This window comes from Equus przewalskii, chromosome 6 (assembly GCF_037783145.1).
Source record: "Equus przewalskii isolate Varuska chromosome 6, EquPr2, whole genome shotgun sequence".
Lineage (NCBI taxonomy): Eukaryota > Metazoa > Chordata > Mammalia > Perissodactyla > Equidae > Equus > Equus przewalskii.
This window is the reverse complement of record NC_091836.1, coordinates 52,152,297-52,224,385: the sequence shown is the minus strand read 5'-3', so window position 1 is coordinate 52,224,385 and position 72,089 is coordinate 52,152,297. Positions and strand designations below refer to the sequence as shown.

The 72,089-nt window shown below is 36.4% G+C and overlaps 4 protein-coding genes across 4 annotated transcripts; all 4 read left to right on the top strand.

The window, feature by feature from the left end:
* Nucleotides 1-11,720: 11,720 nt before the first annotated feature.
* LOC103567781 (olfactory receptor 7G1-like) lies at nucleotides 11,721-12,674 on the top strand. The gene has a single exon (XM_008544514.2). The coding sequence runs from the start codon at nucleotides 11,721-11,723 to the stop codon at nucleotides 12,672-12,674; it is 954 nt and encodes a 317-aa protein (XP_008542736.1).
* A 9,884-nt stretch (nucleotides 12,675-22,558) lies between these two features.
* LOC103567780 (olfactory receptor 7G2-like) lies at nucleotides 22,559-23,497 on the top strand. Its single transcript, XM_008544513.2, has one exon. It carries the CDS (start codon nucleotides 22,559-22,561, stop codon nucleotides 23,495-23,497), a length of 939 nt encoding a protein of 312 aa, XP_008542735.1.
* Nucleotides 23,498-34,740: 11,243 nt separating this feature from the next.
* Nucleotides 34,741-50,317, top strand: LOC103567779 (olfactory receptor 7G3-like). Its single transcript, XM_008544512.1, has 3 exons — nucleotides 34,741-34,748; nucleotides 39,884-40,831; nucleotides 50,257-50,317. Exons 1-3 carry the CDS (start codon nucleotides 34,741-34,743, stop codon nucleotides 50,315-50,317), a joined length of 1,017 nt encoding a protein of 338 aa, XP_008542734.1.
* A 17,551-nt stretch (nucleotides 50,318-67,868) lies between these two features.
* LOC103567778 (olfactory receptor 7G1-like) lies at nucleotides 67,869-68,810 on the top strand. The gene has a single exon (XM_008544511.2). The coding sequence runs from the start codon at nucleotides 67,869-67,871 to the stop codon at nucleotides 68,808-68,810; it is 942 nt and encodes a 313-aa protein (XP_008542733.1).
* The last annotated feature ends 3,279 nt before the right edge of the window (nucleotides 68,811-72,089 follow it).

Here is a 72,089-nt window from a genome sequence, read left to right as displayed (position 1 = left end):
TCATGGGGTTTTCTGTTTTGGGATGTTTTTGATTATTGAGCAAACTCTTGGCTCATTGTGCGTTGGTTCAGATTTTTTATTTCTTCATGATTCAGTCTTGGCATGTTGTATGTTTCTAGGAATTTGTCCATCTCTTATAGGTTATCCAATTAGTTGACATATAGTTCATAGTAGTCTCCTTTGACCCTTTGTGTTTCTGTGGTAATAGCTGTAATGTCTCCTCTTTCATTACTGATTATATTTGTTTTCTCTCTTTTTTTCTTAGTCTAGCTAAAGTTAGTCAATTTTGTTTATCTTTTCAAAAATCCAGCTCTTAGTTTTGTTTATATTTTCTATTGTTTTCTGGTCTCTATTTCATCTCTATTCTCTGTTCTTATCTTTATATTTATATGTTCTTAATTTCTGAAGGACAGCTTTGCTGGGGAATGTATTCTTGGTTGGCAGTTTTATTTTTTTTGATATTTTGTGTGTATCATCCCACTCTCTTCTGGCCTAAAGGAGTTTGGCTGATTACCTTATGGAATTTCCCTTGTGTTTGAATAACCTTTTTTCCTTGCAGCACCTCCAGAGATGAAGGACTAGGACAGGCGGTTTTGATGGCCAGAGCTGGCCGTGTGCATGCACTCTGCTGTGGGTGCTGGCAGCAGTTTTCTGTTAGGTAGCATAAGCTATCTGTGGACACTTACATGGTTATGAGCATTGGGCCCATTGCCATGGGTCAGCTATTAGTGCATGCGTGACAACAGAGACCATCAACGGGGTGGAGGCAGTCTACCTGCATATGCACAGCTGTGGCTTCTGTGGGACCAGTGCTATACATTTGTGCCACTGCAGGGAAATCCTTGGGTGTGGATGGGAGTCAGGGCTGGTGACAGGAAATGAGGCTGGCTCTGTGTTCATGTGCAACTGTGGGGGCTGGGGCTAGCTGTTGGCATGTGCTTAGTGGCCATGCTGGGTTCTAGGACCAAGTCACCATGGTGGTGGAGACGAGGTGGGACTCAAGCTGTTTGAGTCTTTGAAGTAAAAAGTCTGCAGGGCACTTAGTGATGAAAGTTGTGAGGAATCTGTAGCAGCTGAGCTGGCTGTTGGTTTCCTCAGTGATGAAATCTTTTAGGCTTCTCTGTGGAGCATGGCACTGGGGTCGGCAATGGTGAAGACTGGATAAACAAAATATGGTCTAAACATTCAATGGAATATTATTTAGTCTTAAAAATGAAGCACGGAGATCTCAAGATGGAGGCATAAGCAGACTCTGAACTCATCTCCTCCCACAAACACAATCAGGGTACAACTATTTTTGGAAAAATTACCCTGCAGAGAAAACTGAAAACTGGATAAAAAGAACCCCCACAAGGGACAGTCCTGACTAAGGAAGAAGAGGAAGAAATTCCTGCTGGAGAGGAAAAAAGCCACCTTTGGGAGCAGCAGAGCTTCTCTGCTGGTCAGGTGGGAGACACCCTAAGGTACGCAGCCCTCCTGGAGGAGTTAGGTCCCAAGCAGGGGCTATAAGCATCCTTCAGACTCAGCCCAGCTGAGACAAGGGTCTTATTGTCTGGTTTCACTGGCTGTTAACTGCAGCGAGGATACCCCCAGAAAAGCTATCGGCTGAAAGCCAAAATGACACACATCATAAAGGTCCCATGCACAAACTCACTCATTGCAGCAACCTAAAATCACCAGAGAGAAGGCTGGCAGTCCTTTGGTGAAATAAAACTCACCTGGTGGGCTCTGGGGGCATCTTGGTGAGTGGAGGTACCTCTCTGGAGAGTGAGACATTGGTGGGGGTCATTGTTCTGAACTGGTCCAGGCATGCTGACACAGACTGCAGTGGGCGCCATTGAGGTTCTTCCTCTGGCCTATTAGCCCAGGGATCTGCCACAACCACTAGAGCACAGATTTAATCCAGTTCAACCAGGGCTGTCTGGACCAGACCCACCCAACAGCAAGCCATCAGGCTACTTTTAGGCCTGCATTGGCTGGATGCCTTGATCCTCTACAAGCAGGTGAGTGTGTCCTTCTCTGTGTGGCAGGGCCAGTGTGAGGACCAGGTGAACTGTAGGGGGCATTGGTGGAGAGCTGGAGGCCTCTGCAGTGCAGCATTGGGGTACACTCCATGGGGTTGGGGAGTGTGCAGGACTCTGTTGATGGTGTGTGTGGTCCTGTGGGGGGTGAGGCTTATCAGTGGCAGAAGGCCTGTGCTTCACAAATAGCCATAAAAAGGATCAGCCCCACCTTCCAAAGCCTGAAATAATTCAGTGCTACCCTGCCTAGGGCCAGCCCCACTCTGCTGCATTCCTAAGAGAACTGACAACAGCCTTGTAAGCCTGAGGCCTATCTCAACAGTAAGCCCCTGAGCCTAGCAATGAGCTACACTGGGTACTTACCCAATTAAGAGGAGAACTGCAACAGGAGTGTGCTGATAGACTTTGTAGCCAAGAATGCTGAGGCTCCCCTAACCGAATTTACAAACAGCTGGCCCAGGAAGGAAAGACTAGACTCCCTGTGCTCCTGCAGTAAAAGCAACCCTGCCACTGCAGAAGGACACAAGTAGCCCACAAAGGGGTCACTCCTGGATCATTTGGACAGGTGACGAGAGGAAAGCACACTGCTGGACCTTATAAGTCATCTCATACATCAGGCCACTTCTCCAAGATCAGGAGACATAGCCAACCCACCTAATACATAGAAATAAGCACAGAGAATGAGGCATAATGAGGAGACAAAGGAATACTTTCCAAGCAAGGGAACAGGACAAAACCTCCCAAAAAGGATTAAATGAAACAGAAATAAGTGACCTATTCGACAAAGTGTTCAAACAAAATATCATAAGGATGCTCACAGATATAGGGAGAAGACTGGATGAACACAGTGAGCTCATCAGCAAAGAACTGGAAAATATGAAGAACCAATCAGAAATGAAGAATACAATACTAGAAATGAAAAACTCACTAGAGGGACCAATAGCAGAGTAGAGGATGCAGAATGGATCAGCAAACTAGACGAAAGTCTAGAGAAAATCTCCTAAGTTGAACAGAAAAAACAGAAAAGAATTAGACAGAATGAGAACAGTCTAATGGAACTCTGAGACAATATCAAGCATACTAACATTCAGATTATAGGTTTCCCAGAAGAAGAAGAGAGAGACAAAGGGGCAGAAAATATATTTGAAGGGATAATAGATGAAAATGTTCCTAACCTAAGGAAGGAAACAGACATTCAAGTACAAGAAGCACAGAGAGCTCCAAACAAGATAAGCCCAAAGAGGCCCACACCAAGACATGTTATAATTAAAATGTCAAGAATTAAAGAAAAGAGAGAATCCTAAAACAGCAAGAAAAAGGCCACAAGTGAAATACAAAGGAAAGCCCATAAGGCTATCAGTGGAATTCTCAGCTGAGACCCTACAGGTGACAAGAGAATAGCACGACATATTTAAAGTGGTAAAAGGAAAAAACCTACAACCAAGAATACTCTATCCATCAAGGTTGTCGTTCAGAATGGAAGGAGAGATAAAGAGCTTCCCAGACAAGCAAAGATTAAAGTAGTTTATCACCAAGAAACCAGTTCTACAGGAAATGCTGAAGGGACTTATTTAAATGGGAAAACAATGACCACAAGTAGAGATAAAAAAAATTGTCAGCCCCCCAAAAAGAAAAGGCAATAAAATCACTTGTAAAGGTAAAAATATACTAAAGGTAGCAGATCAACTGCCTGTGAAGATAATATGAAGGTTAAAAGACAAATGTATTAAAATCACCTGTTTCAATGATAAGAGGGTAATGGATAGACACACACTAAACAGGACAGTATATATGATTTCAAAAACATAAAATGTGGGAGGAGGGGAGTGAAAAAGTAGACCTTTTAGAAAGAGGTCAAGCTAAACAGTCTATCAACTCGATATAGATTGTTATATACATAGAATATTAAATAGGATCCTCATGGTAATCACAAATCAGAAACCCATAATAAGCAAGCGAGAAAGTAAGACAAAAGAAATCAAACAAACTACTAAAGACAGCCATCAAACCACAAGGGAAGAGAGCAAGAGAAAAAGGCAGGAACAGAGGAGACCTAAAATACCCAGAAAAAAGTAACAAAATGACAATAAATACATATTTATCACTAGCTACTTCAAAAGTCAATGGACTAAATTTCCAATCAAAAGACACAGGGTAGCCTATTTGATAAAAAAACAAGACCCATGTATATGCTGCATACAAGAGACACACTTCAGACCTACAGACACTCACAAACTGAAAGTGAAAGGAGGGAAAAAGATATTCCATGCAAATGGCAAAGAAAAGAAAGTGGGGGTAGCAATACTTATAGCAGACAAAATAAACTATAAAACAAAAACTATAACAAGAGACAAAGATGGGCACTATATAATGATAAAGGGAACAATCCAACAAGAAAATACAACACTTGTAAATATCTATGCACCCAACATAGGATCACCTAAATATATAAAGCAATTATTAACAGACGTAAAAGGAGAAATAGTAACACAACAATAGTAGGGGACTTTAACACTCCACTTACACCAATGGATAGATCATCCAAACAGAAGATCAATAAGAAAACACTCGCCTTAACGGACACATTAGACCAGATGGATTTAGTAGATATATATAGAACATTCCATCCAAAAACCACAGAAGACACATTTTTTCCAAATGTACATGGGACATTCGCCAGGACTGATCACAAAACAAGCCTCAATAAATTTAAGAAGATCAAAATAATAGCATGCATCTTTTCTGACCACAATGGTATGAAACTAGAATTCAACTACAGGAAGAGAACCAGAAAAGCCACAAAAATGTCGAGATTAAACAAAATGCTACTGAACAAGGATTGGGTCGATGAAGAAATCAAAGGAGAAATCAAAAAATTCCTGGAGACAAATGAAAATGACAAGCCAAAATCTATGGGAAACATAAAAAGCAGTTCTAAGAGGGAAGTTAATAGCAATTCAGGCCTACCTCAACAAACAAGAAAAATCCCAAAGAATCTAAAAGCACATCTAAAGGTAGTGGAAAAAGAAGAACAAACAAACCCCAAAATCAGCAGAAGGAAGGAAATAATAAAAATCAGAGCAGAAATAAACGATATAGAGACTTACAAAAAAAAGAAAAAATTAACGACACCAAGAGCTGGTTCTTTGGAAAGATAAACAAAATTGACAAACAGTTAGACTCACCAAGAACAAAAGAGAGAAGGCTCAAATAAATAAAGTTATAAATGAAAGATGAGAGATTACAACGGACACTTCAGAAATACAAAAGATAATAAGAGAATACTATGAAAAGCTATACACTAACAAATTGGATAATCTAGAAGAAATGGATAAATTCTTAGAAACATACAACCCTCCAAAACTGGACCAAGAAGAAGTAGAGAATTTGAATAGACCAATCACCAGTGAGGAGATTGAAACAGCAATTAAAAACCTCCCAAAAAATAAAAGCCCAGGACCAGATGGCCTCCCTGGTGAATTCTACCAAACATTCAAAGAAGACTTAATATCTATCCTTCTCAAACTCTTCCAAAAATTTGAAGAGGAGAGGAGGCTTCCTAACTCCTTCTACAAAGCCAACATTATCCTGATACCAAAACCAGACAAGGACAACACAGAAAAAGAAAATTACAGGCCAATATCACTGATCCACATCGATGCAAAAATCCTCAACAAAATACTACATATCGAATACAACAATCCATTAAAAAGATCATACATTATGGTCAAGTGGGTTTCATTCCAGGGATGCAGGGATGGTTCGACAACCACAAATCTATCAACATGATACACCACATTAACAAAACGAAGTATAAAAATCACATGATCACCTCAATAGATGCAGAGAAAACATTTGACAAGATACTGCATCCATTTATGATAAAAACTCTAAATAAAATGGGTATAGAAGGGAAATACCTCAATATAATAAAGGCCATATACGACAAACCCACAGCAAATATGATTCTCAATGGAGAAAAACTGAAAGCTATCCCTTTAAGAACAGGAACCAGACAAGGGTGCTGCTGTCACCACTCTTATTTAACATAGTATTGGAAGTCCTAGCAAGAGCAATCAGGCAAGAAAAAGAAATAAAAGGGATCCAAATTGGAAAAGAAGTGAAACTGTCACTCTTTGCAGACGACATGATTTTATATGTAGAAAACCCTAAAGAATCCACTAAAAAACCTTTAGAAACAATATATGAATACAGTCAAGTTGCAATATACAATGTCAGCATACAAAAATTGGTTGCATTTCTATACACTAATGAAGGAGCAGAAAGAGAAATTAAGAATACAAGCCCATTTACAATTGCAACTAAAAGAATAAAATACCTAGGAATAAACTTAACCAAAGAGGTGAAAGATCTGTACATGAAAACTATAAAACATTGTTGAAAGAAATTGAAGAAGACACAAAGGAATGGAAAGTTATTCTGTGCTCTTGGATTGGAAGAATTAGCATTGTTAAAATGTCCTTACTTCCTAAAGCAATCTACAGATTCAATGCAATCCCTATCAAAGTTCAAACAACATTTTTCACAGAAATAGAAGAAAGAATCCTAAAATTTATATGGAACAACAAAAGACAGCAAACCGCCAAAGGATTCCTGAGAAAAAAGAACAAAGCTGGATGTATCACACTCCCTGATTTCAAAATATACTACAAAGCCATGGTAACCAAAACAGCATGGTACTGGCACAAAAACAGACACACAGATCAATGGAACAGAATTGAAAGCCCAGCAATAAACCCACACATTTATGGACAGCTAATATTTGACAAGGGAGCCAAGAGCATACAATGCAGAAAGGAGAGTCTCTTCAATAAATGGTGTTGGGAAAACTGGACAGTCACACACAAAAGAATGAAAGTAGACCATTCGCTTACACCATGCACAAAAATCAGCTAAAAATGGATTAAAGACTTGAATTTAAGACCCGAAACCATGAAACCTCTGGAAGAAAACATAGGCAGTATGCTCTTTGACATCAGTCTTAGCAGCATATTCCCAAGTCCCATGTATAACTGGGCAAGGGAAACAAAAGAAAAAATGAACAAATGGGACTACATCAAGCGAAAAACCTTCTGCACAGCAAAGGAAACCATCAACAAAATGAAAAGACAACCTAACAATTGGGAGAAGGTATTTGCAAGCCGTATATCAGATAAGGGGTTAATATCCAAAATATACAAAGAACTCATTTAGCTCAATAACAAAATAAAAAACAGCAACTCAATTAAAAAATGGGCAAAAAGATCTGAACAGAGATTTCTGCAAAGAAGACATATGGATGGCCAACAGGCATATGAAAAGATGCTCAACATCATTAGCTATCAGGGAAATGCAAAACAAAACTACAATGAGGTGTCACCTCACTCTGGTCAGATTGGCTATAATCAACAAGACATGAAATAACCAGCATTGGAGAGGATGTGGAGAGAAGAGAACTCCCGTAAACTACTGGTGGGTGTTTAAACTGGTGCAGCCACTATGGAAAGCAGTATGGAGTATCCTCAGACAATTAAGTATAGCTCTACCATATGATCCAGCTATCCTACTTCTGGATATTTACCCATAGAACTTGAAAACGCAAAGGCGTAAAGATACATGCACCCTATGTTCATTGCAGCACTGTACACAATAGCCAAGACTTGGAAGCAACATAGATGCCCATCAAGGGACGAATGGATAAAGAAGATGTGGCACTTACACACAATGGAATACTACTCAGCCATAAGCAATGATGAAATCCGGCCATTGGTGACAACATGGATGGACCTTGAGGGTATTATGCTGAGTGAAATAAGTCAGAGGGAGAAAGTCAAATAACGTATGGTCTCACTCATAAGTAGAAGATAAAAACAACAACAAACAAACACATAGCCATGGAGAATGGATAGGGGAAGGAGGGGGAGGACAAAAGGGGTGATTAGGCTCACATGTGAGGGGATGGACTATAAGTAGTTTTTGGGTGGGGAACATGATGTAATCTACACAGAATTTGAAATATATTATGATGTACATCTGAAAGCTATATTATGTTATAATCCAATGTTACTGCAATTAACAAAAACATTTAAAAAATAAATGTTATTGTCATTAAAAAATATGAAGCTTAGAATTCATTAGCAAAAGGTGTGTGTACATGTGTGCAAGATATGTGAAATGGAGGTAAACAGGAACAGGTGGAGAGAGGTGAATGGTGTATTTTTGGCATAACAAGGTCAGGGATTAGACATTATGAATTTCTTTCTTATTTAGTCTTGGTCTTCAAGGATTTCCAGGGCCCAGATGTCAGAATGACACTAAAAATATTTGTCTAATGAGGCATTTTGGTTATTGATCCTCCAGGGATATAAAGACTGTAAAGAGTCAGCCTGTGACAACCTTATTGAACAACCCTTGCCTGTTCAGGAAGGAGTACACCTGAGACTCCATCCAGGGATGATCTTTCTTGGCCAGGATCCCATTGCCTCACTTGGTTTTTCTGCCCTTCCTGAAGACACATCTTCTGTCTTCAATATCCAGGTGATATATTGAGCATCATTTCATAGTGATGCTAGCCACTTAAGGACTTAAGTAAAGTTCTTAGTTAATGCTTTGGTCATGAGGACAAGTGTTTTACTATGAATTCATCTGTGTAAAGAAATGAGCAGGGTACATGCATGGAAAGATCAGAACCAACTGTCCTGTGGGACTGCAGCCAAATTGTCTTCTTGTTGATAAATTCTCATGTACATATGTGCCAGTACTCAGACAGTTCTCAGTCTGCTGTTCTAATTTATCTAAAAAATGGCAGCATCTGTTTTCCTCTGAGGAAGTCTGCCCCTTCTCAAACATAATGATTTTTATAAGTCATTCAGACATTTACTCGAATTCAGTGAGGTCATGGGAGGGAGTTTGGTCATATTCACCTGTCATTTCTATTCTTGGTTCTTGATACACCGTCATATAGAAGAGTGTTTGTATCATCTCTGCAGCTGGGTTGCGAGGACACTGGGGAGAAAGTGGAGACAAAGAGAGACTAGCCGGCTGCCTTCCTAGTGCACTTGTTTCTCCTTATGAAGTTACCAGGTATTCTATATAAGAAAAGCAGAGTTAGTATAATGAAAAACACATATGACCATCCTTCAACTCCTTCTGGAATTAACAAATGTTGACGTTCTGCTATAACAGCTTCAGGTCTTTATATAAAGTAGCAAAACAATATGCATATAGAAGACATCCGTTTTGTGTCCCCCTCAGTTCTTGTTCTGCACATCCCAGAGACAGCGTCATCTAGAATGTTATAGTATCCCCCATGCATGGCTTTATATTGTATGTGTATTAATAAACATCTGTAGGATGAAAGGCATGAACCATAATATCTATCAGTTTGAGAATGGAGAAATACAACATGATGTAATAGTAATGTGGAATACTCTGTGCTGATAAAAATTAAGCAGGATGAAATACATGAACATTAATAAAAAATAAATTACATAAGGAGGAAAATTGTAAATGATATGTACTGTATGTTTTGATTTATATAAAGCCTTAAAATGCAAAACAATGCAATTATTTGTGGAACAATAAAATTAATTATAGTGAAATTTTCAGGAGAATAATGTATATGAATTTCACGTAGTGCTTCCCTCAGGGAAGGGAAAGAATAAAGACTGTTCAAACACATGATGTAGGCACTTAACACATAGTTGTATTACATATTGCAATAAAAACACCTACAGAGAGCATAGTTAAATCTATTAGTTAGATAAATTTGACTGATGGATACCAAGCTCTTTGTTCTTACTCTGTACTTTTGTTTCAGTTGAATAATCCATAATTAAAATAACTGTATCTATGTAAGACCAAAATATATTTAAAATTTTCTCATGCTGTAGACTTGTTATACAAAATTTCTTCTCTTGTAGGGTTTCATCATTTGTGTGGATTCATATATCTGATTATTTTTATTATTTCATTCACCTTAATTGCTATACGTTTCAGCGTATATTCATGGCAAATGAATATTGATATCATTCATATTGCCTTCATTCCTTTTCCACATGATAAAGGATCCCAGCTGGAGTTTCAACTCAGAAACTCATACCTGAAATTTGCAGTTATCGTCCAAGAATGCTCTCTTTGTATTTTCTTTCCTCAACTTGCCACATCCCATTGCTTTATTCTGAAGAGGGAAATGAGTGAGGAGCTGTTGCTCATGGCAGAAAAAACACAATAGGAAATGTCAATATGAGGGTCTCTAATGCTGACTACTGTGCTGGATGCTTTTCCTCCATTTATTTCTCATCATTGCAACATCCCCATAAATTTGTATGACGATTCTCATTGTACACATTAGGACATCAGGCTTTTTAAAGTTATGAACAAAAATTGTTCAAAAACTATTGAACAATTTTTCTCATTCGCAAAGCAAGTGCTTGTCTGGATTAAATTCAGAGTGTTTGAATATAAGTAATACATCAAATGATAAAGACTGTCATGGCCACTTCTTTTTTCCCCTTTAGAGGGAGGACCCCTGCTTTACAGAGGCAATCCTATTAGGATGCTTGATTATCTTATAAGTATCATAGAAGTCTCCCTTATCTGTAAGTCTCTGTCTTCCAAGGACCGAACATTGAAGCTATTTTCATCTGTTTTCTTAGGAGCTTATTAATTTCATTCTTTCTCTCATCTAGTCATTTTTTAAAATTATATGCCACCTATAACCTTAGGTGAAGAAATCCCCTTCAGATGAAACAGAGAATCTCATTGACATCGTTTTCCAGCTTATCTTGGAATCCATTGGTTATGCAGTTGAGTAGCTTTTCCACGGCAGAGTCTTATGAGCTTCAAGTTTATAGGACACATTTTCTAGTCTTTTCTCAGGTGTGGAGCAAAGACTTTGGTGGAAGCCATACACCTGCCACATAATACATCAGGGGTAGAAGTAAACATACTTTGTAGGGAAGTGAAGAGATTTGGGGCATTTCAGGATGAAATATAACTATTTTGCAGGGGAGGTATGAAATCTGAGCGGGGGTTTCAAATGCTAATTCTGTACTGCACAGAGGCATCAATAGAGTTTAGTCAAGTTAGTCAATTCAGCAGTCAGATGATCTGATCTCAGACATAGTCGTTGCCATGAACTACCCATAGACATCCTGTCCATTATGTAACCTCACCTTACCTAAGTTATGGGCATAGAGTGATTGCATGATCTAACTTGTCTGTAATTTAACAAGCCCTTCAGATGATTCTGAGGCATGCTTAGATGTTTTGGGGAACATATTCTACAAGAGACATTAGGTAACTTCATTCTCATCCTTCCATTTCTTTGAGGCAAGAACATTTCTGAAGGAAACACCATGTCTTATTCTTTGTTTCAGTCTCAGAGTGAGAGATGATGATGATGGAGGGATAAATTAGCAGTGTGGGAGATTTGAATATTCTCTTGGGTTCACATTATACAGAATTTTTTTATTTTAAGCACTGGTTCTCAAACTTTAGCATATGTCAAATTCACATCAAGAGCTTGATAAAACTGAGATTTTTGGTCCTCATCCGACTTCTTCAGCAGTAACTCTGGAGTAGTACCATCATTATTGATTTCTAACAAGTTCCCAGTTGATGCTTCTGCAGATTATCTAAGGATTTTTAATTTTATTTTCTTGTCACCCCATCTTTTCCACCTGATTCATCAGCAACATGCAACCTAGAAATCACACAGATGTTTCAGAATTCCTTCTCCTGGTATTGACAGATGATCCGGAACTGCAGCCTCTCTTCGTCTTTCTATTCCTATGCATGTACCTGGTCACCATCGTGGGAAACCTACTCATCATCCTGACTGTCATCTCTGACTCTCACCTGCACACCCCTATGTACTTCTTTCTCTTCAATATGTCCTTTACTGACATCTATTTAAGTACAACCACGATACCCAAAATGCTGATCAACATACAAGCAGAGAGTCAGAGCATCACTTATACAGGGTGCATTACACAAATTTACTTTGTCCTGTTTTTTGCTAGTTTGGAAAATTTTCTTCTTGCAATTATGGCCTACGACCGCTATGTGGCCATTTGCCACCCACTGAGGTACACAGTCATCATGAACACCAACTTCTGTGGACTGCTGATTCTAGTCTCCCTTTTCATTAGTATTGTGGATACACTCCTCCACAGTCTGATGGTGTTACAGCTGACATTCTGCGCAGACCTGGAAATCCCCCTCTTCTTCTGTGAAGTTGTTCAGCTCATCAAGCTTGCGTGTTCTGATACCCTCATCAACAACATCCTGATATATATTGCAGCTAGCATATTTGGTGGTATTCCTGTGTGTGGAATCATTTTCTCTTATATTCGAATAGTCTCCTCTGTTTTAAGAATGCCATCAGTGGGTGGAAAGTATAAAGCATTTTCCGTCTGTGGTTCACATCTCTCAGTTGTATTCCTATTCTATGGGACAGGTTTGGGAGTGTATATTAGTTCTGCTCTAATTAATTCTTCCAGGAACACTGCAGTGGCTTCAGTGATCTACACTGTTGTCCCTCAAATGCTGAATCCCTTCATATATAGCCTGAGGAACAGGGATATGAAAGTAGCTTTGAGAAAACTCATTGATAAGATACTAATGGTTTTTCAGGAGTGTATTCTCTAATTTCCACATTTTTGAATCTTTTCCATTTGTCCTTCTCTTATTGATTCCTACCATTGCAATATTGTAGTCAAGAAAGACACTTTGTATGATTTCAACTTTTAAAAAATTTTTTGAAACTTATTTTCTGGCCTAACATATGATCTATCCTGGAGAATGTTCCATGTGCAATGGAGAAGCATCTTCTGCTGTTGATAAATGGAGTGTTTATATATGTCTGTTAGGTTTTGTTTGTTTATACCATTTTTCAATTTCTATGACTGTTTTTGATCAATCCAGAGGTACTGTCTACTATTGAGGGTTTTATGCTGAAGTCTCTAAGTAGTACTGTTGAAATATGTATTTCACACTTCCTTTCTGTCATGTTTGCTTCATGCAGTTTTAGGTTCTGTTGTTTAAGTATATATGTTGATAATCATTATATCATCTTGATTATCAGCCCTTTTCTGTCTACTTCTATCTATTGTCTATCCATCCATCTATCTATCTATCTATCTATCTATCTATCTATCTATCTATCTTTCTTTCTACCTATCCTTTCTGCCTACTTAAGTTTTGACTTAATCAATTTTTTCTGACAATTGGTTCTTTTTTGGTAACTATTTGACTGGAATATATTTTCTTTCATTTCATTTATAATCCATTTGTGTCTATGGACCTATAATGAGTGTCTTGTAAACATTCTATATTCACATAATGTTTCTTTTATTTTTCTTCCAATCTCTGCCTTTTGACTGGAGAGTTTTATCCTCTTACCTTTAAAGTATTTACTCATAAGGAGATATTTAATTGTTCCATTCAAAACTTTATTTTCTGTATGTCTAATACCTTCTTTTTGTTGTACTTCATTTCCTCAATTACTGCCTTATATTTTTTGGTTGATTTTTTGTTTTCAATATTTTGCAATTTTCTCTTAATGTCTTTTTAGAATATGTTAAGATAATTTTCTTTCTGGTTACCATGGACATTAAATTTAACAATTTACTTTGAATTCATACCACTTTTACTTCAACAGCATGCAAAATTTCTGTTCTTATACAGCTCTGTCCTTTCTTCTTCTTGTTGTTACTGTCACAAATTAAATGTTTATACACTGTACCCAGTGACAAAGATTTTAAAATTTTTACAATTACTTTTTTAAATCTAGTAGGAAATAGAAAAGTGGAGCTATAAACCAAAAATTAAATACAGGCTCTTTTATTTTCCTACACATTTACCTTTACCAGAAATCTTTATTTTTTCACGAAGCATTGAATTACTGTCTAGTGTCTTTTCACTTCAACCTGAAGGAATCCATTAGGTATTTTCATAGAGCAGGCTTTGAGGTAATGAACTCCTTCATCTTTGTTTATCTGGGCATGTTTTATTTCTCCCTAATTTTTGGAAGGGGTTTTTTGTCACATGTAAAATTCTTAGGTGAAAATTTTTTCTTTCAGAGCTTCAAATATCTCATGCCACTATCCTATGGTCTTCATGGTTTGATGAGAAATTGGTTGTTAATCTTATTAAAAATCTCTTGTATATGATGAGCTGATTCTAAATTTCTAGTACATGATGAGTTCCTTTCAAGGTTTTCTTTTTCCCTTTGGCTTTGTCAGTTTAATAATATGTTTCAGCATTAATATCTTTCAGTTATCCTCCTTGGAGTTCATTGAGCTTCCTAATTTTGTAGGTTCATGTCTTTCATCATATTTAGGAAGTTTTTGACCAGTATTAGTTCAAACACTCCTTCCATCTCTTTCCATTTTTCTTCTCCTTCTGGAACTCCAATAATGCCTTTTTTTCCATGTGGTGGAGTCCCATAGGTTCCTTAGAGCAAACTTACTTTTCTTCATTCTTTTTTTTTCTACTCCTTAGACTCAACACTATAATGTGTTAGCTTTGTACATATGAATTTTCCCCACAGGTTTCTTTTAAAAAGTAGTTGAACATGTTAGTAGTCTATTCATTTAGTGACTTTCCAAAAATATATTCTCAGAGACTGTAATCCTTGTTGTATGTGGTCACTGAAATTATGTTCTTTGGCTTTGTTCAGCTAATTCTTTGATAAATTTCCTTGAGCGGCATAAGTGATACAAACAATAAAAGAAAAAACATACATCTCTCAGTCTTTACAGATTGGATCTTTGGTACAGTACTCTTTCAACACTTACCCAGGTTTGCACTTAACTTAGAAATCAGTATGAAAGTTTAGAATCTTCTCTGGTATTTCCTTAGTATATGTCTTGCTATGGGCATGCATGTGGCTTTCTAAATTCTCCCATATATTTGGCTGGTTTTAAATGTCCTAATTCCCTGAAGAAAATTTCCACTGTTTTTGCTCTAGGTCTAAGCTGGTCTATTTTATGTTTTTACTTTAATCTTTTACCATAGACATATATCAGCTGTTAGTTTGGTTTGTGTTCTTTTCAAAAAATGCCCACTGCTTTTCCAGCTTGAGTTCTCAGGCAAAAGAGAGATGAGTGCTTTGTGCCAATTCCTCAGGTAGCTTCCAGACAGGTTAGAACAGAAATACAGAATGATTTGAGAAGGAAGTTCTACTCTGAGTTCTCTGAATCAATGGACATCTCATACTGAGAACACAGGATGTGACCATATTAAGACTAAGACTACTGCCATGCTAGAGAAGGAGTGGGGTAACGGCAAGTAGAATGCCACAAAACTTTTCTACCAGTTTGAAGTTGCTATTTTCTTGATTGGCACTGACTTGATTGCTGTATTTTGACTCTTTTCAGGAGTTCTGACAAAGTTAGTTCTGACAGTTACTGCTTGTTTTTCAATGTTTCTTGAGAGGAGAAGACTTTAAGCTGCCCCATGTGCTATTTTGTCACTTCGCTGGCAAAACGCCACAGACTTTTTTTAGGCACAGTCTTTTTATTTAGTATAGGGAATATATTAGACCCTGCTGAATATAATTTGTAGAATGAGAATTCAATGAACCATTAATAGAGTTAGTCTTTGGAATATTCTTTATAGGGTATATTTGCTGTATTATCTCTTGCATTTTATAAGATGTATAGCCATATTAAACTATATTTTTGAAGATAAGTATCTTCAGTCTTCCTCATACTGTTGTTATAAAGGGTACCTTTGAATGTACCTTAGGAAAAAAGACTAGAATCCAATTACAGAAGGAAATTTTGTCCATGTGTTAAAGGTACTTGAAATAGATGTGAATAGAAATAGCTGAATGGAAGAGAATTGCATACTTTGGCCCCAGGGTGAGGGAACTTTTTAGTTCTTTTTCTGTGCTTTAAAGGGTTTTCACTGCCCTGGGATCAGAATTATAGCAAAAGAGTTTGACTAATGAAGATCTTTGGATATTGAAGCCTCAAGGGCCACAGAGACTGCAAAGTATCCACCTCTGGCCACCCGACTCAATAGCCCTGCTTAGGTCACTAGTCAGTGCATTTGAGCCTCTTCCCAGGGACCATCACTTTTGTACAACAGCCCAGCCTTCACTCTATGTTTCCATTTTCCATGAGAACAGGGCTCATTTCTCTCCTTCAATATCAAACGGAGAACCAGATGTCTTTCTTTACGTTTGGGTCAAAGATCATCTGAAGTTCCCTAGTCTGTTTTTCAAATAGAGACAGGTGTTTGTATACCATTCCATCTTGGGATGAGTGGGAACATGCTGAAGATAACTCGATCTTATTCATCGATGAAGATTTTGCCTAACTATCTATCATCTGACGTGTTTTCTTGTACCTTTGCAACAATAATCAATCAGATAATCTTCTACTGTGACAGTAAAATTCTAGGATCTTTTTCCTTTCTCAGGAGAAATCTGCCCTTGCACAATTTTGTGGAGTTTTCTAGAATTCTCTAAAGTATTCCTTAATTTCCGGGCAGGGAATGAAGGTGGATGTTCATCTCATGTTTATTGTTCTGTGTATGATTCTTCACAGTCGTTCGTAGTGATGATGATTGGTTGACCCTGTTGCCTTTCTAGGAGGCAGAGGAAATGGATAAAAAGAAGCCCATAGGCTATATCCATTGTATAAATATATCTTTAGTAACCAATGAAATCTTTTAAAAGACAGAATAACACAGAATATCAGGACAAGTACTCATGTATCTGTTTCCAGAGTTAATAAATTTTGACATTTGCTGTTATATTTCTCCTCTTTAAGTAATAAAATATTTTGTATAGAGACAACATTCTTTTTTATTTTCCTCTATTCTTGTCCTTCCATTCCAAGATGAGATGACAGTCTTGAATTTTTTGAGTTCCTTGGCATTGTTTTAAACTACTCTTACACACACATACCTTTGTGTTCGTGCATGTGCGCGCATGTGCATATGTCTCACAATGAAAATGCTCATTCCAGGGCCAGCCTGGTGGTGTAGTGGTTAAGTTTACACACTCTGCTTCCGTGGCCAGGGATTTGCAGTTTCTGATCCCAAGTATGGATCTACTTAGTGCTTATCAAGCCAAGCTGTGGCAGGAGTTCCACATATAAAGTAGAGATAGATGGGTATGGATTTCAACTCAGGGCCAATCTTCCTTAGCAAAAAGAGGAGGACTGGTGGCAGATGTTAGCTCAGGGCTGATCTTCCTCAAAAAAAGAAAAGAAAATGCCTATTCCTTCAAGAAAAAATGAATTGTGATGTTGTAATACAGGGGAATATAGCAAAAGAGTAGAGGCTAATGAACCAGAATGAAATGTACCAGTGCTTCCTCCTTCCCTCTGCTTCTATACATGAGCAAGATTTACAGTGGGAGTGTCAGTACATGAATCCTTTCTGAAACTTGCAGTTACCATACCAAGATCATTCTTTTTTTCTCTCTTCTTTCATCTTATCTCACCACTCACTTTCCTTCCTATAATGAACCTGTCACTTTGTCAAATCATGGTTATGCCAAAAACAAATCACTATAGGTGATATTGAGAAGGGCCCATATGTCAAGCACTATGCTTTGTGTTTTTGTCCATGTATTTCTCATCCCTGATGTATCCCCTATAAGTTTTCATGATGGTTCCCTTCACACGTGTGGAAACAGAGGATTCTCACATAGTTGTGAAAATTTCCCTGTTCCTTAAGCACATGCCAGAGGCTGGAATAAGTTCAGGTGTATCTGAGTCCAAATTTGCACCAAATGATCAATTCCACTATAGTTCTTTTTACAACTCCACGTTTGGCTCAGATTTTATGATTCAGGAAGCAGAGTTTTTATATTGCCATTTATCTTTAAACATTAAGATCCTAATGATCAATTTGTTTGTTTTTTTATTATTGAGTTGTATGAGTTCTTTTTCTATTTTGGATATTAACCCCTTGTTGGATATACGATGTTGCAAATATTTTCTTCCAGTTTGTGGGTCTTTTCATTTCGTTCATGATTTCCTTTGCCCTGCAGAGACTTTTCAGCCTGATGTACTCCCATTTGTTAATTTTTTCTTTTGTTTCCCTTGCCTTAGTATAAACACAACTGAACCTTAAGTTGATTTTGTACCCTGAAACTTTGCTGTAGTTTTGGATTATTTCTAATAGTTTTCTGATGGATTCTTTAGGGTTTTACATATATAGAATCATGCCATCTGAAAACTGTGAGAGTTTCACTTGTTCCTTTTATATTTGGATTCCTTTATTCCTTTTTCTTGCCTAATTGCTCTGACCAAAGCCTCCAGTATTATTTGAATAGGAGTGGTAAGAGTGGGCACCCTTGTCTTGTTCATGTTCTCCAAGGGGTGACTTTCAATATTTCACTGTTGAATATGAGGCTGGCTGTGGGTTTGTTACATATGGCCTTTATTGTGTGGAGGTACTTTCCTTCTATACCCACTTTACTGAGTGATTTTTTTGAGAGATTTTACCATAAGTGGATGTTGGACCTTGTCAAATGTTCACTCTGCATTTATTTGGGCAGAGAATATGAACACACGCTTTTCCAAAGAGGATATACACATGGCCAACAAAAACATGAAAAGATAGTCAACATCACTAATTATTAGGGAAATTCAAATCAAAACTACAATGACATATCATGTTACACTTGTCAGAATGGCTATTATTACCAAGACAAAAGATAACAGATGTTGGTGAGGATGTGGAGAAAAGGGGACATTCATATACTCCTGGTGCATGAATGCAAACTGGTGAAGCCACTATGGAAAACAGTATGGATATTACCTGAAAAATTAAAAATAGTACTACCATATGATCCAGCTATCCCACTGCTGGGTATTTATCCAAAATCTTGAAATCAACAATCCAAACAGATTTATGCACCCTTTATTAATTGCAGCGTTATTCACAATAGTCAAGTCTTGGGAGCAACCCAAGTGCCCTTTTATGGAAGAATGGATAAAGAAGATGTGGTAAACATATACAATGGAGTACTACTCAGCCATAAGAAAAGAAAATTGCCCCATTTGCAACAACATGGAAGGATCTTGAGGTTGTGATGCTAAGCGAAATAAGCAAGAGAAAGAGAAATACTGTATGATTTCACTCATATGTGGAAGATAAACAGGAAAAAAGAGAACAGATTAGTGGTTACCAGAGGGGAAGGGGGCTGCGAGTGGGTGAAACAGGTAAAGCGTCACATATGTACAGTGAAGGATAAGTACTACTGGTGGTGTACATGATAAAGTCTATACAGAAATTGATAAATGATAATGTACACTCCAAATTTACGCAATGTTATAAACCATTATGATCTCAATAAAATAATTGGAAAAAAGATCCTAATGAGCTATTCTCCTTTAAAACATCACTAAAGAAATTTTCCAAATCATTGTTTTATAAGAATAATGGAAAATACATTGATAGGCTCTGGACTGAGCCAATTAAGTCTTCCCAGTTTGGAAGGATCCGATGTCAAAATTCTCTAGCGTCTCATCTTAACCCAGGAAATAGGAGTGTCCTGGAGTTTATGCTAGTGCATGTCTTCTGAAAATCCTCAAGAGGCAGTAATGAAGGCTGGCTGACCCATACTTTAGTGGGGTCCAACCAGAAAAAGAAAGGAAGAGGACCTGAACTTCTAAGACTGATTTTTTTAGTACACTCATGATTTCACTTACTTAATTAGTATTATATTTTAAAAACCACATTATTTCAATATAATTGACATGTAAAAAGCTGTGCATACTAATGTATATAGCTCATTGCGTTTGAGGATAAGTATACACCTGTGAAACCATCACAACCTTTAAGATCGTGGGCATATCCATAACCTCCCAAAGTTTCCTCTTATCCTGTTCATTATCATCATCATCATCATCATCATCATCATCATCATTATTGCTATTGTTATTTGTGATCAAAACGCATAGCTTAAGACCTACCCTTTTAGCCAATTTTAAGAGTACACTACAGTATTGTTGCTGTAGGCACTATGCTTTCTAGTAGATTTCCAGAACTTATTTATCTTGCTTAACTGAAACTTTGTAACCTTTGGCCATCACTTCTCCATTTACCCCTCTTCCCGGTCCCAGGCAAACATCATTTTGACTCTGTGTTTGAGTTTGACTATATTCAATTCCACATACAAGAGAGATTATACAATATATGTCCTTCTGTATCTGGATTATTATACTTAGTATAAGGTCCTCTGGGTTCATCCATGTTGTCACAAATAGCAGGATTTACTTCTCTTTCTAAGGCTGAATAATATCTCATTGTATGTATACACCACATTTTCTCTATCTATTTATGTGCTGATGGATATTTAGATTGGTTCCATATCTTGACTGTTTGGAATAATGCTGCAGTAGACATGGGAGTACATATATTTATTTGAGATCCTGATTTTAATTCCTTGAATATATACTCAGAAGTGAGATTGCTGGTAGTTCTGTTTTCAATTTTTTGAGGTACTTGCATAGTGTTTCCCGTATTGGCTGCACCAATTTACATTCCCAACAACCGTGTCCTAGGCTTACCTTTTCTTCACATCATCACCAACACTCATCATCTTTCATTTTTTGGTTTTGTTTTCTTAATAATAGGCATCCTAACATGGGTGAGATGGTTTCATATTGTGGTTTTGATTTGCTTTCTTCTGATGATTAGTCATGTTGAACTTTTTCATATACTTGTTGGCCACTCGTATGCCTTCTTTGGAGAAATGTCTATTCAGCCCCTTTGCCCCCTTTTTAATTTGGTTACTATTTTGCTATTGACTTGCATGTTCCTTATATATTTTGGATATTAACTCCTTATCAGATGTGTGGCTTGCAAATATTTTTCCCATTTTTCAGGTCGTCTTTTCATTTTTTGTTTCCTTTTGCTATGCTGAAGCTTTTTAGTACGATGTAATCCTCCTTTATTATTTTTTCTCCTGTGGCTTGTGTTTTTGGTGTCATATTCAAAAAGTCATTGCCAAGGCCAATGTCAAGGAGCTGTTACCTTATGTTTTCTCCTAGGAGTTTTATGATTTCAGGTATTTTGTTTAAGTTTTGTGTCCATTCAAATTGTTTTGTGTGTGGTGTAAGATATTCACATAATTTTATTCTTTTGGATGTGGAGATCCAGTTTCCTGACACCATTTATTGAAGAGACTATTCTTTCCCCATTGTGTACTCTTGGAGACCTTATCAAAGATTAGTTGGGCATTTATGCATGGGTTTATTTCTGGTCCCTTTATTCTGTTCCAGTGGCCTATGTGTCTGTGTTTATGCCAGTTCCACAGTGTTTTGATTACTATAGGTTTGTAGTATAATTTGATGTCATGGAGTGTGATGTCTCTAGCTTTGTTCTTCTTGCTCAATATAGCTTTGATTGCTAGGGGTCTTATATGGTTCCATATGAATTTAGGCTTTTTTCCCCATTTCTTTATAAACTGGATTGAGAATGGTGTACAATGCATCAGAGTCAGGAAAGCAACCATCCTTAATTCCTGCCTCTGGGGTTTTGGTCTATAAGGATTTGCACTGCCTCAATGACAATAACACTGCTTGGCTAATGAGGAGCTTCAGAAACTGAGCCTCTAGGGATACAGAGATTGTAGTCTGCCTGTAAGCACTTCCTTCCACAATCCTTCCACAGAAAAGAAGCAGTGCACCTGAGCTTCCTCCCATAGATGCTCCATCTTTCTCAGGATCCCAGTGGCTCACTCAATCTCTTTGCATTTCCTGAGGAAAGATCTCCCAGATGCTGCATGCAGAGAGCATATCAAACATCGTTTTGCTCTTATGCTAACCTGGTAAATTAATATCCTTTAGTCAATGTTTGGAAATGGGGGCAGGTGTTTTCCTACCGGTTCATTCAGGGGAAACCATGAAGAAAGTAAATACGTTAGATGATTAAGTCACCCAGATGTCTGTCATTTTCTTCTCATGTTTTCTTGTATCTTTGCACCAAAATGCAAGAACTTTTTGTCCACTTAACTTGTAACTCAGTCTACTGTGGCCAGTACCACTTTCTTCCTGATCAGAAATCTGCCTCTTCTAAAACAGGATGACTGTCATAAAATTCTGTCACATCTACTTGCATTCCTGTGATGGTAGGGTGCAGAAGGCTTGGCAAATTTTGGCTTATTTTCCCATTCCTCCTCCTTAACATATCTTTGTACTATTTCTGTTGCATGGACCTGAGGTCTCAAGGGATCCAGACGTAGTCTTCAAGCTGTCTCCCTAGTCTATATATTTCTCTTATAAAGTAACCATAATTTTAAATAATCAGGACAATATAGCTAATTTTTAAAAAACGCTCACCCTTAACCATTTCCTGAATTAAGAAATGTTGGCATTCTGTTTTATCAGCTTGAAGTTTTTTAAAAAAGTAAAAATAAACTTACAGAAGACACTCCCTTGATGTTTCCTTACATTTGTCTCCTTCCTTTCAGAACAGTATTTGCCACTGGTGATGCTCCTGATGGTGGAGCACAGATTTGACTGTTTTGCTATCCTATCTTTTCCATCAGACTTGCCAACAACATGAAACCCACAAATGAAACAGATGTTATAGAATTTCATCTTATGGAAGTAACAAATGATCCCAAACTTAAGTCCCTCATGTTCATCCTGTTCCTGTCCATTTATCTGGTCACTGTCCTGGGAAACCTGCTCATCATCCTGGCTATCATCACTGACTCCAATCTGCACACCCCTATGTACTTCTTTCTCTCCAATCTGTCCTTTACTGACATCTGTTTAAGCACAACCACAATCCCAAAGATGCTGCTGAACATAAAAGAGCAGAATCAGAGCATCACTTATACAGGCTGCCTCACACAGGTCTCCTTTGCCCTGACTTTTCCTAATTTAGAAAATTTTCTCCTTGCAGTTATGGCCTATGACCGATATATAGCCATTTGCCACCCACTGAGGTACACAGTCATCATGAACCCCCGCTTCTGTGGCCTGCTGATTCTACTCTCACTGCTCATTAGCATTTTAAATGCCCTCATCCACAGTCTGATGGTGTTGCGTTTGTCCTTCTGTCCAGACCCAGAAATCCCCCTCTTTTTCTGTGAAATTGCTCAGGTCATCAAGATTGCCTGTTCTGATACCCTCATCAATAGCATCCTGATTTATCTTGCAGCTAGCATATATGGTTGTGTTCCTCCTTCTGGAATTATTTTCTCTTATACTCAAATTGCATCATCTATTTTGAGAGTGCCATCAGTAGGTGGAAAGTATAAAGCTTTTTCCACCTGTGGGTCTCACCTCTCAGCTGTGTCTTTATTCTATGGGACAGGTGTGGGGGTATATATTAGTTCTGTATTTACACACTCTTCCAGGAAGATGGCAGTAGCTTCGGTCATATACAATATGGTTACTCCCATGTTGAACCCCTTTATCTACAGCTTGAGGAACAGGGACATGAAAGGAGCCTTGAGAAAAATAATTGGTAGTGTACCTTCTTTTCAGTGACTTTCCCGTCTGCTTTGGGCTGATGTTTCTAGAATAGTCAAAGTGAAAAGAATATTGGGTGAGTGAGAATGCCTGATTTCCATCATCAACTTCTTCTAAAATGACCAGATAGCATAAGGACCAAGAGCATTTTAAATTGGAGTGGAAACCTACTTTGCACTTTATCTAGCTCTGTGATGTTTGTCAAGTGATTTCCAATCTCTAATCTCAGTTTCTGAGTCAGATTCCCTGAGGAGAAAATGAGTCAGAGGTTCTTCTAATAGAGATTTTTGGGCAAATGTTTTTAGAAGTGAAGCGGATGAACTGGGTAGGGCTGGGAAAGGATTTACCAAGGCTGTGGTGATCGTTCGAGATGACTTATGCCTGATTCTATTGTTAAGATCATGAGAATTGCAATTCAGTGTTAGAAAAGACGAGAACAAAAATGGATGGACCTTGAGGGTGTTATGCTAAAAGAAATAAGACAGACAGAGTTAAAAGTGCTGTGGAACAAGAGAGCTGATATTTCATGCTTCAATTCATTAACAACTGAGGCCAGTCACTGGGAAACTGTATCTGAGTGGGGTAACATCAACATCCACTAAACTTAATTCCAGTTTCTGTAGAATGGTGTAATTAGATTATCTTAGAGGTTTGATGTGATAGGAGATGAGTGAGCTATATCAATGAGGAGGTCTTTGTTTGTAATAAGGATAAGAAACCCTGACTCTAATATGCTCAAATAATAAAGAGAGTTATGAGGTGACGGATGTGTTAACTAACTTCCTTGTGGTAATCAATGCACAATATACAAGTACATCAAATCACCACATTGAACAGCTGAAATTTGTAAAAATTTTGTCAATTATACCTCAATAAATCGTGAAAAAAAATAGAATTGTCTTTCACCATAAGAAGTTCAGAGATAGGGAAAATACAGGACCTGGACAGTAAGGCTTCATTCATTCCTTCACATGGTGTCTTCAAACAAGGTCTGGTTCCACTCATGTTTCAGATGTTTGCAACAGATGGATCTGTCATATCCAGACATGATCTCTTGAAACAGAAAATTAACTGCCCTTCCCTGGGCCTATTGCTAATAGAGGATCTGGTGATTAATGTTTCTTTCTATGGAATCAATCTCTTCACCTCATTACTAAGAGTAGAAAAATTAGCTTCTTCTGAATGTAATTCCTTGGATGGGGAAAATTATTACCAGGAGAGGCTTTGACTAACTCACCCTCTGGAACGTAATTGCTGTTAAGAAGCCATCCCCATAACCACTACAAACTTTCACGACGATGCCTGGCAGATAAAAATACTCAATGAAATTTAACCAGTGTCCATATACAGAAGTGTTCCATATCTTGCTGATGTCCATTAATCTAGTAACTTTTACTCACACATATTTTATTCACATTGACTTCAACATGAGATTTATTTAATATTTTTGTAATATTCATCAGAAGCATTTTCTGGTCTGAGTAACATAATCATGAGAATAATTATTGTCTAGAAATATCAAAGACTAGTAATATTTTTCTCACATTTTGCTAGCTGTGATTCCTCTCTACTGATTTATTTATAATAATGTATCTGAGTTTTTACTTTCTCCTTGGTCACCTCATCTTGCTGTATTTCTCATTCATCTCTGCTGGAGTCCAAACAGAGAAACATGGTTGGGTAAAATGAATTAAATCTTTGAATTATTAAAGGATTTCTTGTAGTCTTTGGGCTCTCCTGCAAAACTTTCTAATGTGTCTATGAAGAAAACGGTTTTTTTCTGTGGAGATGTACTTTACTTTTAGAAGGGAATATTGAGTGTAAAACAGCACAGGAGAAAATGAAAGCTGTCAGGATTAGCAGGAGAATCTTTCCCCAAAGCAGAAAAAAGCAGGGCCGTTAGTCAGAACCATTTCCGTCTGTTGGTGGATGAAAACGATGGAAGTATCACAGGACAATCAAGAAAGTGCCCAGGCTGCTTTCTGTTGTGGTCCTCACGGAATGGAGAGATAGGCATTATATTCAGCACCACAATTTGAGGACAGCTCCCTGGCTGGTGTCACCGTATCTTGCAGCGCAGAGAGTCCTGCATCGACTTCCATAGAACACTTGCAAAACTGAGTCAGCTGAGGCTTTTATATGACAGGAAGTTTCCTGGACCTCACACAAGAACTACAGACTTTGAATCTCTGCAGAGACATCAAAGGATTCACACTTTAAAACATTTTATGGGATTCTGCTGTACTTTGAAGTTTGAAATGAGGATCTTTAATACTAGAAGCCTCTTGGAGAATGTGTTTAGAATCTGAAATATGAAGGCCTTTCAGAAACTTTTCTTGTTAAAATATATACAAAATAGTGTACAAATGTATCTATAGTTCTTAAAGAACAGTAACATAATGAAACATATATTCTTCACCTGGGTGAAGAAATAAAACAATGCCATAATCAGAGAATCCACTTGAAGTGTGTCCCAGTCACATCACTCTCTCTTTCTCCAAGTAAGCACTATAGTGAAATCTCAATTTATAATTTCTTTGCTATTCTTCTATGATATTGATTCCTATGAAATTGCCAATATTCAATCCTATTTCCCCTCTGAAATGGGCTCTATGAGTCAATGTCATTGTTTTATCACTGCATATGTATCTCTATCCAATTTATAATTTGCCTTCTTTTGCAAATGTTGAATGTATGCTTTTTATGTCTTGATAGTTTTTCCACCTTTGTGCTTTTGAGGTTCAAAATTGTTGTTGGTTTTAGCAGTAATTTATTTTCATTGCTTTCTATTATTATATTATGTATGTTGACATCATAATATAGGTATCTTTGTAAAGTTGAAAGATATTTTGCTTGGTAGTTTTCTGCATTTGCAAACAAAGGAGTCCCTGTTTAAATATTGTCATACATGTTTCCTAGTGAGAAGAAGAATATTTTGTACTTTGCATAGAATCATTTGGTGTATGGGAGTACTGATTCTTTGGATATTTCCAAAGACTGTTCTTAAGTGATTGAAGCACTACACATCCACTGGAATTTCCTGGTGATCCATATCATCACCAATGCATTTTCATTTATACTGACAATCTAGTGTGCATGAAAATTATTTTCACTATTTGGCATGTCCCTTATGATTAACAAGATTGAGAGTGTTTTCACATATTATGTGCCGTTTATTTTTACTTTCTGTTAAATATCCGTTCACGGTTTTTCTATCAAGCTGTATATTATTTTCTTATTAATTCCCAACGGATCTTTATAATACCAGGATATTCATGCTTGTGAGTGATACTCATTGCTAATTTCTTCTTTATGTATGTGGCTTGCTTTTACATATACTTTATAGTGTTTTATGAATGAACACAAGTGCTTAGTTTTAATACAGTGAAATTTGTCAAAACTTTCCATAATGCCTTGTGCTCAGTAGATATTGATTATGAAACTCTTACTTAATTGAATCTGAATAATTTGTAGTTTTGGTTTTTATATTTGAGGCATGAACTCACCTGGAATTTAGTTTTACCTTTGATGTGAGGCACGAATTGAATTAATTATTATGGTCCAGCACCTGTTAATAATTTGTCCATTCATTCACTGAAATTCTGATTCTGCAAAAACTAAACTGTCCATTTATGTGTTGGTCAGTAGGCAGCACTACTGAGACACATTTCAGGAAAAACCACTTTGCACAGAAAACTAGTGGTTCACTCTGTATTTCTGTGTCCCTGAGTAGAAAGCTTGATTATTATTTCTCAACATCCAAAGGAGAACTGAAAGTCACTGCTTAGTATTAGCACCCAGGTTATCTGAAGTCCCTCTCTTTATGTTTTGCAAATAGGGAGAGGCTTTTGTCTACTAGTCAAAGTTAGACTGGTTACTTTCTCCTTATTTTTCCATTCCCTCTTTTTTCCTGATATAACTAAGTAGAGTATATTTCTTTCTGTTCTTTACCTGTTACCTGGTGATGATGAGGCTGGGGAGAATGTGAAGAACCAATTCAATTCCACAACCTATGTCTACAGCCTACTGGTATCTCTATTTTTGCATGAAATATTTTAAAGTGAGAATAGTACAGATTAATGGGATAGATTTTAGAATTTACAAATGTCAACATTTTGCCATTAGAATTATATTCTTAAAGTAATAATAGCATACATAAATATGATATATACTTAATGTTCTATTCCATTCCCCTCCTCTGCTTCCCAGGCAAGAAGTTTTGAATTTGGTAAGTTTCCAGGTATTATTTTAAACTGTTTTTGCACACCCTTATATGTGTATTGTGTATATATTATATGCATACACATGCATATTTATGCCACAGTCAAAATGCCTAACTGAGAAGATAAAATTATGTCATGGACAGTGAAATATGTAACATAGTTAAATGTAATGAACTAGAATGAAATATACCAAAAATGGTAAAACCTGAAATGTATTGTTTTTAGACATGAATTTCAAAATGACGTTTACAGTATACAAAAAATTAAAACACAGAATAATAACGTTGTTTATAGATAGTGCTATAGAGGAGGAAAAAGTTTTCCTTGACCTTCTTAGATTCCAAGGCTGGGACTGAAAATTAACCTGACCAAAAGACATATCAACAGGAGAAAAGTATACATATTTATTTAATATTAGTTTTATGGGGCTGGCCTGGTGGTGCAGCAGTTAAGCGTGCACATTCTGCTTCAGCAGCCTGGGGTTCACCAGTTTGGATCCGGATGCAGACATGGCACCACCAGCCATGCTGTGGCAGGCGTCCCACATATAAAGTAGAGGAAGGTGGGCACAGACATTAGCTCAGGGCCAGCCTTTCTCAGCAAAAAGAGGAGGATTGGCAGCAGTTAGCTCAGGGCTAATCTTCCTCAAAAATAAAAAATTAATTTTATGTGATGCGGGAGACTTAATAAGGAAGGAAGACCTGAAGAAACAGTTAAATCAGAGTATTTTTATGCTAAGGTTGATGAAGAGTGGGTAGTCATGTAGAAATATGATGGGTTAGAGAGTATGAACTAAATGTAGTATAAACTGGTGGACACTTAGCAAGTATTGGTTGTTGGAATTCTTGCTCTTTGTTTTTGCAGACAAGGATGCCCCTTTCCTCTGGGCATAGGCAGGGCTCACATGAAAGTTTTATACTTGTTTCAGGGGAAAAGAGATGGAGAAACTGAGTGATCATGCTTCTACTGTTTTCCCAAATTCCTTCAGCTTAATATTCAGTATTCCCTGCACCATATTTTGGGGTAGCACTTCATGAACCCCATCATATCACAGTAAATAAATTGAAAACACATGGGAATAATGTATATCAACTTCAGTGTAATGGTTCCTTTGAAGAGGAAAACATAATCAAGAATGGGGAAAATAAAGTGTGAAGAGAGGAGAGATTTCAAGTATACATGTATTGTTTTATTTCTTTATAAAAATTAATGTAAGATGGCAATATATTTTATTTCATGGTGCTGGGTGGTTGATGCTCAGGAATTTTATTGTTTTCAGTGCAATTTTTTTTTCATTTTTCTCCCCACAGCCCCCTGTACATAGTTGTATATTCTTCGTTGTGGGTCCTTCTAGTTGTGGCATGTGGGACGCTGCCTCAGCATGGTTTGATGAGCAGTGCCATGTCCGCACCCAGGATTCGAACCAACGAAACACTGGGCTGCCTGCAGCGGAGCACGTGAACTTAACCACTCGGCCATGGGGCCAGCCCTGTTTTCAGTGCAATTTTTGATATTTAAATATTTTTCATCAAAATAAGAAAACATGTGTAATTAAAAACCTTAAATTTCTCATAATATAGATATCTTGTTATCCAACTTACTTTTCTCTTTTGAGTTTTCATTATTTGTGTCTATATGCTTAGGTTATTTATTTTAATTTATATGCATTTTATCATATGTCCATGACAAATGATCATTGACATCATTAATATTCATTTGGGTACTTCTTTCACTCAGCTTCTCTATATAAGCAGGACTCTAGTGGGAGCATCAAAACATCCATTCTGCCTTGAAATTTACAGTTGTCATGCAGAAGATGTTATTTCTTTCTTTTCTCTTCCTTCACCTTGTCCCATCCAACACTTTCCTTCCTATAGTGAATCATGCTAGCTGGTCCTGTCCTGTCTATGGAACAAAAAATAACTCCAGGAAACATTGAGAGGGTCTCACATGTCAAGAATTGTGCTTGGTGACTTTATTAATTTCTCATTCTTTCAGCATTCCCATGAGGCTTTACAATGGTTCCTGTTATACAAATGAGTATAGTACAAGGCTTCTTGCAGTCATTACAATTTACTTATTTACAAAGCAAGTGCTGGAGCCTAGATTAAACTTAGATGTGTCTGAGTCAAAATCCTACCCCAAATGATTAATGTTGTTGTGATGACTCCATGCTCAGGACAGAGAATTTCTCATTGCTGAAGTGAAAATTTCCTAGGGCCATTCAGCTCTAAACTTTGGGACACTAATGAGCTGTTGACCCCTTTGGTGGCTTTTTCTAAACCACTCGTTCATAAGAACAATAGACAAATGTATGCGTGCACCCAGAACTTAGCCAATCAACTCTTGCTTGTTTTGGGCAACCAATGACCATATTCTTGTGTATCTTAACAAAGGAAATAGTAGCTTCTTTGAGTTGATCATGGTTCATAAACTAGGGATTCCTGAAGGTTCCAGTACCCAAGGCACCCCACCTTTGATGAGACCCAACATAAGAAAGGGAAGAGAATCCAAATATCATGAATGAATTTCAATACTTACTTTTCTGACATTACATGCTAATTATACTACTGAGACAGATGTGTCAAAACATGGACAAAACAGAGAATGGATAAAGCTACTGAGTATTGAGGGATTATTTATTTTTACAACATGTCACTAGACCTCAGAAATAACAGATGGGATGGGTCCTAGTGCGCTACCTAGGAAGAAAATAAAGAAAATTAAAAATAGATCTAGAAGCAATAACCTATAAATGGAGATTAATTATGACTTAGGTTAGTATAAAATTTAAAATAATATGGTGTCTTTTCCCATTTGCTTTCAAGTAAAAAAGTGACTGGTAGCCAAACCAGTCACCAGAGGAGAGTGCATGTTTTTATTTCATATATTGTTGTGTGTGTAGGAAATGAAAGAAAATTCTAAAAATAAAGTCTCATTTTCTCATCTGGTTGTCATGATCATCTTAAACAACAATCACTCCACACTTACTAGGTGCTAGGGTCCCTGCTAAGCAATTAGAATACATTAAATATTTAAAAATCACAAAACTACAAAAGTTTTTGAAGTATCCAGGTATACTTTGCTCAATTTCCTTTTTAATTCCTAAGGTGACTCGATAGTCTTCTCCCTTATCCTATTACTGAAACAACTCTCCTGTTAAGTAGCCTGATGTTTGCATTGGCAGATTGAGTCTTTCTCGTTTTAGAATTCTGCATAGGATACACTAAAAAATTGTTGCCTTTTCTCTTGTTTTGTTTTTTTAATTAAAAACTCAGTGCATGTCACCCCTTCTCCAATCGTGTTTTGGAGAGAAAAAATGTGCTACATATCACCTTATGAGAAAAATATTTTTATTTAGGTCTGATTTGTCTAAAGTTTAGTTTTATCTGCACCTAATCAGACCAACACTTTGTCGTGTGCATAGAACTAAAAACCTCTTGCCTACCTTAGGCTACAACTCTGATACTTCTTCCATCATCCCCCTGCATCATCATTGTACGCTTTGACTAACTTATTTCCAAAAGCATCTGGTATATTTGAATTTCTTAAAAAAAATACATGAAGAAAACATTCTTGGACTCTTGTTCTAGCTACATCTTCAATTTTCTGCTCACTTTATAGTACGATTTTTGAAAAGTGATGTCTTTACTCACTCTGCTCAATTTTTCTCTCATTGTTTTTTAAAGTTAAACCAGTAAGGTCCTTCCTCCTAGACTCTCATATTAAGGACTCTTAAAGCTACCTTAAGTCCTTTATTTAATTATCTATCATTCCTTTAATTAACTTATAAGCAATATTGACTCATTCATTACTTACTGAAATGCTTTCTTTTGTCATCTTTCAGCATTGTATATTATTTTCAATTTAATCATGACTCATTGGCTACTATTTCTCTATCTCCTACTATCATCTTCCCTGTCTCCCCAACCCCTAATCTGGGGGATCTCTTGGATATGCACTCAGTACTCCTCTATAGCTACCATCACTCCTTTGCAATAGCATTCAGACTCATGGTTGATAGTCCACTGACATGCTAAGGACTCCAAAATTTATGTCTCCATAGAGACACTTTCCCTTAAATATCAGAAGTATATATTCAACTGCCAACTGGACATCCCCATGTAGATGCCTAATAGGCAAATGAAACTCAGCATTTTGTAAACCAAAATCCTAATATTAATCCACAAATATGATATACACACAATTTTTCCTATCACTTATGACTACTCAATTTTTTATTGAGATTCATAATAGTTTACATCATTATGAAATTTTAATTGTACACTATTTCTTGTCTGTCACTACACAAGTGCTCCCCTTCACCTCCTGCGGCCAGCCCCCCTCCCCTTCTCCTGATAACCACTGAACTGTTTTCTTTGTCCATGTGTTTGTTTATATTCCAGATATGAGTGAAATGATATGGTGTTTGTCTTTCTCAGTCTGGTTTATTCTGTTTAGCATAATATCCTCCAGGTTCATCCATATTGCTGCAAATGGGATGGTTTTGTCTTTTTTATGGCTGAGTAGTATTCCATTGTGTCACACACCACATCTTTTTTATCCTATTATCAGTCAATGGACTCTTGGATTGTTTCCAAGTCTCGGCTATTGTGAATAGTGCTGTGATGAACACAGGGGTGTGTATGTTACTTTGGATTGTTGATTTCAAGTTGTTTGGGTAGACACCCAGTAGTGGGATAGCTGGGTCATATGGTATTTTTATTATTAGTTTTTTGAGGAATCTCCATACTGTTTTCCACAGTGGTTGCACCAGTTTGCATTCCCACCAGCAGTGTATGAGCATTTCCTTTTCTCCACATCCTCTCCAGCCTTTGCTATTTTTTGTCTTGGTGATTATAGCCACTCTGAATGGTGTAAGGTGATATCTCATTGTAGTTTGATTTGCATTTAGCTAATGATTAGCAATGTTGAGTATCTTTTCATGTGTCTGTTGGCCATCTATATATCTTCCTTGGAAAAAAATGTCTGTTCATATCCTCTGCCAATGTTTTGATCAGGTTTCTTGTTTTTTGTTGTTGTTGTTGAGTAGTGTGAATTCTTTATATACTTTGGGCATCAGTCCCTGTGTGATAAATGATTTGCAAATGTTTTCTCCCATTTGGTCGGTTGTCTTTCCATTTTTTTGATGGTTTCCTTTGCTTTGCAGAAACTTTTTAGTCTGATGTAGTCCTATTTGTTAACTTTTTCTTTTGTTTCCCCTACCCCAGTAGACATGGTATTCAAAAGGATGTGGCTAAGACCAATGTCAAAGAGTGTACTGCCTACATTTTCTTCTAGGATTTTTACAGTTTCAGTTCTTACATGACTACTCCATTTTTTGACGCTGAGCAATTTTCTCTGACTAAGCATCACACTTGATTCCATTCTTTCTCTTATAACTTATGTCTAATCTTCCAGAAAACCCTGTTGTCTGCATGATTAAAATATATCCAGAATCTAGCCAAATCTTATCATTCCCACCATTACTACATGTATTGAAGCCACTAGAAATTTAGAATTGTTCAAAAACCACCTTTCTTTGGCTACCCTGTATCTGTCTTTGTAGTCAGTAGGATGTTGACAGAATTTGTCTGACACTCTCTTTTGATATCATGTTTTCCCCATCTCTTATCCATTTCCCCTGCTGGCCTCTGTAAGTTGTGATTGTTCATTTTTTGTTTTGTTTCATTCTGGATTATATTTGTTGCTACCTATTAGTACATTGATTTGCAGATCTTATTTGAATGGGAATGTTTTTCCCTCTTTCTATTTCTATTGATGTGTTCATTCTTCCTTGTGCACTAACTTCACAATTATGCTCACCAATCACCAGTTCTCTAATCCTGAATTCCGTTTACTAACTCTTGCTCCTCAGCAACATTGAAAATATCATAAAACCATCCATAAAGTCCATGGTTAGTTAGTTCTGTTCTTCCCTGGAGGATTTTTTGAAAGTTTGAATATTCTATTTCCACAGTCATGTGCCCACTGATGTCCAAAACTCTATGTTGACACACTTTTCTCAAATAAGATGTTCCACTTCTGCCCTTGGCTTCAAGCACCTAATCTTCTATTAGGACATTCAATTCTCATTACCTGAAAGAGTAGGTATCTTCTCACCTGTGAATTTACATCCATAGAGTCCCTTGGCTCCAGCCCACCTACCAAGTCAATTTTTAGTATATTGTGATACATGGAAAACTTTATCCTTTTTTGAATTCGGCTATGTCTTTGTATATTTTACTTATTTCTTGTTAGTTTGAAGTGAGTAAGGTTAAGATGGTGAAGACTGACATTACTATGCCATCTTGTCACAAGTTTATTTTCAAATAACATACCTGGAAGAATATAGATTAAGAAAGTTCATATAGAAAAAGTCAAAATGTAAGATAATTTGATGAACACATGAAAATATTGAGGTCCTTACAGAAAAATATTTTTAAGTGTTATTAACTTGGAGCATCATCCACGCATATTAAATTATGGATGGAATCTCCTGAGATAGACTAGATTGCAGACAAAATTGTGCACTACTGCCTTTTAGTGACTTTGCATTTTATCACAACACAATTAAAAATGAAGAATCATAATGCAACCGAAAGTCTCCCAATATGAAGAAAAGTGTTCATTGAATCTACTGTGTGAAATAGGTAAAAGTAGTTATGAAAGTCTAAAAGCAGAGTATGAAGCCTTTGTATATTGATCATGATCACAATTAATCACAGGCATTTCACATTCTTGTGTTAAATATAAAGAATAAAAATTAAGATACAGAAAACACTCCAATGAATATTCAACTCTAAAGATGAATTGCCCATAAGAGTTTGAATTTACAGTATCTTAGCTATACTTACAAATATGTTATTTTTACCCAATACGTGAACTATGTTTTCACACTTAAAATAGAAATCAGTTCCCAAGATATCATTAATTAGACAGAGATACTGTGTTTGTCACATTAAGTAAAGAAGTCTGGAAGTCATTACAAAAGGAGTGTGTGTACATGTTGGCAAGGTATGTGAAATGGAGGTAAACATGAACAGGTAGTGAGAACTGGATGGTGTACATCTGTCCTAACAAGGTCAGGGATTAGGCATCATGGAATTCTTCTCTTCTATAGTTTTGGTCACTAAGGATTTGCAGTGCTCGGGGATCAGAATGACACTAAAATATTTTGTCTAATGAAGAGCCTTGGATATTTATCCCACAGGGATGTAGAGACTAGAAAGAGTCAGCCTGTGTAACGTCATCCAACAGCCCTTTCCTGGTCAGGAAGAAACACATCTGAGGCTCCATAGAGGGATGATCTTTCTTAGCCAGGAGCCAGTTGCCTGACTTGGTCTCTCTGCCCTACCTGAAGACATATCTCCTGTCTTCAACATCCAGATGACATGTAAGCATCATTCCACTGTGATGGAAGCCAGGTAACTTAAATTCCCCTAGTTAAAGCTTTGGTAATGAGGACAGGTATTTTTCTACAAATTAATTTGTGGGGAGAAATAAGGATAGCACATGCATGAAATTATTAGCTCCAAATGTCCATGGGACTGCAGCCTAACTGTCTTCTTGTTGACAAGTTCCCATGTACACACATACCAATACTCAACCAGTTCTTAATCAGCTAGTCTCCTAATTTCTCTTAAATTGGCAGAACCTGTTTTCCTCCTGAGCAGAAATCTGCCTGTTCTCGAACATGATGATGATTATAGGACCCTCTGACCTTTACTTGAATTCTTGTGTAGTCATGGCAAAGGGGTTTCTCAGATTCTCCTTTCATTTCCATTTCTGGTTCTTTTCTCTTTTTTTATTGTGGTAACATTGGTTTATAACATTATATAAATTTCAAGTGTACATCGTTATGTTTTGATTTCTGTGTAGATTACATCATGTTCAGACTACTTACAATCTATCACCAAACACATGTGCCTAATCATCCTTTTTGCCCTCCTCCCTCCCGCCTTCCCCTCTGGTAATCATCAATCTAATCTCAGTTTCTATGTGTGTGTTTGCCATTGTTTTTATCTTCTACTTATGAGTGAGATCATACAGTATTTACTTTCTCCCTCAGGCTTGTTTCACTTAGCATAACACCCTCAACGTCCATTCTGTGTTATCACAGATGGCCAGATTTCATCGTTTCTTATGGCTGAGTAATATTCCATTATGTATAAATACCATATGTTCTTTATCCATTCGCCCCTTGATTGGCACCTAGGTTACTTCCAAATCTTGGCTATTGTGAATAATTCTGTGATGAACATAGGGGTGCATGCATCTTTATGCATTCATGTTTTCATGTTCTTTGGATAAATACCCAGCAGTGGAATACCTGAATCATATGGTAAATCTGCCCTCAATTTTTCGAGGAATCTCCATATTGTTTTCCTGAGTGGCTGCACCAGTTTGCTCTCCCACTAGCAGTGTATGAGGGTTCCCTTCTCTCCACACCCTCTGCAATACTTCTTGTTTCCTGTCTTGTTAATTATAGCCATTTTGATGGGAGTGAGGTGTAGTTTCATTGTAATTTTTATTTGCATTTCCTTGATATTTAATGATGTTAACCATATTTTTGTGAGACTGTTGACCATCTGTATATCTTCTTTGGAGAAATGTCTGCTCAGACCTTTTGCCAATTTTTAAACTGGGTAGTTAGTTTTTCTGTTGTTGAGATGTATGTGTTCTTTCTATATTCTGGATATTGACCGCTTATCATATACATGGTTGGCAAATATTTTCTCCCATTTGTCGGGTTGCTTTTTCATTTTGTTGATGGTTTCCTTTGCTGTGAAGATTTTTTAATTTGATATAGTTCCATTTGTTTATTTTTTCTATTCTTTCCCTTGCCTGATCAGACATGGTACTTGAAAATATGCTAAGACTGATGTCAAAGAGTGTACTGCCTATGTTTTCTTCTAGAAGTTTAATGGTTTCAGGTTTTACCTTCAAGTCTTTACTCCATTTTGAGTTAATTTATGTGAATGGTGTAAGATAATGGTCTACTTCCATTCTTTTGCATGTGGCTGTCCAATTTTCCCAACACCATTTATTGAAGTGACTTTCCTTTCTCCATTGTATGTTCTTGGTTCACTTGTCAAAAATTAACTGCCCATTTTCTGGTTCTTCTACACCATTATACAGAAGAGTGTGTATTCCTGTAGCTGGGCTGTGAAGATACAGAGGAGAACGTGGAGACACAGAGATTTGGCTGGCTGCCTTCCTGGTACACCTGTTTTTGTTTTTAAAATCTTTATGCATTTTATATAAAAACAGCAGAGATGGTGTCAAAAATAAACACATATGACCACCCTTCAACTCATTCCAGAATTAACAAATGCTGACATTCTGCTATATCCATTTAAGGCTTTTTTAAAGGGGCCAGCCTGGTGGCGCACCGGTTAAGTTTTCACCATTTGCTTCAGCGGCACTGGGTTCACTGGTTCGGATCCCAGCTGCGGGTCCAAACACACTGCTTGTCAGACCATGCTGTGGCAGGCATCCCACATATAAAATAGAGGAAGACCAGCACAGATATTAGCTCAGGGCCAATCTTCCTCAGCAAAAAAAAGGAGGATTGGCAGTGGATGTTAGCACAGGGCTAATCTTCCTTAAAAAAAAAAAAAGGCCTTTTTAAATAAAGTAGCAAAACCATGTACATACAGAAGACTGAACTTTTATATACCCTTGGTTTCTTGTTCTCCCCTTTGTAGAGACAACACTATCTTAAATTTGATGGTATCCCCCATGTATGGCTTTATATTGTACGTGTATTCATAAACACATATAGGATGAAAGGTAGTAACCATAGCATCTATCAGTTTGAGAATAGATAAAACGTGATATACCAATAAAGTGGAATACTCTTTGGTGATTAAAATTGATGAAGTGGGACTAAATACATCTAACATATTCAAAATAAATTACATAAGAATGCTAATTGTAAATGACATGTGCAGTATGGTTCAGTATACATAAAGCTTTCAAAATGCAAACCAATGCAATTGGTTATGAAACAATAATACTAATTACAGTAGAATTTGAAGGGGAATAACACACATAAAGTTGACGTAGTGATTCCCTTGGGGAAGGAAAAGAATCACGACTGTGCAAATACATGATGTGGTCAATTCACGTGTACCTGTATTATTTATTGCAATAAAACCAGCTAATGAGAATAGAGAAAGTATGAATTTGATAATTTGATGGGTATCAAGCTCTTCATTGTTACTGAGTACTTTTGTTTGAATAATCTGTAACAAAAACAAACATACCTATGTAGGATCAAGTATTTAAAATTTTCTTATGCTGAAAACTTTTTGTCATAAAATTTTTTCCTCTTGTAGGATTTCATTGTTAGTATTGATTCATGTATCTGATTCTTTTTATTTCATTCTTCTTAGTTGCTGTATATTTCACCACATGTCCATTTCAAAGAATAATGATCTTATTGATGTTTCCTTCCTTCCTTTTCTACATGATAAAGGTTTCCAGCTGGAGTTGCAGCTCAGAAACTTCTGAAATTTGCAGTTACCATGGAGGGATATTCTCTCTTTCTGTTTTTTTTTCCTTAACTTGCCCAACTCCATTGCTTTCTTCTGAGAGTGAGATTTGCCAGGAGCTGTTGTTCGTGGCAGAAAAAAAAAAACTGTGAACGGAAATATCAGTATGAGAGTCCCAAATGCTGTGTGCTGACCTGGATGCTTTTCCTCTATTCATTTTTCATTATTGCAACATCCCCATAAGATTTTCTGACAATTCCCCTTATACAAATGAGGATATCAGGCTTTTTAAAGTTATAAACAAAAATTGTTCAAAAACAATTGAACAATTTCCCTCATTCACAAAGGCAAAACTAGTCCGGATTAAATTCAGAGTGTTTGAGTCTAAATAGTACACCAAATGATAAAAGCTGTCATGGCCCTTTCTTTTTCACTCTTGAGAGGGAGGACCACTGCTTTACAGAGACAATCCTGTTGGGACACTTGATTATCTTATAAGTATCACGTAAGTCTCTCTTATCTTGTAAGTCTCAGTCTTCCAATGTCCAAAAGTTGAGACTATTTTCATCTGTTTCTTTAGAAGCCTATGCATTTCATTATTTGTATCATTTGGCTGTTTTTTTTCCTAATGATATGCCACCTAACCACCTTAGGGGAAGAAATTTCCATTGGATGAGACACAGAATCTGATTGACATAGTTTTCCAGCTTATCTTACAATCCATTGCTATTGCAGTTGCTGTGTTTCCATTGGAGAGTCTAAAGAGCTTCAAGTTTATAGGCAATATTTTCCAATTTTGCTCGTGTGCAGATCATATACTTGGATGGATTCCATGCATCTGCCACACAATACTTCATGGGTAGAGGTGGGCATACCTTGGAGAGAAGCGAAAGGATTTCGGGCAATGTCTGGTATGAATATATTACAATATTAAAGGGGAACTATGAAATCTGAGTTATGGTTTAGGAATGCTAATTCTATGCTATCAAGAGGCATTAACAGAGATTAGTCAAGTGAGTCAATTCAGCAGTCAGATGATCTGATCTCATACCCAGTCTTTGCCGTGAACTAACCTTGTACTTCATATCCATGATGTACTGTCACCTTACCTAAGTTTCCCCGTGAATATATGGAGCAACTGCATAATATAACTAATCTATAATTTTACAAACCCTTCAGTAATTCTGAGGCATGCCAAATTGGGGACCACACTCAACAAGAAAGTTTTATAACTTCATCCTCACCTTTCTGTTTGTTTTGAAGACAAGGAATATTTCTGAAAGCTGCATCATGTCTTATTCTTTGCTTCAATGTCAGCACTTGGCACAAAGTGGGAAACATTAGTGATCAATAAAAATAAGGTCCAGTAAATGAAGTGGAGGGAATAGGAAGAGTCAGAGATGATAATGGAGGGAGAAATTAACAGAGAGAATGATTTGAATATTCTCTTGGGTTCACAATATAGTTTTTTTCTTTTTCTAGCACTAGGACTCATACTTTACATGATCTCAACTTATCTGGAGGGTTTGTTAAAACTTAGATGGATGATTCTTACCCAGAGTACATTAGCAGTAAGTCTGTAGTGGTACCACCATTATTTGTTTCTTATCCGTTCCCCGTTGAGGTTTCTGTTGTCTATCCAGTGACCATTCATTTTATTTTCACCCCATCTTTTCCATCAGATTCATCCATAATCTGGACTCCAGAAATCACACAGATGCTCCAGAATTCCTTCTCCTGGGATTGACAGATGATCCAAAACTGCAGCCTCTCATCTTCACCCTGTTCCTGTTCATGTACCTGGTCACCGTCCTGGGAAACATGCTCATAGTCCTGGCAATCAGCTCTGACTCTCACTTGCAAACCCCCATGTACTTCTTTCTCTCCAATCTGTCCTTTACTGACATCTGTTTAAGTACAACTACAATCCCAAAGATGCTGTTGAACATACAAGCTCAGAATAAGGGCATCACTTTTATAGGCTGCCTCACCCAGATTGGCTTTGTTCTGATTTTTGGCATGTTTGAGAATTTTCTCCTTGTAGCAATGGCCTATGACCGCTATGTGGCCATTTGTCACCCCTTGAGGTATTTGGTTATCATGAACCCCCAACTCTGTGGCCTGCTGATTGTTCTCTCATTGTTTCTTAGCATTGTGGATGCCCTGCTCCACAGTCTGATGGTGTTGCGGCTATCATTCCGCAAGGACCTGGAAATCCCTCACTTCTTCTGTGAACTTGCTCAGGTCCTCAAGCTTGCCTGTTCTGATGCATTCATCAATAACATCCTGATATATATTGTGACTGGCTTATTTGGGGTTCTTCCTCTCTCTGGGATCATTTTCTCTTATACTCAAATTTTCTCCTCTGTGTTCAGAATACCATCGTCTCAGGGGAAACTTAAAGCTTTTTCCACCTGTGGGTCTCACCTTTCAGTTGTTTCCTTGTTCTATGGGACAGCTGTTGGAGTGTACATTAGTTCTGCTCTTACTAACTCTTCCAGGAAGACTGCAGTGGCTTCAGTGATGTACATTGTTCTCCCTCAAGTGATGAACCCCTTCATCTACAGCCTTAGAAACAAGGAAATGAAGGAAGCCTTGTGTAAACTAATCAGAAGGATACCTTCTATTCTGTGATTGTGTCACCTACTTTGGACCTGGGTTCCATGAATGAGTCAAAGTGACAGAAATACTGGGTGATGCAGAATGCCTTATTAGTCCATCTGTAAGTTCTTATTAAATAAGTAGGTAATCTAATGGCTAAGAACATTTCAACTTTGCCTTGAGTCATTAATTTGCTTTTAGTCTGGTTCTGTGATCTTTGACAAGTGATTTCAGTTCTCTAAACTCAGTTTCTTTGCTCAGGTTCCTTAGAAGCAGAGATTGATGCAGGGATCCAAGTTTTAGTGATTTTTGTTTGATTCCAGTCAAAGGAATTTTGCAGGAGGTGGATAGGTCAGGAAACAATTGAAACAAGACTGTGGGCATAACTAGAGGATAACTTTCACATGATCCCATGGTAGGGTCATAACAATTGCACCTTAGATCTAAGGTTGGGCAAGGGAGCTGACCTTTTATACCCCAATTTAGTAATTAGTGAGTAATTACAATTGAGTAATTAGTGAGACTTATCACTGGTAAACCTTGTCCTTCTGAGGCAACATTAGCATCCACCATATTGAGTTTAATTGTCTATAAAGTGGCATAATTAGATTCTCTCAGTGGTCTGCAGTGATTATGACATAATTGACCTCATGATAAAGGCTTCAGTTCTAAAAAGAGGAAGAAACTTCAAATCTAGCATGACCAAACAGTAAAAAGTTATTTTCATTATAAGGACTTCAGAGACAGAGAATGTACAGGAAGAGTAGGGATTCATTCATTTCTCTGTGAAGAGTCTTTGACTTAGGTCTGGCTCTTGTCAGCATCGCCAGGTGGTAGCAGCAAATGCAAGTGTCATACTCAGACATGATGCCCAGAGACAAAAATCTGACTGTCCTTCTTTGGGTATGTCATTAATAGATTTTTCTGTGGAGCCAACCAAGTGACATCTCTGTAATGAGTTGAATGTTGGCCCTCAAAACATTATGTCCACACTCTAATCTTCCTAACTTGTGAGTATTAACTGATGATAAAATGATGATTGTGCCGATTTGGAGAAGAATATTTACAGATGAGGAGCTTATTCCATATTATCTGGCTGGACTGTAAATTTAAACAAATATATACCTGTGAAATAGGCAGACATGGAGAAGATACAGAGAAAAGCGTGAGGCAGTGTAACCACGTAGACAGAAATTGCATTGATTCAGTCATTATTTGATAATTCTTGTTTACAAGATAGTTTTTATCTTTAGACTCTGATGAATCTCTCTGTGACCCTAGCATATACCTGATTTACAATTTATTGAATTTGCTTCCTTTTTATCTTGCTAAAATTTAAAATTAATTAATAAATTCTTTGTTTTGGTTTTTATTCTCATTGTGCTTCCAAGAGTCAATGATGTTATTGAGTTTAGCAGTTATTTATTTATTTTCAATGCTCTCTATTTTATGTTATGTATGGTTAAATCAAAAAATAGGAAACTTTGAAAGTTCTTAAAATATTTTAATTGCTTTTTCCAGCTTTACTGAGATGTAATTGATGGACAAAATTGTGTACTTTTTTTGCTTTTTTCTCCCCAAATCTCCCCAGAACATAGTTGTATATTTCAGTTGTGGGTCCTTCTAGTTGTGGCATGTGGGATGCCACCTCAACATTGCCTGACAAGCAGTGCCATATCTATGCCCAGGATCCAAACCAGAGAAACCCTGGGACACCGAGGCGGAGTGCACAAACTTAATCACTCAGCCATGAGGCCAACCCCAAAACTGTATATTTAAAGTATAAAATACACTTACTTGATAAATGTATCCATTGTGAAATGATTACCAAAATCAAATTAATTAACACATCAATCACCTTGGATAGTTATCATTTTGTTTCACACTTAAGATATAAGATATAAGAACACTTAAGATATATTCTCTTCACAAATTTCAAATACACAACAGAGTATTATTAAGCACAATCATTATCTTGGACATTAGATCACCAGAACTTACTCATCTTATAACTGAAAGTTTGTACCCTTTGATCAACATCTCCCCATTGCCCCAACCCCAGCATCTGGCAACCACCATTCTACTCTCTGCTTTAATAAGTTTGACTTTTTAAAAATTTCTACTTATTAGTAATACCATACAATATTTGTCTTTCTCTTTTGGGTTTATTTCACTTAGCATAAGGTTCTCCAAGTTAATTCATGTTGTCACAAATGGCAGAATTTCCTTTCCTTTTGTTGGTGAGGAAGATCAGCCCTGAGCTAACATCTCTGGGCAATCTTCCTCTTTTTGCTTGAGGAAGATTGTCTCTGAGCTAACAGCTGTGTCAATCTTTCTCTATTTTTTGTATGTGGGATGCTTCCACAGCATGGCTTGATGAGCAGTGTGTGCCTCGGGTCTGAACCCATGAATCGCAGGCTGCCAAAGCATAATACATGAACTTAACCACTATCCGACCTGGCCAGCCCCAGAATTTCCTTTTCAATACTATGTAATGATGTGGTGTAATAATTTATTACTAAATAATAAATAATGATATTTATATTACTAAATAATATGTATATAATTATATATATATATTTTTCCATTCATCTCTCAATGGACACTTAGGTTGTTTCTATATCTTGGCTATTTTGAATAATGCTGAAATGAACATGCAAGAGCAGATATCCCTCAAGATACCATTTTGTTTCATTTGCACATATACCCAGAAGTAGGATTGCAGGATCCTATAGCAGTTCTATTTTTAACATTTTGAGATATAATTAACGTATAGTGTTATATTAGTTTCAGGTGTACAACATAAGGATTCTGTATTTATATATATTGCAAAACGATCACCAAATAAATCCAGTTAAGATCGTTCACCATATACAATATACGTAGTTGCATTTTTTCCTTTAATGAGAACTCTAAGATTTACTCTCTAAGCAACTTTCAGCTATTCCCTAGAGTATTATTTACTCTAATAACTATACTGTACATTATATCTCCATGACATTTGTTTTGTAGCTGGAATTTTGTAACTTTTGACTCCCTTCACTCATTTTGCCCACCTTGGCTACCCACCTTTGAAAACCACTAATCTCTTCTCTGTATCTATGAGCTCAGGTTTTTGTTTTCCTTTGTTTTGGATGCCACATATAAGTGGGATCATATGGTATTTGTCATTCTGTCTGACTTATTTCACTTAGCAAAATGCCCTCAAAATCCATCCATTTTTTCTCAAATGGCAAGATTTCCTTCTTTTTATGGCTCAATAATATTCCACTGTATGTATACATCACATTTTCTTTATCCATTCATCATTTATGGAATCTTAAGTTGTTCTCATGTCTTCACTATTGTAGATAATGTGACAACGAACATGGGAGTACAGCTATCTCTTTCAGATAGTGATTTCTTCTCTTCCAGATATACTCCCAGAAGTGGGATTCCTGGATCATATGGTAGTTCTGTTATTACATTATTGAAGGTCTTTATACTATTTTCCACAATGACTGTAATTATTTACATTCCCATCAATCATGTACCAAGCTTCCCTTTTCTCTACATCTTCACCAACATTTGTTATCTCTTGTCTTTTTAATGAGAGCCATTCTAATAGATGTGAAACAATGTGACACTGTGATTTTGCATTTCCTGATGATTACTGATTTTGAGCATCTTTTCATACAGTTATTGGCAATTTGTATGTCTTCTTTGTAAAAATGTCTATTCAATTCCGTTGTCCATTTTTTAATCAGATTGTTTATTTTATTGCTATCAAGTTGTATGACTTTATATATTTTGGATATTAACCTCTTATCAGATATATAGTTTGCAAGTATTCTGTTCCATAGGTAAACTTTTAATTTTGTCCTTAGTTTCTCTTGCTGTACAGAAGGTTTTTAGTTTAAGATAGACCCACTTATTAATTTTTGAAATTGTTGCTTGTGTTTTTGGTGTCGTAATTGACCCATGTCAAGGAGGTTTTCCCCTGTTTTCTTCTAGGAGTTTTATGGCTTCAGGTCTTCTGTTTAAGCCATTAATCCATTTCCAGTTATTTTTTATGAGTGGTATAAGATAAAACTCCAATTTAATTCTTCTGCATGTGATTATGCAATTTTTCCAACACCATTTATTGTAGAGACTATTCTCTCCTTTTTCAGTATTGTTGGCTCCCTTGTCAAATATAAGTTAACTTTTCTCACTTCCAAGGCAGCATACTCAGATCTGTTTCTTCCTTCATTCCCTCATTTTATGGTAGACTATGGAAATAATTAACACTCAGCAATTCAATCAATTCCCTATTGCTTTTATTTTTGACACCTTTGTCTCAGTTATACAATAAACAGATAATGTTAGGAAAAGAAAATTTAAAATCAATCATGAAAGTTCAGATTATCCTCCTCTGCTTCTGATAGGCTCCATCAAATCTGGATCAGGCAGTCTGGTCACTGGCTACCAAAGGAATCTTTAGTTTACGTACCAGGATCAACACCAGGACACTCCTATTTCCTGTATTATTACGAGTAACTGAGAATATAGTCATTGGATTACCCAAAACAGGGAGGAGGTCATTGGCTGTGTTCTGGGTGCGTCAATGTATCTGCCAACTATTATTACGAACCAGTGACTTGGAAAAAGACTGTAAAGGAGTCTCTAATGTGAATAGCTCATTAGTATACCACAGTTTAAGGTGAATGTCTCTAGGTAAACTTTGCTTCACCAATGAGAAAACATGTGCCATTAGCATAGAGTCATGAAAACAAGTAACCATACCTATGCAAATCAAGATTTGACTCAGAAACACCTGAATTTCATTCTAGCTCCATCACTTGCTTTTTAAACAAGAAAACATTTTAACTGTGTGAGAAGCCTCATTCTCCCCATTTGGATTACAGACCATCAAAAGACCTTATGGGAATGTTGCAAGCCTGAATAATGAGTAGACAAAATCACTAAGCACAGTGTTTGATATATGAGAAACTCTATTTCCAGTCAAGGTTTTTGTACATTGATTTCATAACCTGTAACTTTACCATATTCATTTATTAATTCTAAAAGTTTTTTTTGTGGATTCTTTAGAGTTTTCTATATATAAAATCATGTCAATTGCAAATAGAGAGACGGTTTCACTTCTTCCTTTCCAATTTGGATCCCCTTTATTTCTTTTTCTTGCCTGATTGCTCTGGCTAGGACTTCCAATACTATGTTAAATAAGAGTGGTGACAGTGGCGCCCTTGTCTGGTTCCTGTTCTTAGAGAGACAGCTTTCAGTTTTTCTCCATTGAGAATCATATTTGCTGTGGGTTTGTCATATATGGCCTTTATTATGTTGAAGTATTTTCCTTCTATGCTCATTTTATTTAGAGTTTTTATCATAAATGGATGCTGTATCTTGTCGAATGCTTTCTCTGCATCTATTGAGATGATCTTGTGATTTGTATTCTTCATTTTGTTAGTGTGGTGAATCATGTTGATTGATTTGCATGTGTTCAACCATCTCTGCATGCCTGGAATAAATCCAACTTGATCACGATTTATAACCTTTTTAATGTATTACTGTATTCAATTTGCTAGTATTTTGTCTAGGATGTTTGCTTTGATGTTCATCATTGATATTGGCCTGTAATTTTCTCTTTTTTTTAATTGGTCTTGTCTGGTTTGGTATCTGGGTAATGTAGGCTTCATAGAATGAGTTAGGAAGGTTCCCCTCTTCTTCAATTTTTTGGACAAATTTGAGAAGGATAGGTATTGAGTCTTCTTTGAATGTTTGGTAGAATTCATAGGGAAGCCATTTGGTCCTGGGTTTTATTTTGGGGGAGGTTTTTGATTACTGTTTCAATCTTCTTACTGGTGATTGACCTATTCAAATTCTCCATTTCTTTTTCATTAAGTTATGGAAGGTTGTATGATTCCAAGAATTTATCCATTTCTCCTACATTGTCCAATTTATTCGTGTAAGCTTTTCATAGTATTTTCTTATAGACTTTTATATTTCTGAGGTGTCTGTTGTAATTTTTCCTCTTTCATTTCTGATCTTATTTATTTGAACCTTTTCTCTTTTTTTCTTGGTGAGTCTATCTAAAGGTCTGACAATTTTGCTTTTCTTTTCAAAGAACTAGTTCTTGGTTTCATTGATTTGTTTCTATTGTTTTTTAGCCTCTATTTCATTTATTTTTGCTCTGATTTCTTATTTTTCCTTTCTTCTGCTGATTTGGGGCTTTGTTTTTTCTTGTTTTTCCTGTTCCTTTAAGTGTACCATTAGAGTGTTTCTTTGGGATTTTTCTTCTTTGTTGAAGTAGGCCTGAATTGCTATAAACTTTCCTCTTAGGACCACTTTTGCTGTATCCCATAGATTTTGGTATGTTTTATTTTCATTTTCAGTTGTGTCCAAGTGCTTTTTGATTTCTCCTGTGATTTATTTATTGGCCAATCATTGTTTAGTAGCACTTTGTTTAATCTCCACATTTTAGTGGCTCTTCGGATATTCTTTCTGCATTTGATTTCTATTGCCATGTCTTTGTGGTCAGAAAATACACTTAGTATTATTTCAATCTTCTTAAATTTATTGATATTTGTTTTGTGGCCTAATATGTGATGAATCCTGGAGAACATTCCATGAGCATTTGAAAAGCAGGTGTATTGTGCAGTTTTTGGATGGAGCATTCTACCTATGTCTAGTAATTCCATCTGGTCTAATGTGTCATTTAAGGCCAATGTTTCCTTATTGATCCTCTTTTTGGATGATCTATCCATTGGTATAAGTGGAGTGTTAAAGTCCCCTACTATTATTGTGTTACTGTCTAGTTTTGTTTTTATGGCTATCAATAATTGCTTTATCTATTTGGGTGCTCCTATGTTAGGTGCATAGATATTTACAAGTGTTATATCCTCTTGTTGGATTGTTCCCTTTATGATTATTTAGTGCCTTTCTTTGTCTCTTGTTACAGCTTTTATTTTAAAGTCTATTTTGTCTGACATAAATATTTCTATCCAGCTTTATTTTCTTTGCCATTTGCATGGAGTATCTTTTCCTCCATTCGCTTTCAGTTTGTGAGTGTCTTTAGGCTGGAAGTGTGTCTCTTGTATGCAGCACTTTTTGGGTCTTTTTTTTTATCCATTTGGCCACCATATGCCTTTGATTCAAGTATTTAGTCCATTGACATCTAAAGTATCTATTGATAAATATGTATTTATTGCCATTTTGTTACTTATTTTCTGGGTGTTTTAGTAGTTCTTCTTTGTTCTTTCTTCTTCTCTTACTCTCTTCCATGGTTTGAGGACTTTCTTTAGTAATATGTTTGGCTTCCTTTCTCTGATTTATTTGTGTATTTATTATAGGTTTCTGGCTTGTAATTACCATGAGGTTCATATATAATAATCTAAGTATATAGCAGTCTACATTGAGTTGATAGTTTCTGTAGTTTGACTACTTTCTAAAAGCTCTACTCTTTTATTCCCCTCTTCCCACATTTTGTGTTTTTGATATATCTTACGTCATATTTTGTGTGTGTGTAACCATTACCCTCTTATCATTGAAAGAGGTAATTTTAGTATTTTTGTCCTTTTAAACTTCATACTACCTTGATAGATGGTTGATCTTCTACCTTTAGTGTATTTTCCCCTTTACTTATTATTTTATTGTCTTTTGCTTTTTTGGTAATTTTGTTATTCTTATTTGAGGCCTTCTCTTTACCATCTAAAAAAGTCCCTTTAGCATTTCTTGTAGAACTTGTTTCTTGGTGATAAACTCCTTTAAATTTTGCTGTCTGGGGAAATCTTTATCTCTCCTTCCACTCTGAATGATAACCTTGTTGGGTAGAATATTCTTGGATGCAGATTTTTTTTCCTTTCAGCACTTTCAGTATATCATGCCACTCTCTTCAAGCCTGTAGGGTTTCAGCTGAGAATTCAACTGATAGCCTTATGGTATTTCCATTATGTGTCACTTCTTGCCTTTCTCTTGCAGCTTTTAGGATTCTATCTTTATCTTTACTTTTTGACATTTTAATTATAATGTGTCTTGGTGTAAGCCTCTTTGAGTTTATCTTGCTTGGTGCTCTCTATGCTTCCTGTACTTAGATGTCTGTATCCTTCTTTAGGTTTGGAAAGCGTTCAGCTATTATGTCTTCAAAAAGATTCTCTGCCCCTTTGTCTCTCTCTTTTTCTTCTGGGACACCTATAATATGAATGTTGGTGACTTGATGTTGTCCAGAGTTCCCTTAGACTACTCTCATTCTTTTTAATTCTTTTTTCTTTTATCTGTTCAGCTTGGATGATTTCCTCTAGTCTTTTGTCCAGTTTGCTGATCCATTCTCCTTTATCATCTACTCTGCTACTGAGTCCCTGTAGTGAAATTTTTATTTCCAGTCTTGTATTCTTCATTTCTGATTGGTTCTTTTTTATATTTTCCAATTCTTTGTTGATGTTCTTACTGTGTTCATCCAGTCTTCTCCCAAGGTCAGTGAGCATCATTATGACTTTTTGTTTGAACTCTTTGTGAGATAAATTACTTATTTCTCTTTCATTTAATTCATTTTCTAGGGTTTTATCCTGCTCCCTTGCTTGGACCGTATTCCTTTGCTTCTTCATTTTGCTTTTTCTTTGTGTTTATATATATGTATTGGGTGGGTGAACTATGTTTCCTGATCTTGAAGAAATGGCCTTATTTAAGAGATGTCTTTGGAGGCCCAGCAGTGTGCTTCCCTCTCATCAATAGTCTGAACATCCCAGGAGTGATTCCTGTATAGCTACTTGTGTCCTTCTGCTGTGGCAGGGTTTCTCTTGCTGCAGGCATCCAGGGAGTCTAGGCTTTCCCCCTCTGGCTGTTTGTAAATTGGGTTTGGGGAGCCAGAGATGTCTTATTTCTCACTGAGATGCACCCAGAGCCTACCAGGTGAGTCTCTTTTCACCAAAGTACTGTACATCTCTTTCTTTCTGGTGATTTTAGGTTGCTTTAGGAGAAAGGAGAATTTGTGCATGGACACTTTAAGAGCTGAGTTTTTCCATTTATGTCTGATCGCTTTTCTGGGTTATTTCCCATTGTAGTTAATAGCCAGCAAAACCATACATTAAGACACTCATCTCAGTTGTGCTGAGTCTGAAGTATGCTTATAGCAGTAATATGCCCCTTCTCAGGTCCCATACTCCTCTAGGGAAGGCTGAAAACCTTACTTTTGTTCCTGGCTGGCCAGCTGTGAAGCTACACAGCATGTGAAGGTGGCTCTTTTCTCTTCAGAAAGTAATTTTTCTCTCTTCTGCGTCTGTTAGGATTATCCTTTGTTGTGGGAGTACTTTTTATCCAGTTTTCAGTTCTCTCTCCAGGGTTATTTTTTCCAAGATAGTTGTAACCTGGTTGTGTTCATGGGAGGAGTTCAGAGTCCGCCTCATCACCATCATGACAAAATCCCCCATTTTTCAATATTTAAATGTATCAAATCAACACATTGTATACTTTAATCTTATAGAAACTTATATGTCAATTACACCTCAATAATGGTGGGAAAAATGATCAGATACTGGAAATAAATACTGGCTGTATAAACCCAATGACTGTCACCATGGTTACATTCTCTCTTCCTTTTCTCTGTGTCATTTCCACTTCTGTTTATCTTATAAGGATACATTTGGTTATGTTTATGGCTTACCCAGATAATCTGAGACAAGTTCATCCTCTACAAAGACCTAAATTCCAATTAAGTGACATTCACCTTTTTGCCATATAATATTAATAACTTAAGGAAAATAGGATGTCGTCAAATTTTTTTGAGGGTCACTATTCACCTGCTGCAGAGATATCTTCTGGCTGAATCCATGGAAAATCTATAATATTCTGACCCAAAGAAGAACAGTCAGAGTTCTGTCTCTGGGAATCACGTCCGGCTATGACATCTCCATCTGGCACCACCACTTGGTATCTCTGTGGAGACCCAGTCCTAGGAGTACACATGGAGGATTGAGTGAATCTATACTCACCTATTCCTACACATTCCTTAGCTCTAAAGTCCTTGTAATGAAAGACAACTCTCTTTATTGCTTAGGCACAGTAAAGTTAGAGCTTATTTTTCTTATTAGAACTGAAGACATCCTCACTGATGAAGGTCAAATATCTCACAATCATCTCAAACCACTGAGATAATCTAATTATGAAATTTCATAGACAAAAAACTGATGATGGTAAATGCTAATGTTCCTCAGGAGAATATGTTTACCAGTGAACAATCTAATTAATTACTAAATACGTGTGTAAAAGATCAGATCACTTAGTTCACTCTAGGCCTAATTACAGGGTGTAGTTGACATGGTGCTACCATGGGATCAGGTGGAAGTTAGTTTCTAGATATGACCACAAACTTTCTTTAACATTTTCTTGTCCAGTCCATCTTCTGCAACTTTCCTTCTTCTGAGAGTGAACCTCCCCAAATCACCAAAACAAAAGCCGTTGCCTCAGATTCTGCCTCTATAGAAACTAAGCAAAGAAACTAGGTTCAGTGAATTGAAATAATGTGTCAATCATCCTACAGCTGGAGAAAAAGTAAACTCAAATATCAACCCCAAGTGAAAATGAACTTGGCCATTGTGTTGCCTAGCCATTTTAGAAGAATTTTGTGATGGGAGAACCCAGCATTGTGACACATCCAGGATTCCTATAACTTTGGTTCATTCTGGAAACCCTAGCCCGAAGTGGGTGGCACATTATCAGAAAAGAAGTTTTCCCATTGATGAATTTCTTCAAGGCTCTTTTCGTGTCCCTGCTCCTGAGGCTATAGATGAAGGGGTTCATCACTTTAGGAATGACAATGCACATCATTGAAGCAACTGAGTATACCTGGAAGAGTCATTAATTGCAGAACTAATGTACACTCCAAAAATGGTCCCATAGAACAAGGGAACAACTGAGATGTGAGACACATAGGTGGAAAAAGTTTTGAGCGTCCCCCCACATGATGGCATTCCAAAAATTGAGAAGATAATTTCAGTATAAATTAAAGGGCCAGTATTTTATTTTTGAATTTAAACTCCACTTATTTCTACTAGATTTAAAAAACAAATGTAAAAGCTTTTAAATTTATGATAAAGTATGACTTTATCTTTTTTAACAACAAAAATTTATTCTCTTACAGTTGTGGTCAGAAGTCTTACATCAGACTATTTCACTGGCCTAAAGTCAAGGAGTTGACAGGTCTGGTTCCTTCTGGACTGTCTTAGGACAGATTCTCATTCTTTGTCTTTTTTAGCTTCTACTGGGGTACCTGTGTATCTGGCTTCTGGCTCTTTCTCCATCTTCGAAGCACATCACACCAATCTCTGCTTCCATTATCATATCATCTTCTCCTCTTTGTAGTCAAATTCCCCTCTGATTTTTTTGAGTTTGCAAGCAATTTATGGAACAAAAGAAGTGAGTCCAAAGAGATACATAACTTTAATTTAATTTTTAAAAGGTGAAAAGTCAGCAAAAGTTAGATTTTTTTTGAGATTTATACAGAGTAGAGAAACTACTAAGAAAGGCGAAGGCTTTAAAAATCAGAATATTGGATCCTTTTGGGGGAGAAGTAGAACATCATTGTAATAGAATATTGCACACAGTGTATGTATTGTTATTATTCTTTTTTCAGGCTTAATTGAGCTATAATTGACATAAAGCATTCTGTAAGTTTAAGGAATACCATGTGATGATTTGATACATATAAGAAACTTTCAAGTAAAAAATACAGTATTGTTAACTACAATCACCATGCTGTATACTACATCCTTGGAACTTATTGATCTTATAACTGAAAGTTATAGCTCTCCATTTCCCCCGTCTCTCAGCCCTTGAAACCATCAGTCTACTCTCTGTTTCTATGAGTTCAACTTTTCTACATTCCACACATAAGTGAGATCATATACTATTTGTCTTTCTCTGACTTAAGGACAAAATTGCACACTGCTGCCTTTTCATGACGTTATATTTTATTAAAACACATTTTAAAATAAAGAGGCATAATTCAGTCAAAAGTCCCTCAAAGGGAAGCAAAATACGCATTGAATATGTTGTGTGGAAGTTAAAAAGTGTGATTATGAAAGTCTAAAAAAGAAATATTAACTCTCCATATATTGATCACAGTCACAATTGATCACAGAGAATAGGTCAGATTCTGATGTGTAAAATATACAGAACAAAAATTAAGATACAGGAATTGTTCAATGACTCTAAAGATGAAATATCCCTAATTGTGTGATTTTTCAATATTTAGGCATATTTATAACTATATTATTTATGCATAATATATAAACTACATTTTCACACTTAAAATCAAAATCAAGCTTCCTGATATCAATTAGATAGAGATGTCTTTATCTGTAATTTTAAAAAGAAGCCTAGAATTCATTACCAAAGAGTGCGTGTACACTTACTCAAGGTATGTGAAGTGGACTTTAACATGATCAGGTGGAGAGAAGAGGATGCTGTACACCTGGCCTAATAAGGTCAGGAATTAGCCACCACAGATTCTTCTCTTCTACAGTCTTGGTCTTTAAGTATTTGCAGTGCTGAATGATAAGAATGACACTAAAAATATTTGCCTAATGAGGAAGTTTGAATATTGATACCTCAGGGATATAAAGACTGTTAAGAGTCAGCCTGTGACAATTTCATTCACAGCTCTTGCCCAGTCAAGAAGAAACACACGTGAGGCTCCACCCAGGGATGATCTTTCTTGGCCAGGAGCCAATTGCCTCACTTGGTCTTTCTCCCCTTCCTGGAGACATGTCTTGTGTTTTCAATATCCAGGTGACATGTGAAGCATCACTCCACAGAGATGCCAATCAGGTAACTTAAAGTCCTTTAGTTAATGCTTTGGTAACAAGGACAGATGTTTTACTATAAATTAGTCTGTGGGAAAAAATGAGGAGAGAATACACCTGAAGTGATCAGAACCAAGTGTCCATGGGACTTCAGCCTTACTGTCTCTTGTTGACAAGTTTGTATCAATGCTCAGCCAGTTCTTAGTCTGCTAATCTCCTAATTTCTCTAAAAATGGAAGAACTCATTATTCTCCTGAGCAGATATCTTCCCGTTCTCAAACATGACTGTTTTAAACATTTCTGATACTAACTTCAATTCTTGTGTGGTCCTGGGGAAGGGATTTGGTCAGCTTTTCCTTTCTTTTCTGTTTCTGCTTACTAATAAATTATTGTACAGAATTTATTTTGTATTATTCCCATAGCTTGGCTGTGAAGACTCTGATGAGAAAGTGGAGACACAGAGATTTAGCTGGCTGGCTTCCTAGTACACGTGTTTCTCTTCATAAATTACCATGCATTTTCTATAAGAACAACACAGAAGCATGTTCTCCTTCAGCAATCTGGGGTTCACAGGTTCAGATCCCAGGCACAGACCTAATGCCACTCGTCAAGCCACACTCTGTCAACATCCCACATAAAATGGAAGATTGGCACAGATTTTAGCTCAGCAACAACCTTCCTCAAGCAGAAAGAGGAAGATTGACAACAGATGTTAGCTCAGGGCCAATCTTCCTCACACACACACAAAATTACATACATACACACACACATATGTATATGTATACACATATGATCAACCATCACACATTCCAGGTTTAAAAACGTTCATGTTCTGTTATATCAGCTTCAGGTCCTTTTTATAAAGTAACAATATGCATATAGAAGACACTTCTTTTGTATCCCCATCAGTTTTTGTTCTCTCCTCCCTAGAGACAATATCATTTAGAATGTGATAGTATCCCCCATTAATATCCTTATATTGTATATGTATTCAAAAAACATCTACAGGAGGAAATGCATTAACCATAATACCTGTAAGTCTGGGGACAGAGAAATAAAACATGATGTAACAATATAGTGGAACAGTCTCCACTAATTGAAATTAATAAAGGGAAATTAAATATATCAACAATAAATAAAAAATAATTTATCTAAGTATGCCAAATGTAAGTTGCATGTACTCTGTCCTTTTGTTTATATAAAGCTTTCAAAATGCAAAATCATGTAATTGTTTATGGAACAATAATACTAATTATGGTAAAAATTACAGGAAAATAACATACATGAAGTTCATGTAGTGGTTCACCTGGGAAGGAAAAGAGTCAAGATTGTTGAAATACATGATATACGGGCTTCACATCTACCTGTATTGTTTATTGCAATAAAAATACCTGGAATAAAGGTGCTGAAGTGTGTGAATTTTAGACTGTTGACTCGTGGATACTCAGTCCTTCACCATTATCTCTGCATTTATTTTTTTGCTTGAATAATCCATATTATCCTGTGTAGATTTATTTGTACTATGGGTTATTGCTTGTGGGAGTTTAAAATATATTTAAAATTTTCTAATGATGTACACTTTATGTCACAAAATATTTATGTTTTAGGTTTTGTTACTCGCATTGATATGTATATCTAATTTATTTTATTAATTCATTTTAATTGCTACGTATTTCATTATATGTCCATGTCAAATGAATAGTGATCTCGTTGAGGTTTCCTTCATTCCTTTTCTACATGATAAAAGTTCATAGCTGGAGTTTCAGTTCAGAATCTCTTCCCTGAAATTTGTGGTTATCATCTAGGGATGTTTTCCATTTCTACTGTTTGTCCTCAGCTTGTCCCACTCCATTACTTTCTTTTGAGGAGAGAAACATGACAGGAGCTATTGTTCATGGCAGGGGAAAAAAGCACAATATGAAATGTCAGTACCATCATCCCATATGCTGAATGCTCTGGATACTTTTCCTTCATTCATTTGTCATCATTGTGACATCTCCATAAGGTTTTATTATAGTTCCCATTACACAAATGAGGACATCAGGCTTTTCATATAGGTGAACAATTTGCAACACAAGTGCTGGCCTGGATTAAATTCAGGGTTTAAGTCTAAGTAACGCACCAAGTGATAAAGATTGTCAGGGCCACTCCTGTCTCCCCCAGGTGATGGAGAACCATTGCTTTACAGGGACACTCCTATTAGGACACCTGATTATTTTATAAGTATCATAGAAGTCTATCTCAACTTGTAATTCTCTGTCTTCCAAGGAGAAACTGCTGCTTTGTTCATCTATTATTTAGAAGTGTATGCATTTCATTCTTTCTCTTATTTAGCTGTTTTTGTTGTTGTTGTTGTTTTTAAGATATACACCTATCACCTGAGTAGGAGTCCCCTTAGGATGAGACAGAGAATGTCATTTAAATTTGTCCAGCTTCTCTTAGAATTAATTGTTAATGCTTATGAGTAGAGTGTCCATGGGGGAAACTTACGAGCTTCAAGTTTATAGACAACATTTTCTCATCTTTGCTCAAGTGGACACCATACACAAGGATAGATGCCATGTACCTACCACACAATACTTCAGGGGTAGAGGTGAACATACCTTGTAGGAAAGTGAAAAGGTTTGGGGCAGTGTTCAGGATGAAATATTACAATTTTGAAGGGGAATTATGAAATCTGCTTGTTGGTTTAGGAACACTAATTCTGTGTTACCAAGAGATATGAATGATGATTGGACATGGGTGTCATCTCAGTCTCAGATGATGTGAACTCAGAGCTAGTCTTTGACATGAATTAATCATGTGCTATGTGTTCATGATGTTACCTCATCTTATCTAAGGTTCCCCATCGATAAATGCATTGATAGTCTGATGTAACTCATTTATAATTTGACAAGCCCTTCAGATGTTTCTGAAGCATTCCAAATTGAGGACCATCTCTACAAGAAAGATTTGTGACTTCATTCTCACCTTCCTGTTTGTTTGAAGGCAAGAAATATTTCTGAAGAAAACATCATGTCTCATTCTTTGTTTCAATCTCAGCACTTGACACAAGGTGGGAAACAGAGTAGCAAATCAACAAATATTTGGGCCAATAGAGGAAGTGTAGGGAAGAAGAAGAGTGAGAGATGATGATAGAGAAAGAAATTAGCAGAGGGAAATGTTTGAATATTCTTTCAGGTTCACAATATGTACATAGAGATTTTCTTTATTTTAAGCAATGGTTCTCAAACTTTAGAATATCTCAAATTCATCTAGAGGGCTTGTTAAAACTTAGGTTGCTGGCCCTGACCCCAGAGTTTATCAGCAGTAAGTCTGTAGTGGTACCACCATTATTCATTTCTGATTAGTTCCAAGTTGATACTTCTAGTGAGTACCTAGGGACCATTCACTTCATTTTCTTTTCACTCCATCTTTTCTGTCAGATTCCTCAAGAACATGGAACCCAGAAATCACACAGATGTTCCAGAATTCCTTCTCCTGGGATTAACAAATGATCCAGAACTGAAACCCTTCATCTTCAGCCTGTTCCTGTCCATATATCTTGTCACTGTCCTGGGAAACCTGCTCATCATCCTGGCTGTCAGCTCCGACTTCTACCTGCACACCCACGTGTACTCCTTTCTCTCCAATCAGCAGCCATATTAAGAGGAAAATTCATCACAGTATAGGCTCACCATAAAAAAAAAAGAAAAATCCCAAGTAAGCAACCTCAAATTACACCTAACTGAGTTAGAAAAAGAAGAACAAACTAAGCCCAAAGTCAGCAGAAGTAGATAAATAATAAAAATCAGAGCAGATATAAATGCTATTGAAAGAAAAAAGGCAACAGAAAGGATAAATGAAACAAAGAGCTCGTTCTTTGAGAAAATAAATAAAATTGACAAACCCCTAGCCAGACTTACAAAGAGAAAAAGAGAGAAAGGTCAGATAAACAAAATTAGAAATGAAAGAGGAGAAATAACAATGGATACCACAGAAATACAATGGATTATAAGAGAATACTACAAAAAATCATATGCCAACAAAGTGGATAGTCTAGAGGAAATGGATAAATTCTTAGACTTTTACAACCTCCTAAAGCTGAGTCAAGAAGGAATACATAATCTGAGTAGATCAATCACAAGAAAAGAGATTGAAACAGTAATCAAAAGCATCCCAAATAACAAAACCCCCCGATGAGATGGCTTCCCTGGGGAATTCTACCAAACATTCAGAGAGGATTTAATACCTATCCCTCTGAAGCTATTCCAAAAATTTAGAGAATATGGAACACTTCCTAACACATTTTACAAGGCCAACATCACTCTGATGCCAAAGCCTGACAAAGACAACACAAAAAGGAAAACTACAGGCCAATATCACTGATGAACATAGATGCAGAAATCCTCAACAAAGCATTGGCAACCCAAATACAGCAATACATCAAAAGGATCATCCATTGTGATCAAGTGGGATTTATACTAGGGACACAGGGGTGGTTCAACATCCGAATATCAATCAACATGATACACCACATCAACAAATTGAGGAATAAAAACCACGTATTCATCTCAATAGATGCAGAGAAAGCATCTGACAAGATCCAACAGCATTTATGATAAAAACTCTTAATAAAATGGGGGTAAAAGGAAACTACTTCAACATAACAAAGACCATATAAGACAAACCCACAGCCAACATCATACTCAATGGGCAAAAACTGAGTGCCATCCCCCTGAAAACAGGAACTAGACAAGGATGCCCACTATCACCACTCTTATTCAACATAGTACTGGAGGTTTTGGACAGAGCACTTAGGCAAGAGAAACAAATAAAAGGAATCCAAATAAGGAGTAAAGAAGTGAAACTCTCACTGTTTGCAGCTGATATGATCTTATATATAGAAAACCCTAAAGAATCGATGGGAAAATTATTAGAAATAATTAACAACTAGAGTAAAGTAGCAGGTTAAAAAATCAACTTACAAAAATCAGTTACATTTCTATAATAACAAACTTACAGAAAGGTAACTCAAGAATGCAATTCTATTTATAATTGCAACTAAAAGAATAAAGTACCTAGGAATAAATTTAACCAAGGGGGTAAAAGACTTATACAATGAAAACTATAAGACATTACTGAAAGAAATAGACGGTGACATAAAGATATGAAAAGATATTCTATGCACATGGATTTGAAGAATAAACATAGTTAAAATGTCTATATTACCTAAAGCAATCTATAGATTCACTGCAATCTAAGTCACAATCCCAATGACATTCTCCACATAAACTAAACGAAGAATCCAAAAATTCATATGGGGCAACCAAAGACCCTGAATCCAAAAGCAATACTGTGAAAAAAGAACAAAGCTGGAGGCATCATAATCCCTGACATGAAAACGTACTACAAAGCCATAGTGATCAAAACAGCATGGCACTGATACAAAACCAGGCATATAGATCAGTGGAACAGAACTGAAAGCCCTGAAATAAAACTGCACATCTACAGACAGCTAATCTTCAACAAATGTGCCAAGAACACACAATAGAGAAAAGACAGTCTTTTCAATAAATGGTGTTGGAAAAATTGGACAGCCAAATGCAAAAGAGTGAAGGTAGACCATTATCTCATGTCATACACAAAAACAAACTCAAAATGCATCAAAGACTTGAATATAAGTCCTGAAACCACAAAACTCCTGGAAGGTAATATAGGTGGTACACTCTTTGACATCGAACTTAAAAGGATCTTTTTGAATACCATGTCTTCTGAGACAAGCGAAACAAAAGAAAAAATAAACAAGTGGGACTTCATCAGACTAAACAGCTTCTGCAAGGCAAAGGAAACTAGGGTCAAAATAAAGAGACAACCCACCAAGTGGAAGAAAATATCTGCAAATCATATATCTGACAAGGGGTTGATCTCTATAATATATAAGGAACTCACACAACTGAACAATAAAAAACAAACAGCCCAATCAAAAAATGGGCAGAGGAGGTGAACAGACATTTTTCCAAAGCAGATATGCAGATGGCTTTTAAACACATGAAAAGATGTTCAACATCACTAATCATCAGGGAAATGCAAATCAAAACTACATTAAGATACCAACTTACACCTGTTAAAGTGGCAATAATCACTAAGTCTAAAAATAACAAATGTTGGAGGAGGTGTGGAGAAAAAGGAATGCTCATACACTGCTGGTGGGAATGCAAACTGGTGCAGCCACTGTGGAAAACAGTATGGAGATTCCTCAAAAAATTAAAAATAGAGCCACCATACGATCCAGCTATCCCACTTCTGGGTATCTATCCAAAGAGCCTGAAGTCAGCAATTCCAAAAGTCCCATGCACCCCAATGGTCACTGCAGCATTATTTACAATAGCCAAGATGTGGAAGCAACCTAAGTGCCCATCAACAGATGACTGGATAAAGAAGATGTCATATATATATACATACAATGGAATACTACTCAGCCATAAAAAAGAACAAAATCATCTCATTTGCAACAACATGGATGGACCTTGAGGGAATTATGTTGAGTAAAATAAGCCAGATAGAGAAGGACAATCTCTGTGTGACTCCACTCATATGAGGAATTTTAAAATGTAGACAAAGAGAACAGATTAGTGGCTACCAGGGGATGGGTGGGGTGGGGTGGGGGGTGGGCACAAAGGGTGAAGGGGTGCACCTACAACACGACTGACAGAAAATAATATACAACTGAAATTTCACAAGATTGTAACCTATCATTAACTCAATAAAAAATAAAAAAAGGGTGGGAAATAAAGAAGGAGGGAGGAGGGACTTGAAATGTACATGTATTATTTTATTTCTCTACAAAAAATGCAAAATAATATATTTTTATTCAATGGTGCTGAGTGATGAATACTCAGGACTTTATTTTCAATTTCTAATATATTTAAAGGTTTCATTATCAAAAATGATAATTTATATCATCTACGTAATAAAAAACCTAATTAAATTTCTCACACTATACATACCTTATTATCCAAATTACTTTTTTCTTTTGAGTTGTCATTGTGTGTATTGATACACTGAGGTTGTTTATTTTAATCTTTATATATTTCACCATACATCCATACCAAACAACCATTGATATCATTGATGTTCATTTAGATGGTGCCCTCATTCAGCTTCCCTACACAAGCAAGATTTCCAGGGAGAGTGTCAGCAGATCCATTCTCCCTTGAAATTTGCAGTTCTCATGGAAAAGATATTCTTCCTTTCTTTTCTCTTACTTCACCTTGCCTGTGGTCCTGTCCTGTGCACGGAACAAAAAATAACAGCAGGAAGCACTGAGAGGGTCTCAGATGACAGGAATTGTGCTTGGTGATTTTGTTTGAGTCAAAATCTTACCCCAAATGATTGACGGTGTGTTAATTCCAGGCTCAGGGAACAGAATTTCTCATTGGTGAAGCTAAGTTTACCTGTGGTCATTCAGCTCTGAATATTAAGATATTACTGAATTGTTCACACCTTTGGAGACTTTTTCTAAACCACTGATTCGTAAGAGTAATTGATGAAAGTATGCCTCCAGAACTTAGCTAATCAACTCTTGCTTGTTTGGGGGCAATAAATGACCATATTCTCAGGTATCTTATCTTAACACAGGAAGTAGGTGTGTCATTAAGTTGATCCTGGCTCGTAAACTAGGGATTCCTTTTGGAGCCAGTACCCTAGGCACCCAGCCTTTGACACGACCCAACAGAAAAAGATGGAAGAAGATCTGAACGTCATGTTTAATGTTCAATATTTATTATCCTGACATTATTTGGAAACTATACAACTGAGACAGATGTGTGAAAATATGGAAGGAATAGAGAATGGATAAAGCTACTGAGTATTGAGGGATTTATTACCTCTTTAATATTCTATAAAGACTCAGAAATAAAGAGTGGGATGGATCCCACTGGTCTACCTAGGAAGGAATTAAAGGAAAGGAAAAATCAATCTAGAATTAATAGCCTGTTAATGGAGATTAATTTTATGGATCCCACTGGTCTACCTAGGAAGGAATTAAAGGAAAGGAAAAATCAATCTAGAATTAATAGCCTGTTAATGGAGATTAATTATGACTTTCTTTAATTAATTAATTAATTAATTAATTAAAATATTAAAATACTGTAATGTATTTTCCTATTAGCTTTCAAGTAAAAATGTAATTGGCAGCTAAACAGAAGAGAATGTTCAAGTGTTTATTTCATACACTACCATGTGTGTGGTAGGGAAGACAAGAAAATTATAAAAATAATCTCATTTTCTCAACCATTGTCATAATAATCTTAAATAACAACTACTTAGTTATGTGGTACTATGATTCCTGCTAAGCAATTGGTACAGATTAAATTTTTTAAATTCCAGAACTACAAAAGCGTTTGATGTATCCAGGCACACTTTTCTCAATTTCCTTTTTCTTCCTAAAGTTGACTTGATAATCTTCTCTCTTCTCCTACTACTGAAACAGCTCTCGTGTCAAGTAGCCTGGATGTTTGTGTTGGCAGTGAGTTTTCTCATTTTAGGGTTCTGCTTAGGGTGCACCAACAAATTGTTGCTTTTTTTCTTTCTTTTTTTTTTTTTTCAAATCTCCATGCATGTCACCCCTTCTCCAACAGTTGTGTTTTGGAGAAAAAAATGTGTTACTTATTACCTTATGAAAAAAAATATTTTCCTAGGTCTAACTGCTCTAAAGTTTAGTTTTATCTGCGCCAAATCAAGACTAACACTTTGATTTGTGCATAGAAGTAAAAAACTCTTGCCTATTTTAGGACATAGCCCTGATAATTCCTCTCTCACTCTCCTTCATTGTCACTTTTCCCCTCGGGTTAGTTTATTTCTGATAGCATTCAATATATTTGAATTTCTTTAAAACAATGACCAAAATCTCTTTGGACTCCTCCTCTAGCTAAATCTTTTTCTGCTTCCTTCTAGCATAATTTCTCAAAGGGGCTGCCTTTACTCACTCTACTCAATTCCTCTCCTCTCATTGATTTTTGATGTCAATTCAGTCAGGTCCTTGCTCAGATCCTCACATTTTCTACTGTTAAAGAGTCATCAAGGTTCCCTACCTTAAGCCCATTGTTTAAAACTTTATCCTTCCCTTAACTGACTTACCAGTAACATTGACCCATTTATTACTTACTGAAATGCTTTCTTTTGTCACCTTTCAGCATCACGTTTATTTTGCATTTACTCCTACCTCACTGGTTCCTATTTCTCTGTCTCCTATGATCATCTTCCTCATCTCCACAAGCCCCAACACTGGAGGTCCTCTTGAATCTGTACTCAGTCCTCTTTTTCTGCCATCATTCCTTTGTAATAGCATCAAGACTCATGGTTGACAGCCCATTGACACACTAAGACTCCCAAATTCATGTCTCTGTAGAGATACACTACCTTCCATTCCAGAAGTGTATATTCAACTGCCCACTTGACATCCCCAAATAGATGCCTAAAATGCGATTGAAACTTACCATTTTGAAAACCCAAATCCTAATATTAATCCACAAATAGGATATACATGCAATTTTCTCCATTATCATTGATGACAAGTCCAATTTTTCTGATACTGAGCAATTTTCTCTCACTAAGCACCAACCTCGACACCCATCTTTCTCTTATAACCTGTGTCAAATCTTGCAGAAAACTCTATTGTCTGCACCATCAAAATATATCCAGAATCCATCAAAATCTCATCATCTCCACCATTACCACATTGATTGAAGCAACTAGAAATTTAGAATTAATTAAAAGTCACCTTGACTGGGATACCCTTTTTCTGTCTTTGTATTTTGTAGGATGTTGATATAATCCTTCTGACATTACCTCTTTGATAGCATCCTTAATATTTTTCCCATCTCTTATCTGTTTCAGCCCTGCTGGTCTTTATGTTCTGATTATTCATTTTGTAAGTTTTCTGTTTCAGGCTTATTTTGATTTCTACCTATTGGTATTTTGATTTGCAGATTTCATTTGAATGAGAAAGTTTCACCTTCTCTCTCTTTCTATCAATGTGCTCACTCTTCCTTGACCAAGTTCACAACTATGCTCACCAATCACCAGTTCTCTAGTCCTGAATTCAGGTCACTGGCTGATTCTGTTCAGTGACATCAAGAATATCACAAATCCAGGCATAAGGTCAACTATTAGATTAGTTGACTTCCTCCTTGGAAGTTTTTTTTTTTTTTTGATATTCTATGTCCACAGTCATGGACCCAGTCATAACTCTATGTTCATAACTCTATGTTCACCTTTTTTCTCAAATAAAGTTCCATTTCTGCCCTTGGCTTCAAGCACTCAATATTATTGTAGGACATTTGATCCTCATTAACTGAAAGAGCAAGTATCTTCTCACCTATGGATTCAAATCTATGAAGCAACTTGGCTCCAGCCCACCTACAACATTATGTTTCAGTTCTTTTGTGGTACATGGAAAACTTTATCCTTTCTTGAGTTGATGTCTTTGTGTATTTTATTTACTTCTCATATATTTGAAGTGAGTGAAGTTAAGATGGTGAAGGGCGACATTACTATGCCATCTTGTCATAAGTTTATTTTCAAATTATATATCTAGAAAAATAGAGACTATGAAGATTAATATAGAAACAGTTAAAATGTAAAATGAATTGAGGAACACATGGGAATATTGAAGTCCTTGAAAAGGTTTTTATGTAAATATTAACAAGGAGCATCACCTACATCTATTAAATTATGGATGAAATCTCATGACATCTACTACGCAGTGGAGAAATTGCATAGTACTGTCTTTCAGTAACATTGTTTTTCTACCACAATGCAATTAAAAATGAAAAGTCAAAATGCAACTCAAGTCATCCGAAAGAGAAGAAAAGTGTACATTCAATCTATTTTGTGGAATAGGGGCAACTGGTTATGAAAGTCTTAGAGGGGAGTACAAAGTCTGTGTATATTGATCACAATCACAATTGAGCACAGATATTTTAGATTATTCTGTGCTAAATATAGAAAACAGAAGTTAAGGTATAGGAAACATTCAGTGACTCTAAAAATGGAATACCTCTAAGTGTTTAAATTTTACAATATCTTGGCTATATTTATTACATATTATTTATACCCAATTCATGAACTATGTCTTCACACTTAAAATTGGAGTCAAGATCCAAGATATCATTAATTAGATAAAGATGCTTTTTTTGTAACTTTAAAAAAGTATTCTGGAGCTCATTACAAAAGAAGTGTGTGTACATGTGCGAATGGTATGTGAAATGCAGTTGAACATAAACGGGTAGAGTGATCTGGATGATATTTACCTCACCTACCTGAGTCAGAGATTGGCCATCATGATTTCCTCTGTTCTATAGTCTTGGTCTTTAAGGATTTTCAGTGCCCAGGGATCAGAATAACTAAAACATTTGACTAATGAGGAGCTTTGGATATTGAACCTCCAGGGATATAGTGACTGTAAAGAGTCAGCCTGTGACAACCTCATTCAATAGCCTTTTCCTGGTCAGGAAGAAGCAGACATGAGGATCCATCCAGTGGTGATCTTTCTTGGTCAGGAGCCCATTGTTTCACTTGGTCTCTCAGCTCTTCCTGAAGATTTATTTTCTTTCTTCAATACCCTGGTGACATGTCAAGCATTATTCCACAGTGATGCCATCCAGGTGACTTAAATCCCCTTAGTTAATATCTTGGTAATGAGGACAGGTGTTTTACTACAAATTTGCCTATGGGAAGTAATGAGGGCAGCACATGTGTGAAATGATCAGAATCAAGTGTCTATGGAACTGCAGTTCAACTGTCTTCTTGTTGAGAAATTCCCATGCATGTGTGTACCAATACTCAGCCAGTTCTCAATGTGCATTTCTATTAAAAAAAAGGAAGGATGCATTATCATCCTGAGCAGAAATCTGCCCCTTCTCAAACAGGACGATTGTCATAAAACTTTCTGGCATTGACTTGAATTCTTGTCTGGTCATGTGGAAAGGGTTTGACAGCTTTTCCTTTAATTTTCATTTCTGGTTCTTGATACACCATTGTACAGAAGAGTGTTTGAATTACCCCTGTAGCTGAGCTGTGAGAATGCTGGAGAGAAAGTGAAGCCAGAGAGTCAGCCAGCTGCCTTCATAGTACCATGTATTTTATATAAGAAAAGCAGAGATACTATAATTTAAAAAAAACATAACAACCACTCTTCAGCTCTTTCCAAAATTAACAAATATTCATATTCTGCTATATCAGCTTTAGGTCTTTCTAATAAAATTAAAAAAAAAAACCAATATGCCTGCAGAAGGCACTTAGTTTGTATTCACCTTAGTTATTGTTCTTTACTTCCTCGAGAAAACATCAGCTATAATTTCATGGTATCCCCCATGTACGACCTTATATTGTATGTATATTCATGAACATCTATAGAGTAAAAAGCATTAACGATAATACCTCTCAGTTAGACAACGGAAAAATAAAGCATGATGTAATAATATAGTGGAATACTCTCTGTTAATTAAAATTCATGAAGTGGACCTAAATACATCAACATTTGTCAAAAAATAAATTATAGAAGAATACAAATTATAGTGTTTACAGTATGGTTCGGTTTATACAAAACTTTAAACATGCAAAATAGTGCAATTGTTGTGGGCCAATAAGACTAATTATTGTAAAAGTTGCAGAGGAATAATGTATGTGAAATTTATGCAGTGGTTTCTCTGGGGAAGGAAAAGAGTCAAGGTTGTGCAAATACATGATGTGGGGTTTTCACAGATACCTGTATGATTTACTGCAATAAAAACAGCTACAATAAGAATAGTAAAATGTATGAATTTGATAAATTTGACTGATGGTACCAAGCTCTTCACTGTTAACCGTTTATCTTGTTTCACTTAAAAAATCAATGATGGATATCAATGTGTCTACATAGGGTTAAAAAATCTTTAAAATTTTCTCATGCTGTAAACTTTTGTCATACAAAATTTTTCTCTTGTAGGATTCCATAATTTGTGTTGATTCATAAATCTGATTATTTTTATTATTTGAATCATGCTAATTGTTATAGATTTCATCATATGTCTTTTAAGTATCATATAAGTCTCTCTTATCTTGTTAGTCTCTGTCTTCCAAGGACCAAAAATTGAAGTTATTTTCTTCTGTTTTCTTAGGAGCTATACATTTTATTCTTTCCATCTTTAGTTGTTTCTTTTTTTAAAAAAAAATGGTGTGCCTTCTGTCACCTAAAGGGAAGAAATTCCCTTCAGATGAGACAGAGAATCTCATTGACATAGTTTTCCAGCTTGTATTAGAATCCATTTCAAATTCAGGTAAGTGGAGTTTCCACAGAAGACTCTTAGGAACTTCTTGTTTATACGCAACATTTTCTAATCTTTGCTTAGGTATAGTGCATATACTCAGATGGATGGCAGGATCTGGTGCACAATACTTCATGGATAGAGGTGGGCATATCCTGTAGGAAAGTGAAAAAAATGGGGGCATTGTTCAGGATGAATTACTAAAATTTTAAAGAATAATTCTGAAATCTGAGTGATGGTTCAGGAATGCTAATTCTGTAATGTCCAGAGTTATTAACAGAGATTAGTCAAGTGAATTAGTCAAGTGGACAGATAATTAGTCGATTCTGCAGTCAGATGATCTGATCTCAGACCCAGTCTTTACCATGAACTGTGTACTTTGTGTCCATGATGTAACCTCACCTTAACTGAATTTCCCTATGGAAAAATGGGGTGATTATATGATCTAGCTCATCTGTAATTTAACAAGCCTGTCATATGATTCTGAGTCATGCAAAAGTTTTTGGACCATAGTCTGCAAGAAAGATTGCATACCTTCATCCTCATCCTTGTTTTTGTTTGAGGCAAGAAATAGTTCTGAAGGAAACATCATGCCTTACTCTTTTTTCAATCTCAACACTTGGCACAAGGTGAAAAATAGAGTTAGTGATCAAAGTTAAGGGCCAATAAAGTGGATGGAAAGGAACAGTGAGAGATGATGATGGGAAAGAAATTAGCAGAGGAAACGATTTCAATATTCTCTTTGTTTCACAATACGCAGTGTTTTCTTCTTTATTTTAAGTACTGTTTCTTGAATTTTAGCGTGTATCAAATTCTTCTGGAGAGCTCCTTAAAACTCAAATTGCTCACCCCAGTCCGCAAACCAAAGTTTATCAGCAGTGTCTGTAGTGGTACCACCATTATTCATTTCTAACAAGTTCCCAATTGATGCTTCTGCTGCTTATCCAGGAACGATTCATTTTATTTTCTTTTGACCTCATTTTTCCATCAGATTCATCAACAACATGGGACACAAAAATGAAGCAAATGTTTCAGAATTCATTCTCCTGGGATTGACAGATGATCCAGAACTGCAGCCCCTTATTTTCTGCCTTTTCCTGTCCGTGTACCTGGTCACCATCTTAGGAAACCTGCTGATCATCCTGGCTGTCATCTCTGACTCTCACCTCCACACACCCATGTACTTCTTTCTTTCCAATCTGTCCTTTAGTGACATCTGTTTAAGCACAACCACAATCCCAAAGATGCTAGTGAACATCCAAGCACATAACCAAAGCATCACTTATATAGGCTGCCTCACCCAGTCCTGCTTTGTTCTGGTTTCTGTTGGTTTGGAAAATTGTCTTCTTGCAGTCATGGCCTATGATCGCTACGTGGCCATTTGTCATCCACTGAAGTACATGGTCATCATGAACTCCCGCTTCTGTGGACTGCTGATTCTACTCTCACTATTCATAAGCATTGTGGATGCCCTCCTCCACAGTCTGATGGTATTGCAGCTGACCTTCTGCACAAACCTGGAAATACCACTATTTTTTTGTGAAGTTGTTCAGGTCATAAAACTTGCATGTTCTGATACCCTCATCAATAACATTGTGATATACTTTGCTACTAGCATATTTGGTGGTATTCCTGTGTGTGGAATCATTTTCTCTTACGCTCAAATATTCTCCTCTGTTTTGAGAATGCCATCAGTGGCTGGAAAGTGTAAAACTTTTTCCACTTGTGGTTCTCATCTCTCAGTTGTATGCTTGTTTTATGGGACAGGTTTGGGAGTGTACATTAATTCAGCTCTTACTAAGTTTTCCATAAATACTGCAATGGCTTCAGTGATGTACACTGCTGTCCCTCAAATGCTGAACCCCTTCATCTATAGCCTGAGGAACAGAGACATGAAAAAAGCCTTGAGAAAACTCATTGGTAAAATACCGGTTTTTTTTCAGTAGTGTGCTGTTTAATTCCCACCCATTTCTATACTGTCCAATTGTCCTTCTCTTATTGATTTCCAGCTTCATAATATTATACTCAGAAAATACACTGTATGATTTCAATCTTTTTAAATTTATTGAGACTTGCTTTGTGACCTGACATATGATCTATCCTGGAGAATGATCCATGTGCACTAGAGAAGAATGCATCTTCTGCCATTGTTAAATGGAGTGTTTATACATGTCTGCTAGGTTTTGTTCATGCATACCATTTTGCAAGTTCTCTGTCTCTTTTTGATCACTCCAGAGGTACTATCCAACCTGCAAAGTTTTGCACTGAAGTCTCTAAGTATTATTGTAGCAATATGTATTTCTCACTTCACTTTTGTCATGTTTGTGGTATTTTGAGGTTCTGTTGTTTGGTGTATATGTGTTTATAATTGTTATATCATCTTGATTATGCACCCTTTTATCTCTATCTGCCTCTCTATCTACTACCTATCTATCTATCTGTCTACCTACCTATATTGTATCTATTCTTTTTGTTTATTTTAATAGCTTTTAATTGAAATCCATTTTTCTGATATTAGATCTCTTTTGGTAATTATTTGGCTGGAGCATATTTTCCATCCTTTCATTTATAATCTATTTGTGTTTAGGAATCTATAGTGAGTCTCTTGTAAATATCTTATATTCATGTCATATCTTTCTCTCTTCCCGTCTCTGCTTCTTGATTGGAGAAGTTAATCTACTTACCTTACTTATTGATAAAGAGATACTTTATCCTTCAGTTCAAAAAAATATTTTCTGTATGTCTAATACTTGTTCTTTTTTCTTCATTTCCTACATTACTGCCTTATATTCTGTCTACTTGATTTTTGTTGTGAACATTTTGGATTTAATTTTTATTGCCCTTTTTAAATATATCCAGATAATTTTCTTTGTGGTTATCATAGATATTAAATTTAAAATGCCAAATTTATAACAATCTAGTTTGAATTCATATCACTTTTACTTCAATTGCATGCAGAACCTCTGATCTTATCTGGTTCTGTCTAGTCTCCTTTATGTTGATTCTGTCACAAATTATATATTTATACATTGTTGCCAATAGCATAGATTAAAAATTTTTACATTTGTTTTTTAAATCCAGCAGGAAATGAAAAGGAGAGTTGTAAACCAAAAATAAAACACCAGCTATTTTATTTTCCTACACCTTTATCTTTTCCAGAAATCTTCATTTTTTCACACAGCATTGAATTACTGTTTAGTGTCTCTTCTTTTCAACCTGAAGAAATCCCTTAGATATTTTCATAGAGCAGGCTTAGTGGTAATGAATTCCGTCACATCTGTTTATCTGGGAATATTTTATTTCCTCCTCATCTTTGGAAGGAAAATTTTGGCAGCTATAATATTCTTGGTTGAATTCGTTTTTCTTTTAGCACTTTAAATGTGTCATCTCATTATACTCTGGCCTTTGTAATACTGATGAGAAATTGTTTGCTAATCTTATTGAGGTTCTCTTGTATGTGCAGTTGACTTTCTCTTACGTTCTTGTATGTGATGAGTTCCTTTTAAGATTTTCTCTTTGCTTTGGCTTTGTCAACTTGATGATAATGTGTCTCAATGTTAGTGTCTTTTATTTACCCTCCTTGGAGTTCAGTGAGCTTATTAGTTTTGTAAGTTCATGTCTTTAACCATATTGGGAAGTTTTGACCATTTCTCCTTCAGATATTCTTTCCATCTCTTCCTCTTTCTCTTCTCCTTCTGGGACTCCCATAATGCATACACTTTTTCAGTTGATGGCGTCCCATACGTCCCTTAGGTTCTCCACACTTTCCTTCACCCTTTTTTCTTTCTACTTCTTAGACTCAACATTATAATGTGGTAGTGCTGTATATCAGAATATCCCCCTGAGTTTTACCCTAAAAAAATTGTTGAAGGTTTTATTAGTATATTTCTTTAGCAAATTTCCCAAAATATATTTGAAAAGACTGAAATTCTTATTGTATGTGGTCATTGAAATCTATTTCTTTAGATTTGTTCTGCCTGTACTTTGATATGTCTCTTTGAATAGCATGAATGACACAAACACATAAACAAATGGCACACCTCTCTCAGTCTTTACAGATTGGATTTGTACTGCAATACTCTTTCAACACAGATCCACATTTGCACTGATCAACAGGAAAGTTTTAGATCCTCTCTGGTCTTTTCTGAAAATATTTCTTGCCATGGGCATACATGTAGCTTTCTAAATTTTCCCATATACTTGGCTGCTTTTGAATGTCCTATTTCCTTAAGAAAATTTCCTGTTTTTGTTCTGAGACTTAGCTGGTTTATTTAATGTTTTCACTTTAATCTTTTGCCATAGGCTTACGTGGGCTGCTAGGTTCCTTTGCAATATTTTTGAACAGGGCCCACTGCTTTTCCAGCCTGTCTTCTGAATTAGGAAACACAGAGATGAGTGACTTTTATCAGTCCACGAGGTAGCCCCAGACAGGTTAGAACAGACATACAGAATTATTTGAGAAAAGATCTACTCTGTTTTCTCTGAATCCATAGACCAGGATCTCATATTGAGAACACAAGCTGTGACATTTGTAAGGCTAAGACTACTGCCATTTCAGGGAAGGAGTGAAACAAGGGCAAGTAAAAGTGCCAAAAAACTTTTCTGCCTGTTAAGAAGCTGCTTTTTTCTTGATTCAGCATTCACTTGGTTCCTGTAAATTTTGACTATTTTTGGGAGTTCTGACAAAGTTATTTCTGTCAGTTTACGCTTGTTTTTCAACATTTCTTTGAGATGACAAGAGCTTCAAGCTACCTAATCTGCCGGTTTTCCATTTTACTGGCAAAATGCAATAAACTTTTTCATGTGCCATCCATTTTGATTAAAGAGAAAGTATTAGAAACTGCTGAATATAATATGTCGAAACAGAATGCAATGAACCATACACAGAGTTAGCCCTTAGAATATGCTTTTTATGGTATATTTTTTATAATTTCACAAGTAAGATATATAGCTCCATAAAAGAAACTATATTTTTCAGTCTAAATGTCATTTCAGTCTTCCTTAGATTGTTAATATAAAGAGTGTCCTTGAATTTACCTTAGGAAAGAAAAGGAGATTTCAATTCCAGAAGGAAATCTTGTCCATGTGTGAAAGGCACTTGAAATGAGTGTGAGCAAAACTAGGTCTGTGGAAGAGACCTGAATACTTTTGGCATCCAAGGATGAATATATTAGCTGGTTTTAAGTTCTGCTTTCTCTGAGCTTTTAACAGTGTTTATTGCCCTG

Bases quoted from the DNA above. Each gene is read 5' to 3' on its own strand.
- LOC103567780 (XM_008544513.2), top strand. From the start codon at position 22,559: ATGAAACCCACAAATGAAACAGATGTTATAGAATTTCATCTTATGGAA.
- LOC103567778 (XM_008544511.2), top strand. From the start codon at position 67,869: ATGGGACACAAAAATGAAGCAAATGTTTCAGAATTCATTCTCCTGGGA.
- LOC103567781 (XM_008544514.2), top strand. From the start codon at position 11,721: ATGCAACCTAGAAATCACACAGATGTTTCAGAATTCCTTCTCCTGGTA.
- LOC103567779 (XM_008544512.1), top strand. The intron at 40,832-50,256 runs GTGATTGTGTCA...TTAATCTTATAG, and splicing joins AGAAGGATACCTTCTATTCT to AAACTTATATGTCAATTACA.